Below are 72,089 nucleotides of genomic sequence, written 5' to 3' on the forward strand. Positions count from 1 at the left end.
TAGTCAAATAATAACCGTCTTCACCTGTCACAAACATTACAGGATACTGTAGTGGATCATAGGACCGATGTAGCTCAGAAACTCTTTTGAGCTGTCCGTCTCTACCGTGTAAGACTATATCCCTGGGACCTTCTTCTTCTTTTTGTCTTCATCGACCAAGAGAACGGCTACCTCGTTTACAGTAGGAGCATTGTATCTGCCTCTGTGTGCTGCCTGTGAATTGCGATCAGAATGAATAACTAGCTTTAAATTATGTGATGAGTTAAGTTCTAAGTTTTGTTTAAAACTTCGAATATATACGTTATGATTATTCAAAGTGGTCTGTAATTCGCGAATTAAATCCATTTTTAAGGTTGGTGCGATGCTTGATCGCAATGATAACTGGTCTGCATCCGAAATAAAATATATTTGCAGGAACTGTGGGTTTTGGCCTGATGATGGTAAAAGGCTACCAATGAGATGATACAGGTGTCCTTCAATTTTAAAAGTGGGCATAAAATTTTCTTCCCTGATTTCTTTTGCGCCTAACGAAGTCATTTGAAAAATACTATTGTATTTACGTATGTTTGTTAAAAAATGACCAGATAATGGATGGTTATTAGTTAAAAGATTTTTTATTGGTTGTGGCGGCTCCTGAAGGTTAGGAAGACAAACTTTACCTGAAGCACAACACATACCATTAGGTTCGTCCTTCCATTTCTTGGCAGAGCAGTTAGAGCAGATCTTATTCATGACTCCGATTTGGACGGACGCTTGTTGTGCATAATCAAGCTGCGGATCATATATGAAAGCCAGTCTGTTCCTGTTAGCTAAAATTCGATTGCGAACTCTATTTGTGGACAACTGCTGTCTCTCTGCTTGAGCTCTAAGTCGCTGCAAACGCTCGACACTCGACTCTCTTTCGCGCAACTGACAGGTCCTTATATTTTGTTCATGAAGACGTTGGGAACGCTCCAGCCTCGACTCTTGAGCGCGTAGCTCAGAGGTTCTCAAGCTTTGTTCGGCAAGACGTTGCGAACGCTCGACACTTGACTCTCGTTCGCGTAAGTCAGAGGTCCTTACATTTTGTTCATGAAGACGTTGGGAACGCTCCAGCCTCGACTCTTGAGCGCGTAGCTCAGAGGTTCTCAAGCTTTGCTCGGCAAGACGTTGGGAACGCTCCAGCCTCGACTCTCGTGCACGTAACTCAGAGGTTCTCTGATTTTGTTGCGCAAGTCGTTGCGAACGTTCGACACTCGACTCTCGTACGCGTACCTGAGAGTTTCTCTGATTTTGTTCAGCAAGGCGTTGTGAACGTTCAGGTGAAGATTCTCCTATACGACGTATTTTTGCTGCTCGTGCTTGAGAACTAAGTTTAGAAAGTTGAGGCCAAGCTCTCTTAGGCATTTTCAAATGTTTAAGAAAATGTTAATAGCGTGTAATGTTCTAGCTCTGAAAAGAACTGTTGTTTAGCCCTGAAAAGAACTGTTGGTTAGCCCTGAAAAGAACTGTTGTATAGCTCTGAGAAGGACTGTTGTTTAGCTCTGAGAAGAACTTTTGCGTAGGTGTAGTTTTAAGAACAAAATCTAAAAAAAATCTCATGAAAATTATTAGACTTCGCGCACGACCGCTGCGTAGGGAGCCGACCTCGCGTCTGAGCCGCGCGGGTACCTTACTCATAGATCTAAACACCCCTCTCCCGCACGCGCACCCCTGGCCTTGGTGACGCCCACTTCGCAACGGGCCGTGCAGCAGAAATCGTAATATTTTAATTTCACCACAACTTCAAAACCAAACGTCCAATTTTAATCATTCAAAGACCAAATATTATCAACATAAACTGTACTTATTGATGAAATAATTTATTTTGATAAATGTAGTTAAATATAGTCCAAAAAGAAAATTCAAGATTTTTAAATAAAAATGTGGTTGTTGTGCCTCACTCGACATAGATAGGTATAGTGTGTCGCGGACTTTTTTGTAGATATTTATAAGATGTACAATTAATTATAACATTTTATGGTTCTATCTTTTGTAGTTTAGGCAGCGTACGCAAAATAAGTAACTTCTTTGCTTGATTTTTTTCAGTTTGTGTCCGAAAAATCCAAATATCTTACGGAACCCTATTTTTTTCAAAATAAAATATAGTCTTTGTTACTCGTGGATAATGTAGCTTTCGAATGGTGAAAGAATTTTTAAAATCGGTCCAGTAGTTTTTGAGCCTATTCATTACAACCAAACAAACAAAGTTTTCCTCTTTATAATATTAGTGTAGATTAATAATTATAGTGATGATTAGATTAAACACATTTCTCGTCATCATGGACTCAGTTATCAGTGGTATTAAAATTTATTCGAAATTCGGTTTACTGCAATTAAAAACATAAACAACATTTTCTCACTCCTGTGGCTATTTCCTAAAATTGAAAAAGCAGAACTTCAGACAGCAGCTCTTAATTTTGCTAAAAAATACCCTTCTGATGTGTCGGAAGGAATCTCAATTGAGATGTGTCACTTGAAGAGTGTGTACAAGGCGAATTTTACTTGAAATTCGGAATGTTGTATGCCTCCGCTCGACTTGTTGAATGCCATCACCGCTAAAAACTTGGATACTCTGTTCCCGAACATCTGCATTGCTTTGCGAATATTCTGCACCCTGCCAGTATCGGTTGCCGGCGCCGAAAGATCGTTCAGCGCTTTATCAAGGATCAAGGACTACCATCGATCTTGTTCAACTCAGAGTCGAGTAACAGGATTGGCAACTTTGTATTTGGAATCTGAGTTAGCAAGGAAACTCGACTTCGATGATATTATAAGAGCTTTTGCCTCAGCTAAAGCAAGAAAAGCAAAATTCTAAGCATCGTGGCAGTCATTTTCAAATATTTGTAAGGCTAACAAAATGAATGAAAAATGTTAACTTTTTTCAGCTTCGGTTTTTATTTCAGATCTGCTGAAGAGTTTTCTAAAATTCATTTTAATCAATATTTCATAATTAATTCTATCAAAAATTTTATCAGTGAGTTTTTGAATGTTTAAATGTTATATCACTATAACATAATACGCACTTTGATAAATAAAAAAAATTTGAAGGGGCCCGCATCTCAAGTTTCCCCCGGGGCCCGAATACTCTCTCCACGGCCCTGACAGACATGATGAAAACTTTGTAGAGTATTAGTTTTGTTCGTTGAGAGAGGGCTTTGCTTCTCAATTGCCTACTTAGTCCAAAGAAGTAGTTGTTGGTAAGAGATATTCTACGTTGGATTTCAATGCTGACATTGTTATCGGTGTTAATGCTGGTTCCTAAATAAACGAAGTGTTTTACAACCTCGAAATCATAACTGTCAACAGTGACGAGGGCGCCGAAACGCGATGCGTGCTGTTTGCTTGCTCACAGGAGGTATTTTATTTATATTATATTATATTATTTATTGTCCTCGTTCACCACCAGACCCATTCGCTTTGCCTCTTTATCCAGTTTGGAGAAGGCAGAACTAACAGCGCGGTTGTTAAGGCCGATGATGTCGATATCATCAGCATATGCCAACAATTGTATGCTCTTATGAAAAATTGCGCGATTCAGTTCCGCGGCTCGTACGATCGTTTCCAACATCAGTTAAAAGAAGTCACACCACAGCGAGTCACCCTCTCTGAAACCTCGTTTGGTGTCAAACGGCTCGGAGAAGTTCTTCACAATTCTGACATTTCACTAAACATTACATGTGACAAGTGAAATCTTAACTAACTACATAACCAAAGTGCGAGAGCACTGATATTGACCACACTTCTAAAAATCTTTTCATTTTGAGAGATATCTGAAAAGGCAAACAAGAATGTAAGAAGAAGAAGAACTTACACAAACAACACACGAATAAATTGCACAAGTGCGGCATCACACTTACAGCGAGTTTATCAAATTCGCTTAGAGCATATTGTTACGAATTGCTTTATTGTTAGTGACTTCGATCACTAGAGTGTTAAATAAAAGTCAAAAATTAATGGCAACGCATTTTCTTACTTTATGCGAGCCTCAAACGGAAAACAAATCCAAACAATCGGTTGAAACTCATTTTGCCACACACGTGTGAATTTGTTTACAATTTTAGTTTTAAAATTGGTCCCTTTTGGGTGTTTGGCCGAGCTCCTCCTCCTATTTGTGACGTACGTCTTGATATTGCCCCACAGTTTCAAGCCGACTCCGAACGGCAGATAGTTTTATGAGGGGTTTTTTTTTCATGGCAGAAATACATTGCCATTCCCTGCCGAGGGCCGACCGCTATTGGAAAAAACTTTTTCTTCATTTTGGTGTTTCACCGAGATTCGACCCTACGTTCTCTCTGCCGCTCGGAGTCGGCTTGAAACTGTAGGTCCCTCCATTTGTGGAACAACATCAAGACGCACACCACAAATAAGAGGAGGAGCTCGGCCAAACACCCAAAAAGGGTGTACGCGCCAATTATATATATACACTACTGTGGGCAAAAAGCAAGGTGAATTTGGTTGAAAAATGAAAAATCTTTACTTATTGTTGTAAATCAATTTCATCCCCCCTTCAAAATAATCCCCTCTCGATGAAATACACTTAAGCCAACGATTTTTCCAATCTCCGAAACATGCCAAATAGTCCATTTCCGGTATAGCCATCGATTCAGCTTTTATGTCCTCAATCGACTCGAAACGCGTTCCCCGGTGGTTGCGGAACGATATGCGTGGAGTTTTTGGCGAAAGGGTCACGAAGAACGAGTGCAGTGTGAGACGGTGCATTATCGTGATGCAAAAACCAAGAGTTGTTGGCCCATAATTCTGGTCTTTTTAGACGAATTGCTTCACGTAAACGACGCATGACGCTCAAATAATATTCCTTATTAACAGTTTGGCCAGGTGGAAGGAATTCATAGTGCACCACACCACGAAAATCGAAAAAAACTGTCATCATGACCTTTATTTTTGAACGACTTTGACGTGCTCTTCTCGGTCTGGCCTCGCCTTTAGCACGATATTCGCTTGATTGGTCGGTTGTTTCAGGGTCGTAAGCATAAATCCAAGTCTCATCTCCCGTAATGATGCATTTGAGCTTGTCCTGATAGTCTGAAAGCATTGTTTCACACACATCAACGCGACGACTTTTTTCCAAGAAATTGAGAATTTTCGGTACCAAACGAGATTTGATTTTTCGTAGGCCCAAATGGTCTTTCAATCCTTCAGATCCTTCAGATCCTTCTGATATTCCGATCATATCAGTAAGGTCTTTAACAGACAACCGACGATTTTTGAGCACTAACTCCTTCGCTTTATTGACGTGTTGGTCATCTGTTGACGTCGATGGTCGTCCGGAGCGCTCCAAGTCATCAACACGAAGATTCAAATGAAATTATATAAAATTGAGACACAAACGTTTTGCACACGAAAAACATAATTAATAAGAAATATTGTAATTTTTAATATATCACAAATAGTGCGTAAAAAAACAAATTTGTAAAATATGTACATATATACAAAATGTATTCAGCAAAGTGTGTTTGAATTTCATAGTGCTCTCATAAGAAACATATTATAAGCATATACATGTGTATGTATGTGCACAAGATGAATTAAAAGTAGAAGCCGAAAAAAATAACAGGCTTTGTGAAAATTATAAACGGGAACTTAAAATAAAACTTTAATTTTAATTATTTCATTTCAATTGACTTTATTTTGGAACAAATCTATATATATAAAAATTAAGCCGAAATTATTTATAGTATTGTAATATATATACATATACATTCATTTTCTTAAGGATAATCTAAATATTAGTACGGTGAGCAAAATTTTTTCGTACCTTTTTTTAGCATGTATAGTCAGAGAAAAAAGTTGTGGAGACGGTTTGCACAATGTATTAAAATAGATACATAAGAGAATAGGTGCAGGTAAAATTAATCACACCATTTTACCTGTATTATAATATATCATGCTGTATTATGTATTATGTATCATGATATTATATATTTGTATCATAATACAAAAGTTTATGAAACAACTAGAAACTTATATATTGTGAAACAATCTCTATATAAAAATTAAGCCAAAAAAAAGTGTGCATTTGTCCGGGGTAACCTCAGCAACGCGTGTACGGAAAACAATGAAAGTTTCACACATTGTTGGTTTTGCTTTGGCAAACGTTTCCATGCAGTTTGATTGAAATCCGATAACGCGTGTGTGCGGTGCGTCGGTTAAGTGAGTGTGTTTTTGCTATTTGCCGCACGTATTTTTTGTACCGCACATAGCATTCATTAGAATTGAATACATTTTGGTCGTGTGTGTCTGGGCCGATTATTATGAAATGTGGTATATATATATATTTTTCCACGGCGAAGGTTAGTATAATATGCTTATTGATTCCACTCACCACCAGGTGGCGCTGCCGAAGGCCAAAACGAGGACCCGGGTAACCCTAGGATGTGTTTTTACATTGTGGGTATCAAATCAAAGCTACTGATGAGTGCTTTAATACAGAGTATTTTTTAGATCTGACCAAGATTGACCAAGATCTGACCAGATTTAGAGTGACCAAGGTCTCGAGATATAGCCGAAAAGGTGGACCAAGGTACCCTTGGATGTGTTTGTACAATATGGGTATCAGATGGAAGCTGTTGATGAAAGCTTTTAAGTGAAGTAATTTTTACTGCCCGTTTCCGGGATAAAGAGAGGAGATGGAGCTGGAGTTTTAAGAGGAAAAGGAATAGCTACAGGAAGAGGAAGAGGAAGAGGAATACCACTTATTATTAAAAAATAAAATTCTAAAAAAATTTTAAAATGTTTCATATACGCTTATTATATAAACGTTAATCTGAAGTCAGTTATAGTGAAAAATCCATTGTATCATTGCCGGCGTGATTGGTGATCGTTTCCTTAATAGATTTTTTGCAGAAAGGTTATGCTAATATGAGATATTACCTATATCATTCATATATTTACGTATTACCTGTGTACTCACAAATATACGGTTGAAGCAAATATATGTCAGTTTTTTTATTCCCCTGGAAAAGTTTATATAAATTTAAGAAGAGTAAATAGAACTTTTTTTATATCAGACTTCACGCAAACAAGTCATTTGCACCTGAACACATAGCTGAGTTAAAGCGCGGGGGGGAATAGAACAGTTCTCTTCTCCTTCTCCGCTTTTTCGCACACGTAATTGTATGGGATGAGTGCACGATGGCACATAAAAAGTCACTGGAAGCGCTTGATAGGGCATTACGAGATTTACGTAGTGAAAATGAAATGTTTGGTCGTGCCTTAGTGCTGCTGGCAGGTGATTTTAGCAGATGAATTGGCTGCATGTTTGAAATCATCATATTTGTGGAGACATTTTCAAACACTCAAATGTACGTGTTCTTATGCAAAATGATCCATCGGCTGCTGAATTTTCACAGCAATTATTGGATATTGGAAATGGCAAAGTTCCTGTCGATAATTTAACTGGCTTAATAGCTTTACAACCAAACTTTTGTCAAATAAGTCAAACGAAAGAACAGTTAATTCAAAGTATTTTCCCAAATTTGCCTCAAAATTACAAAAATCATGATTGGCTTAGTGAACGAGCCATCATGGCTGGCAAAAATAAAGATGTAAATGAAATGAATGCGGCTATTTTGGCTAACATACCAAGTCCAGAACAAACATATCGATCCGTTGACACTGTTACAAATCAAGATGATATTGTAAATTATCCCACTGAATTTTTGAATTCCCTTGATTTACTTGGATTACCGCCACACATGCTAAACTTGAAAATAAGAGCACCGATTATTATGTTGAGAAACATAAATCAACCACGACTATGTAATGGCACTCGATTAACAGTTAAGAGATTGATGAATAACGTCATTGAAGCAACAATTTTGAATGGAAAATACTCTGGTGAAGACGATTTAATACCGCGAATACCAATGATACCATCGGATATGCCGTTTGAATTCAAACGTCTTCAATTTCTGTTCGCCTTGCATTCGCGATTACTATTAATAAGTCACAAGGCCAAACTTTATCTATTTGTGGTATTGATTTAGAATACCCATGTTTTTCTCATGGCCAACTTATGTTTCATGCTCAAGAGTTAATAAGCCATCGGTATTGTTCATTTATTCAACAACGCATATAAAAACGAAGAATATTGCATACCAAAGAGGATTACAATAAAAAAAGTAATAAAGTAAATCACATCAAACGTTTTTTAATTGCTACTACTATTTAAAACTTCTTTCATTACTATTCATGCGCAAGAATTTTTATAAAAAACACACAGTATTTTTCGGCTTAATTTAATTAATTAAACTAGATTTTTTTAAAGACGACCAGCGGAACGGGCGGGTTTTCGCTAGTAATGATAATAATAATGAGCGGCTATCGTAGCCGAATGGCTTGGTGCGTGACTACCATTCGAAATTCAGAAGAAACGTAGGTTCATATATCGGCGAAAGACCAAAATGAAGAAAAAGTGCTTACTAATAGCGGTCACACCTCGGCAGGCAATGGCAAATGTCAGAGTGCATCTCTGCCATGAAAAAGCTCCTCATAAAAAATACCTGCCGTGCGGAGTTGGCTTGAAAATGTAGGTACTTCCAGTTGTGGAATAACATCAAGACGCACGCTACAAATAGGAGGAGGAGCTCGCCCAAACCCCGAAAAACAGTGTACGTGCCCGTTATGTATATATAATTATATTACAAATATATATTCATACATATATATATATACAAACCAAACACTCAAAAAGGGTATACGCGCCAATTATATATATATATATAATATTGTATATATAACTATTATATATATATATATAAGTGACATATAAACTTTATATATGTCGACTACATACATGACTCCACTCCCAAAAGTCTCTCACATTTCGTCTCTCATACTCAGAGATAGGAGCCCGAAGTGTGGGTGATGAAGTTAGGAAAATGGTATTAAGTCATTAGTATTGATTAAGCAGTAAAAGTGAAATAAAGTCAATATTTAAACCAAAACTTTTGTTTAAATCTTTCTGGCGCAGTCGGTAGGATCTGTGAAAAAGATCCTAATAAAAAACGAATCTACGTAAATACATACAAAAACAAAATAAAAATAAAAATAAAAATAAAAATAAGTTTTTTCAATAAAATGCTTAAGAATCAAAACAAAATATTGAATATTGAAAAGCTAAAAAGAAAAACGAACGAAAAAGGTACATGGTGCATACATATAATGTTTAAAAATTGAAATACCAAAACAAGCAAAAAAAAAAAAACAAGACTTAATTAGAAAAACTTACGATCGCTTCGGAATCGGCCTTCATTTAACCTTCAATGCACATTTGCTTTGGATAATAGGCTTTGGTGTGACTTTGAATTGACCTTTCGCGTATTTCTCCTCTTCAACAAATAGTGACGAGAAAAGTTCTGATTCTGAATGGATGCTTAGAAGAGCGACGTGTGTAAAAGTAAAAAGTGAGATTCAAGAGTAACTTCATCAATAAAAAATTAGCATTGAAATGAATTTCAATTGATCTTGGCCGCAGTTACTAAAAGAAACAATTTTGTACAACTAAGAGCGTAAGAAACGAAAATACGTGTTGTGCCGAATGCAATGCTTAGTAACAACAAAATCATTGTTTAGCTTTCACTCTCAGTAGATTTACATTTGCACTTTGGTGTTGTTAAATTTGATATAGTGAGAAAGTAAAAACTACAAACTGTTAACTACAAAAAAAAAAAAATATATAATATAAAAAAATAAAAAATATTTATATATACATATAAAATAAATAAATGGACTTAAATGAAGAGTTAGAAAACTTGAATGAGTATTTAAGAACATTAAATACTAGCGCTGAAACAAAAACAAACATGGCTGAGGAACAAAAACAAAGAGAACTAGTTATGCAAAATATTAAGTTAATTCAGCCTTTTGATGGTGATGCAAACTATTCAGCAGTATATATCGACAGCATTGATTCCATATTGCCTGAGGTTGTACCAACGCAACCAGCAGAGCGAGCTTTTTACTTCAATTGCATTTTATGTACTTTACGAGGGGCAGCGTTGGACGTCGTAAGAAGGGAGCAGCCGTCAAATTGGACAATCCTAAGAGAACTTTTGGTTGATGATGTAAGATGTAATGTTCGTATTCTATGTGAAGAAATAAATAATGAAATTTGTAGAATTAAAGATTGCATTAAATTAAAACCTGTAAGTAGCTCTACTAAAACATTTTTGATAAATGAATCAGAACAACTAAGTTTGAAAACCCTCAAAAGAGAATTGCCTAATCATTTAACAGCATTAATTAATGCTAATCTAGCAACTAGTGTAAAATCTGTAATTAAAATTTTAAAAGAGAGTGATGCTTTTGATTATGAATATAAACGGGATATAAGAAACAGTTCAAGGGCTCCCCATTACTCTAATAATAATAGATTTCAAAAAGGTGGATTTGTGAACTCTACTTTAACCGATAGAAATCATCACTATCAAACATTAAATAATAACAACTTTCATACAAGAGGAGTCCCATCAGATAATACTAATTTAAGCCATAATCAATCCAGGCAGATAAATGTAGGCCAATTTTGCGCACAAAAGCATTGCCCTCATTTATTTAATAGCCCTACTAGCGCAATTCCAAGCAATGTCTTGCAAACGAATTCATTGCAAGCCAGAAAGTTTAGCCCGGCTGACTCAAACCAGTACAGAATACGTATATACGGTCAACCTGAGCCAATGGATCTCGATGATTCGAATTTTCAATTAGAAGCCTCGGAGAACTACCCTCAATTAAATTGACACTCAACAACAAAAAGATAAAATTTTTAATAGATACGGGTCGTCTGTTAGTTTAATTAAACCGTGTATACTCAGCAATGAAGCCATTAAAGTAAAGCCAATAATTTTAAAAACCGCAACCGGAAAAGTCGTGCTAGACAAAGTGCAGGAAACAATTGCTTTTAATAAGCAAAATTTAAAATTCTATGTGTACAATTTTTCTAACAACTACGAAGGACTTTTAGGTTATGATATACTGAAAAAATTAAATTCGAAAATAAATCTTGAAAATATCACTCTTCATTTAAGTGGAATGCTTTATAAGTTTTCAGATAGCAAGAACTCCTTAGAGAATTTTGATAGTCTTCTAAATATAATATTATAAATGATGACGACGAAGAAACAAAATTCAGATTAAGTCATATAAATATCAAGGAATGTAAAAGCCTCAAAGGTTTATTAAACAAATTTAAACACATATTCTTTAAGGATGGAGATCACCTTACTTTTACCCACAAAATTAAACATAGAGTCAAAACAATTCATGAGGACCCTATATATGTGAAATCTTACCGATATCCAGAAGTGCACAAGGCGGAAGTGGATAAGCAAATAATGGAAATGCTGAAGCAAGAAATTATTTGCCATAGCGATTCTCCGTACTCTGCACTGCTATGGGTTGTGCCTAAAAAGCCAGATCACTCTGGGAAAGATAAATGGAGAATAGTTTTCGACTTTCGTAAGTTAAACACCATTACCGTAGACGATAGATACCCGATCCCTAACATAGATGAAATTTTAGATAAGTTGGGTAAATGTATGTACTTTTCTACCTTGGACTTGGCACAGGGCTTCCACCAAATAAATAGAAATGGACCCTGCCGACAGAAAGAAGACTGCTTTCTCTACACAAGGAGGTCACTACGAATTTATACGTATGCCATTTGGGCTGAAAAATGCCCCAGTCACATTCCAAAGGCTGATGAATACAGTATTGGAAGGGTTAATTGGTAAGAATTGTATGGTGTATTTAGATGATATTGTCATTTTTAGCACGTCCCTTCAGGAGCACATCGAATCGCTCGATAAAGTTTTCCAAAGATTATTCGATGCTAACCTTAAAGTAAAGCTTGCTAAGTGTGAGTTTCTGAAACACGAAACAGAGTTCTTGGGGCACATAGTAACCCCATAAGGTATAAAGCCAAACCCGAATAAAATTAAAGCGATATTAAATTATCCTGTACCTCAAACAGAAAAAGAGATTAAACAGTTTTTGGGTTTGGCTGGATTTTATCGCAAATTTATTGAAAACTTTGCCAAAATTACCAAACCGCTGACAAACTGTTTAAAAAGGGAAATAGGATAAATTCGCAGGATAAAGAATACCAAAACGCCATAGATACTATAAAAATATTGATTACAGAAGATCCTATATTAGTGTAACCAAATTATGAAAAACCATTTACGCTAACTACAGACGCTTCTAACGTCGCCTTAGGGGCAGTGTTAAGCCAACAAAGCCATCCTATTTGCTTCGCGAGCCGCACTCTGAATGAGCATGAACTTCACTACTCTACGACAGAAAAAGAGTTATTAGCAATGGTTTGGGCCACTAAATATTTTAGACCATATTTGTTTGGTAGGAAATTCACTATAAATAGCGATCATAGACCATTTCAATGGTTACATAATTTGAAAGAGCCAAATGCAAAGCTGCAAAGGTGGAAGATTCGCCTCAACGAGTATGACTTCGACGTAAAATACACCCCAGGAAAGGAAAGTCATGTTGCAGATGCACTTTCTCGCATTAAAGTTGAGGAATGTAATGTAGAAGAAGATGACATCGCTTCTAATTGTGCAACCATTCATTCCGCTGATGAGGACAGCGAAAGTTTTATTTACATAACTGAAAGACCCTTAAATGTATATAAAAATCAACTCAAAATAGTAAGAGGAAAACAAAATAGTAGCAACACAAAAAAAGCTTTCACGAATAATTTTACTTTGGATACGTATAAAGATCTAACCACAGATTATATTAAAGCAATAATTAAAACTCACCTTTTAAAGAACAAAACAGTTATATATATATATATGCCAATTGATAATGATTTCCTGCAGCTTCAAAATGTGTACAAATTTTTGATTAATACTAGTAGAAATAAAGTTTATAGGGCAACTAAGGAATTGGAAAATATTTTTGATTATTCCGATTTTAAAACTATAGTAACAGAAATGCATATAAGTGGACTTCACCAGGGAATAGAGAAAGTTGCAAAATGTTTTAAAGAAAAATATTACTATCCAAATTATCTGAAAGAAATTTCAAACATTATTAATAGTTGCGAGCTTTGTAATCACTGCAAAAGTGATCATATCTACACTAGTATTATAAAGAGGAAAACTTTGTTTGTTTGTTTGGTTGTAATGAATAGGCTCAAAAACTACTGGACCGATTTTAAAAAATCTTTTACCATTCGAAAGCTACATTATCCGCGAGTAACATAGACTTTATTTTATTTTGGAAAAAAGTAGGGTTCCGTAAGATATTTGGATTTTCGGACACAAACTGAAAAAAATCAAGCAAAGAAGTTACTTATTTTCGTACGCTGCCTAAACTACAAAAGATAGAACCATAAAATGTTATAATTAATTGTACATCTTATAAATATCTACAAAAAAGTCCGCGACACACTATACCTATCTATGTCGAGTGAGGCACAACAACTACATTTTTATTTAAAAATCTTGAATTTTTTTTTTTGGACTACATTTAAACGCGTTTATTTTACTCATGCTATTAATCCTTATCAAAATAAATTATTTCATCAATAAGTACAGTTTATGTTGATAATATTTGGTCTTTGAATGATTAAAATTGGACGTTTGGTTTTGAAGTTGTGGTGAAATTAAAATATTACGATTTCTGCTGCACGGCCCGTTGCGAAGTGGGCGTCACCAAGGGCAGGGGTGCGCGTGCGGGAAAGGGGTGTTTAGATTTATGAGTAAGGTACCCGCGCGGCTCAGACGCGAGGTCGGCTCCCTACGCAGCGGTCGTGCGCGAAGTCTAATAATTTTCATGAGATTTTTTTTAGATTTTGTTCTTAAAACTACACCTACGCAAAAGTTCTTCTCAGAGCTAAACAACAGTCCTTCTCAGAGCTATACAACAGTTCTTTTCAGGGCTAACCAACAGTTCCTTTCAGGGCTAAACAATAGTTCTTTTCAGAGCTACAATATTACACGCTATTAATATTTTCTTAAACATTTGAAAATGTCTAAGAGAGCCAGGTCTCAACTTTCTGAACATAGTTCTCAAGCACGAGCAGCAAAAATACGTCGTATAGGAGAATCTTCACCTGAACGTTAACAACGCCTTGCTGAACAAAATCAGAGAAACTCTCAGGTACGCGTACGAGAGTCGAGTGTCGAACGTTTGCAACGACTTGCGCAACAAAATCAGAGAATCTCTGAGTTACGTGCACGAGAGTCGAGGCTGGAGCATTCCCAACGTCTTGCCGAACAAAGCTTGAGAACCTCTGAGCTACGCGCTCAAGAGTCGAGGCTGGAGCGTTCCCAACGTCTTCATGAACAAAATATAAGGACCTGTCAGTTGCGCGAAAGAGAGTCGAGTGTCGAGCGTTTGCAGCGACTTAGAGCTCAAGCAGAGAGACAGCAGTTGTCCACAAATAGAGTGCGCAATCGAATTTTAGCTAACAGGAACAGACTGGCTTTCAGATATGATCCGCAGCTTGATTATGCACAACAAGCGTCCGTCCAAATCGGAGTCATGAATAAGATCTGCTCTAACTGCTCTGCCAAGAAATGGGAGGACGAACCTAATGGTATGTGTTGTGCTTCAGGTAAAGTGTGTCTTCCTAACCTTCAGGAGCCGCCACAACCAATAAAAAATCTTTTAGCTAATAACCATCCATTATCTGGTCATTTTTTAACAAACATACGTAAATACAATAGTATTTTTCAAATGACTTCGTTTGGCGCAAAAGAAATCAGGGAAGGAAATTTTATGCCCACTTTTAAAATTGAAGGGCAGGTGTATCATCTCATTGGTAGCCTTTTACCATCATCAGGCCAAAACCCACAGTTCCTGCAAATATATTTTATTTCGGATGCAGACCAGCTATCATTGCGATCAAGCATCGCACCAACCTTAAAAATGGATTTAATTCGCGAATTACAGACCACTTTGAATAATCATAACGTGTATATACAAAGTTTTAAACAAAACTTAGAACTTAACTCATCACATAATTTAAAGTTAATTATTCATTCTGATCGCACTCCACAGACAGCACACAGAGGCAGATACAATGCTCCTACTGTAAACGAGGTAGCCGTTCTCTTGGTCGATGAAGACAAAAAGAAGAAGAAGGTCCCAGGGATATAGTCTTACACGGTAGAGACGGACAGCTCAAAAGAGTTTCTGAGCTACATCGGTCCTATGATCCACTACAGTATCCTGTAATGTTTGTGACATGTGAAGACGGTTATTATTTGACTATTCCTCAGCAGGGTTCTGCGCGTAATAAAACTGTTTCGTGTATGCAATTTTATGCATTTAGATTAATGTTTAGAACTAACTCTTTTAATCCGTTACATTATTACAGGGACTTATTTAGTCAATATTGTGTTGACATGATGGCGAAAATGATATCGGAAAGATTAAATTATATTTCGCGGAATCAACAAAGACTGAGGGCTGATGACTACATCCATCTCAGAGATGCCTTAAATCATGACGCAAATGTTGACCCATCAAATATCGGTCAACATGTCAAATTGCCATCATCATTTACGGGTTCTCCGCGTTTCATGCACGAGAAAACGCAGGACGCGATGACGTACGTCCGAAATTATGGTAGACCTGACCTTTTAGCCTTAGAAACCCACACGATGAGGTCGAAAACTATTTAAATGGAAGGTACATAAGCACATCTGAAGCTGTCTGGCGCTTATTTGAATTTCCTATTCACGAGCGGCATCCTACTGTAGTGCATTTGGCCGTTCATCTAGAGAACAGCTCATCAAATTGTCCAAAACCCACGCAATACCACATTACTGGCATTTTTTTCTCACTGTAATGAAGATGAATTTGCGAAAACTCTTCTGTATCACTAGAAAGAGGCGTGGTGAAGATGTAGTTGGACATCCGGGGATAAAAAAAGATGCCGCTTTAGGTAGAGTCTACGGGATACATCCATCCCAATCAGAGTGTTTTTATCTTAGGATTCTACTGCACCACGTACGCGGTCCGACCTCAGTTGCATACCTTAAAACTGTAAACGGTATTGTCAAAGAGACGTATCAAGCAGCATGCCGTGACCGAGGTTTACATGAAAACGATGACCATTGGGGAAACACTTTAAGCGAAGCTTCGTTGTCACAGTGTCCAAAAAAACTAAGGGAGTTGTTTGTAGTCATACTTTTATTTTGTCAACCATCGGAACCATTGAAGTTATGGGATACTTTCAAAGATCAGTTCTGTGAAGATATTAGACATCGGATCAGACAACAGAATCAGGATAACACTTTACCCTTCACTGAAGTCATTTATAATGAAGGATTAATTGAAATTGAATTGAATTGATTAATTGAAATTAAACGACAAAAATTTAAGTGATTTTGGATTACCTTCTCCCGTTCGTACCCAGAATAATACTATTGACACAGTGGTACAACAGTATAACAGAAATCATCTAACAGCGTTTGTTAATGACAATGTGCCCAAATTAGTACCGGATCAAAGACATGCTTATGAGACTATTGTGGACAGCGTGAACAATAACATGGGGAGACTATTTTTTTTGGACGCACCAGGAGGCACTGGAAAGTTTTCTCGCAAATTTGATACTTGCTAAGATACGGCAATCAGGGAAGATAGCGATTGCAGTTGCTTCTTGAACGAAGGACAAACTGCTCACTCTACGTTTAAACTCCCGCTATCCGTATCTTTAGATCAACGGTCTACATGCTCTATTCGGAAAAATGGGCCTCTTGGTAAGTTGCTGCAAGACGCGTCGTTGGTAATATGGGATGAATGCACCATGAGTCATAGAGCTCATGTGGAGGCCGTGGACCGTACTTTAAGAAACCTCCGAAGCTCTGCTGATGTCATGGGTGGTATCACTTTTGTATTTGCTGGAGATTTCCGACAAACGCTTCCAGTTGTCAACAGAGGTACGCGAGCAGATATTATGAAGGCATGTTTAAAATCATCTCACCTTTGGACACCTGTACACCATTTGAATTTGCGTACCAATATGAGAGCTCATCTACATGGAAATATGCATAGCAACTTTCCACAACAGCTGCTGAAACTTGGAGAAGGAATTTTTCCATCTTTAAATTTGGGCACCGATTATGCGGTTACTTTGGATGAGTCTCTAGGCCAAATAGTCCATAATTTAGATAGTCTGATAGATGCTATACATCCTGACATCGAAAACTTAGATCAAAATGATTTTCGTTGGCTGTGTGGTAGAGCAATAGTTTCTCCCATGAATGAAACAGTCAACGAAATAAACAGTTTAATTATGCAGAAAGTACCGGGTGAAGTTATGTGCTATAAATCCATAGACACCGTCACTAACATCGAGGACGCAGTGCACTACCCCCAGAAATTTTTAAATTCCCTGAACCCCGCTGGGCTACCACCTCATGAACTATCGTTAAAAGTTGGCACGCCGATAATGCTTCTCAGAAATTTGAGCCCCCCCAACATGTGCAATGGTACGAGACTTCTTATCAAGGAGCTAAAGATAATTTAATAGTAGCGAAGATTATCACCGGCCCTGCAGCTGGTGAATTAGCTCATATACCAAGAATACCCATGATCCCTACTGATTTGCCAATACCTTTCAAAAGGCTCCAATTTCCAGTAAAAATTTCTTTCGCACTAACGATAAACAAATCACAAGGCCAAACATTCAAATTAGTAGGAGTTGATTTACGAAAAGAATGTTTTACGCATAGGCAACTTTACGTTGCCCTACGACGGGTCGGGGCTCCCGACCATCAGTATATATTGTTAGCTGAAAATAATTTAACGTCAAATGTTGTTTATAGAGAAGCTCTACAATAATTTAGTTATGTATCCTAAAACAACAGGTTGCACTGCGGGACTGCAGGCAGAAGTGAACACTTTTGCCGGGAGCAAGACTTAGTTAGCGCTTTGCGGGCGGTCCTTTAGTTAGTTCTAATAGAGATATATTTAGTATCGGCTGTGCACCCGTGCGAAGCCGGGGCGGGTCGCTAGTTACATATAGGCTTCCATTCAAAGTTACCCCTCCGGCATACGAAATCAGAGAAAAATTTGTTTTAGACTTTTGGAAATGGGATAACGAATATTATTTGACGTGTATCGATTTATTTTCTAAACTCGCTATGGTAGAGAAGGTGAAGGCACTAAACTGGCTTGAGTCGAAAAGAACTTGACTAAAAATATTTAATACTATGGGACCCCCCAAAGTTATGAAATTTGACCAAGATCAGGGCCTAAATAACACAAACATCAAACAGTGGTGTGATCAGATGAACATAAAAATTGAAGTAACAACAGGAAAAACAGGTATCGGCGATATTGAGCGACTTCACAAAACACTCAATGAAAAGTTAAGAATAATACATACATCAGAAGACAAAGAATTAAAATACTTAGAAATAGAGCAAGCAATTTATACCTATAATCATATAATTATTCACTCGACTACAGGGGAAATTCCATACAATATATTTTTAAATAAACAACCACCAAAAAATTATCCCCAAATAATCAAAGAAAAAAGAATTGAAAATATTAATAAACACAGACAAGAAAATGAAATCGATACTAATTTTGTAAATGCGGAAAATGCAAGAAAACGATTAGATAAAATATGTAATCCGTATAGGCAAGTAAGATTGTTAAAAACAGAAGAAGATGGGGAGCACCATATTATAAAATTTAAAAATCAGAAAGTCAGAAAATATAAAAACCAGTTTAAAAGGAAAAAGAAAATATATTGAGTAAATGAAAGTTCTTATTTAATTGGAATTTTATTTTTATTTATGTAAATAATAATTATTGAAAGCTATGTTAACGAATCATTTAAATCTAGCAACTTCAAAAAAAAAGAAAACAAAAAAATATAAATAATAAAAATAATTTTATAGAATATAGAACTAAAGAATTAATCGGAAAAACTTATATATAAAATGCATATGTATAGTTACGTTATATATATGTACAATGATTATTTTACAAATATATATACATACATATATATATACAAACCAAGCACTCAAAAAGGGTATACGCGCCAATTATATATATATATATATATATACATAACTATTATAAATATATATATATAAGTGACTTATATACTTTATATATGTCGACTACATACATGACTCCACTCCCAAAAGTCTCTCACATTTCGTCTCTCATACTCAGAGATAGGAGCCCGAAGTGTGGGTGATGAAGTTAGGAAAATAGTATTAAGTCATTAGTATTGATTAAGCAGTAAAAGTGAAATTAAGTCAATATTTAAACCAAAACTTTTGTTTAAATCTTTCTGGCGTAGTCGGTAGGATCTGTGAAAAAAATCCTAATAAAAAACTAATCTACGTAAATACATATTCCTTGCGAAGAAGTGTTAATTATTATTTTTATTTTTAAATATCGGTTCTGAAGAAAATTGAAAGCAAACGCGCTAATAAACTGGCAACAAAACAAAAAAAATAAAAATAAAATGCTTAAGAATCAAAACAAAATATTGAATATTGAAAAGCTAAAAAGAAAAACGAACGAAAAAGGTACATGGTGCATACATATAATGTTTAAAAATTGAAATACCAAAACAAGCCAAAAAAAAAAAACAAGACTTAATTAGAAAAACTTACGATCGCTTCGGAATCGGCCTTCATTTAACCTTCAATGCACATTTGCTTTGGATAATAGGCTTTGGTGTGACTTTGAATTGACCTTTCGCGCATTTCTCCTCTTCAACAAATAGTGACGAGAAAAGTTCTGATTCTGAATGGATGCTTAGAAGAGCGACGTGTGTAAAAGTAAAAAGTGAGATTCAAGAGTAACTTCATCAATAAAAAATAAGCAATTAGTTAGAAAGAGCAGTAAGTAGTGATACATTGATAACAAAAGTGACAAAAAACAAAAAAAAAAAAAAAACAATAACATATGTTACTTGAGTTTACGTTTGGTTGGTTTAAATTCCGTTGACTTCGGGTGAATTTCAATTGATCTTGGCCGCAGTTACTGAAAGAAACAATTTTGTACAACTAAGAGCGTAAGAAACGAAAATACGTGTTGTGCCGAATGCAATGCTTAGTAACAACAAAATCATTGTTTAGCTTTCACTCTCAGTAGATTTACATTTGCACTTTGGTGTTGTTAAATTTGATATAGTGAGAAAAATAAAAAAATAAAAAATATATATACATATAAAATAAATAAATGGACTTAAATGAAGAGTTAGAAAACTTGAATGAGTATTTAAGAACATTAAATATTAGCGCTGAAACAAAAACAAACATGGCTGAGGAACAAAAACAAAGAGAACTAGTTATGCAAAATATTAAGTTAATTCAGCCTTTTGATGGTGATGCAAACTATTTAGCACTATATATCGACAGCATTGATTCCATATTGCCTGAGGTTGTACCAACGCAACCAGCAGAGCGAGCTTTTTACTTCAATTGCATTTTATGTACTTTACGAGGGGCAGCGTTGGACGTCGTAAGAAGGGAGCAGCCGTCAAATTGGACAATCCTAAGAGAACTTTTGGTTGATGAGTTCGGGGAACATACACCAATTCCGACTCTTATATTGCAAGTTAGTAATATAAAATTAAGATGTAATGTTCGTATTCTATGTGAAGAAATAAATAATGAAATTTGTAGAATTAAAGATTGCATTAAATTAAAACCTGTAAGTAGCTCTACTAAAACATTTTTGATAAATGAATCAGAACAACTAAGTTTGAAAACCCTCAAAAGAGAATTGCCTAATCATTTAACAGCATTAATTAATGCTAATCTAGCAACTAGTGTAAAATCTGTAATTAAAATTTTAAAAGAGAGTGATGCTTTTGATTATGAATATAAACGGGATATAAGAAACAGTTCAAGGGCTCCCCATTACTCTAATAATAATAGATTTCAAAAAGGTGGATTTGTGAACTCTACTTTAACCGATAGAAATCATCACTATCAAACATTAAATAATAACAACTTTCATACAAGAGGAGTCCCATCAGATAATACTAATTTAAGCCATAATCAATCCAGGCAGATAAATGTAGGCCAATTTTGCGCACAAAAGCATTGCCCTCATTTATTTAATAGCCCTACTAGCGCAATTCCAAGCAATGTCTTGCAAACGAATTCATTGCAAGCCAGAAAGTTTAGCCCGGCTGACTCAAACCAGTACAGAATACGTATATACGGTCAACCTGAACCAATGGATCTCGATGATTCGAATTTTCAATTAGAAGCCTCGGAGAACTACCCTCAATTAAATTGACACTCAACAACAAAAAGATAAAATTTTTAATAGATACGGGTCGTCTGTTAGTTTAATTAAACCGTGTATACTCAGCAATGAAGCCATTAAAGTAAAGCCAATAATTTTAAAAACCGCAACCGGAAAAGTCGTGCTAGACAAAGTGCAGGAAACAATTGCTTTTAATAAGCAAAATTTAAAATTCTATGTGTACAATTTTTCTAACAACTACGAAGGACTTTTAGGTTATGATATACTGAAAAAATTAAATTCGAAAATAAATCTTGAAAATATCACTCTTCATTTAAGTGGAATGCTTTATAAGTTTTCAGATAGCAAGAACTCCTTAGAGAATTTTGATAGTCTTCTAAATATAATATTATAAATGATGACGACGAAGAAACAAAATTCAGATTAAGTCATATAAATATCAAGGAATGTAAAAGCCTCAAAGGTTTATTAAACAAATTTAAACACATATTCTTTAAGGATGGAGATCACCTTACTTTTACCCACAAAATTAAACATAGAGTCAAAACAATTCATGAGGACCCTATATATGTGAAATCTTACCGATATCCAGAAGTGCACAAGGCGGAAGTGGATAAGCAAATAATGGAAATGCTGAAGCAAGAAATTATTTGCCATAGCGATTCTCCGTACTCTGCACTGCTATGGGTTGTGCCTAAAAAGCCAGATCACTCTGGGAAAGATAAATGGAGAATAGTTTTCGACTTTCGTAAGTTAAACACCATTACCGTAGACGATAGATACCCGATCCCTAACATAGATGAAATTTTAGATAAGTTGGGTAAATGTATGTACTTTTCTACCTTGGACTTGGCACAGGGCTTCCACCAAATAAATAGAAATGGACCCTGCCGACAGAAAGAAGACTGCTTTCTCTACACAAGGAGGTCACTACGAATTTATACGTATGCCATTTGGGCTGAAAAATGCCCCAGTCACATTCCAAAGGCTGATGAATACAGTATTGGAAGGGTTAATTGGTAAGAATTGTATGGTGTATTTAGATGATATTGTCATTTTTAGCACGTCCCTTCAGGAGCACATCGAATCGCTCGATAAAGTTTTCCAAAGATTATTCGATGCTAACCTTAAAGTAAAGCTTGCTAAGTGTGAGTTTCTGAAACACGAAACAGAGTTCTTGGGGCACATAGTAACCCCATAAGGTATAAAGCCAAACCCGAATAAAATTAAAGCGATATTAAATTATCCTGTACCTCAAACAGAAAAAGAGATTAAACAGTTTTTGGGTTTGGCTGGATTTTATCGCAAATTTATTGAAAACTTTGCCAAAATTACCAAACCGCTGACAAACTGTTTAAAAAGGGAAATAGGATAAATTCGCAGGATAAAGAATACCAAAACGCCATAGATACTATAAAAATATTGATTACAGAAGATCCTATATTAGTGTAACCAAATTATGAAAAACCATTTACGCTAACTACAGACGCTTCTAACGTCGCCTTAGGGGCAGTGTTAAGCCAACAAAGCCATCCTATTTGCTTCGCGAGCCGCACTCTGAATGAGCATGAACTTCACTACTCTACGACAGAAAAAGAGTTATTAGCAATGGTTTGGGCCACTAAATATTTTAGACCATATTTGTTTGGTAGGAAATTCACTATAAATAGCGATCATAGACCATTTCAATGGTTACATAATTTGAAAGAGCCAAATGCAAAGCTGCAAAGGTGGAAGATTCGCCTCAACGAGTATGACTTCGACGTAAAATACACCCCAGGAAAGGAAAGTCATGTTGCAGATGCACTTTCTCGCATTAAAGTTGAGGAATGTAATGTAGAAGAAGATGACATCGCTTCTAATTGTGCAACCATTCATTCCGCTGATGAGGACAGCGAAAGTTTTATTTACATAACTGAAAGACCCTTAAATGTATATAAAAATCAACTCAAAATAGTAAGAGGAAAACAAAATAGTAGCAACACAAAAAAAGCTTTCACGAATAATTTTACTTTGGATACGTATAAAGATCTAACCACAGATTATATTAAAGCAATAATTAAAACTCACCTTTTAAAGAACAAAACAGTTATATATATATATATGCCAATTGATAATGATTTCCTGCAGCTTCAAAATGTGTACAAATTTTTGATTAATACTAGTAGAAATAAAGTTTATAGGGCAACTAAGGAATTGGAAAATATTTTTGATTATTCCGATTTTAAAACTATAGTAACAGAAATGCATATAAGTGGACTTCACCAGGGAATAGAGAAAGTTGCAAAATGTTTTAAAGAAAAATATTACTATCCAAATTATCTGAAAGAAATTTCAAACATTATTAATAGTTGCGAGCTTTGTAATCACTGCAAAAGTGATCATATCTACACTAGTATTATAAAGAGGAAAACTTTGTTTGTTTGTTTGGTTGTAATGAATAGGCTCAAAAACTACTGGACCGATTTTAAAAAATCTTTTACCATTCGAAAGCTACATTATCCACGAGTAACATAGACTTTATTTTATTTTGGAAAAAAGTAGGGTTCCGTAAGATATTTGGATTTTCGGACACAAACTGAAAAAAATCAAGCAAAGAAGTTACTTATTTTCGTACGCTGCCTAAACTACAAAAGATAGAACCATAAAATGTTATAATTAATTGTACATCTTATAAATATCTACAAAAAAGTCCGCGACACACTATACCTATCTATGTCGAGTGAGGCACAACAACTACATTTTTATTTAAAAATCTTGAATTTTTTTTTTTGGACTACATTTAAACGCGTTTATTTTACTCATGCTATTAATCCTTATCAAAATAAATTATTTCATCAATAAGTACAGTTTATGTTGATAATATTTGGTCTTTGAATGATTAAAATTGGACGTTTGGTTTTGAAGTTGTGGTGAAATTAAAATATTACGATTTCTGCTGCACGGCCCGTTGCGAAGTGGGCGTCACCAAGGGCAGGGGTGCGCGTGCGGGAAAGGGGTGTTTAGATTTATGAGTAAGGTACCCGCGCGGCTCAGACGCGAGGTCGGCTCCCTACGCAGCGGTCGTGCGCGAAGTCTAATAATTTTCATGAGATTTTTTTTAGATTTTGTTCTTAAAACTACACCTACGCAAAAGTTCTTCTCAGAGCTAAACAACAGTCCTTCTCAGAGCTATACAACAGTTCTTTTCAGGGCTAACCAACAGTTCCTTTCAGGGCTAAACAATAGTTCTTTTCAGAGCTACAATATTACACGCTATTAATATTTTCTTAAACATTTGAAAATGTCTAAGAGAGCCAGGTCTCAACTTTCTGAACATAGTTCTCAAGCACGAGCAGCAAAAATACGTCGTATAGGAGAATCTTCATCTGAACGTTAACAACGCCTTGCTGAACAAAATCAGAGAAACTCTCAGGTACGCGTACGAGAGTCGAGTGTCGAACGTTTGCAACGACTTGCGCAACAAAATCAGAGAATCTCTGAGTTACGTGCACGAGAGTCGAGGCTGGAGCATTCCCAACGTCTTGCCGAACAAAGCTTGAGAACCTCTGAGCTACGCGCTCAAGAGTCGAGGCTGGAGCGTTCCCAACGTCTTCATGAACAAAATATAAGGACCTGTCAGTTGCGCGAAAGAGAGTCGAGTGTCGAGCGTTTGCAGCGACTTAGAGCTCAAGCAGAGAGACAGCAGTTGTCCACAAATAGAGTGCGCAATCGAATTTTAGCTAACAGGAACAGACTGGCTTTCAGATATGATCCGCAGCTTGATTATGCACAACAAGCGTCCGTCCAAATCGGAGTCATGAATAAGATCTGCTCTAACTGCTCTGCCAAGAAATGGGAGGACGAACCTAATGGTATGTGTTGTGCTTCAGGTAAAGTGTGTCTTCCTAACCTTCAGGAGCCGCCACAACCAATAAAAAATCTTTTAGCTAATAACCATCCATTATCTGGTCATTTTTTAACAAACATACGTAAATACAATAGTATTTTTCAAATGACTTCGTTTGGCGCAAAAGAAATCAGGGAAGGAAATTTTATGCCCACTTTTAAAATTGAAGGGCAGGTGTATCATCTCATTGGTAGCCTTTTACCATCATCAGGCCAAAACCCACAGTTCCTGCAAATATATTTTATTTCGGATGCAGACCAGCTATCATTGCGATCAAGCATCGCACCAACCTTAAAAATGGATTTAATTCGCGAATTACAGACCACTTTGAATAATCATAACGTGTATATACAAAGTTTTAAACAAAACTTAGAACTTAACTCATCACATAATTTAAAGTTAATTATTCATTCTGATCGCACTCCACAGACAGCACACAGAGGCAGATACAATGCTCCTACTGTAAACGAGGTAGCCGTTCTCTTGGTCGATGAAGACAAAAAGAAGAAGAAGGTCCCAGGGATATAGTCTTACACGGTAGAGACGGACAGCTCAAAAGAGTTTCTGAGCTACATCGGTCCTATGATCCACTACAGTATCCTGTAATGTTTGTGACATGTGAAGACGGTTATTATTTGACTATTCCTCAGCAGGGTTCTGCGCGTAATAAAACTGTTTCGTGTATGCAATTTTATGCATTTAGATTAATGTTTAGAACTAACTCTTTTAATCCGTTACATTATTACAGGGACTTATTTAGTCAATATTGTGTTGACATGATGGCGAAAATGATATCGGAAAGATTAAATTATATTTCGCGGAATCAACAAAGACTGAGGGCTGATGACTACATCCATCTCAGAGATGCCTTAAATCATGACGCAAATGTTGACCCATCAAATATCGGTCAACATGTCAAATTGCCATCATCATTTACGGGTTCTCCGCGTTTCATGCACGAGAAAACGCAGGACGCGATGACGTACGTCCGAAATTATGGTAGACCTGACCTTTTAGCCTTAGAAACCCACACGATGAGGTCGAAACCTATTTAAATGGAAGGTACATAAGCACATCTGAAGCTGTCTGGCGCTTATTTGAATTTCCTATTCACGAGCGGCATCCTACTGTAGTGCATTTGGCCGTTCATCTAGAGAACAGCTCATCAAATTGTCCAAAACCCACGCAATACCACATTACTGGCATTTTTTTCTCACTGTAATGAAGATGAATTTGCGAAAACTCTTCTGTATCACTAGAAAGAGGCGTGGTGAAGATGTAGTTGGACATCCGGGGATAAAAAAAGATGCCGCTTTAGGTAGAGTCTACGGGATACATCCATCCCAATCAGAGTGTTTTTATCTTAGGATTCTACTGCACCACGTACGCGGTCCGACCTCAGTTGCATACCTTAAAACTGTAAACGGTATTGTCAAAGAGACGTATCAAGCAGCATGCCGTGACCGAGGTTTACATGAAAACGATGACCATTGGGGAAACACTTTAAGCGAAGCTTCGTTGTCACAGTGTCCAAAAAAACTAAGGGAGTTGTTTGTAGTCATACTTTTATTTTGTCAACCATCGGAACCATTGAAGTTATGGGATACTTTCAAAGATCAGTTCTGTGAAGATATTAGACATCGGATCAGACAACAGAATCAGGATAACACTTTACCCTTCACTGAAGTCATTTATAATGAAGGATTAATTGAAATTGAATTGAATTGATTAATTGAAATTAAACGACAAAAATTTAAGTGATTTTGGATTACCTTCTCCCGTTCGTACCCAGAATAATACTATTGACACAGTGGTACAACAGTATAACAGAAATCATTTAACAGCGTTTGTTAATGACAATGTGCCCAAATTAGTACCGGATCAAAGACATGCTTATGAGACTATTGTGGACAGCGTGAACAATAACATGGGGAGACTATTTTTTTTGGACGCACCAGGAGGCACTGGAAAGTTTTCTCGCAAATTTGATACTTGCTAAGATACGGCAATCAGGGAAGATAGCGATTGCAGTTGCTTCTTGAACGAAGGACAAACTGCTCACTCTACGTTTAAACTCCCGCTATCCGTATCTTTAGATCAACGGTCTACATGCTCTATTCGGAAAAATGGGCCTCTTGGTAAGTTGCTGCAAGACGCGTCGTTGGTAATATGGGATGAATGCACCATGAGTCATAGAGCTCATGTGGAGGCCGTGGACCGTACTTTAAGAAACCTCCGAAGCTCTGCTGATGTCATGGGTGGTATCACTTTTGTATTTGCTGGAGATTTCCGACAAACGCTTCCAGTTGTCAACAGAGGTACGCGAGCAGATATTATGAAGGCATGTTTAAAATCATCTCACCTTTGGACACCTGTACACCATTTGAATTTGCGTACCAATATGAGAGCTCATCTACATGGAAATATGCATAGCAACTTTCCACAACAGCTGCTGAAACTTGGAGAAGGAATTTTTCCATCTTTAAATTTGGGCACCGATTATGCGGTTACTTTGGATGAGTCTCTAGGCCAAATAGTCCATAATTTAGATAGTCTGATAGATGCTATACATCCTGACATCGAAAACTTAGATCAAAATGATTTTCGTTGGCTGTGTGGTAGAGCAATAGTTTCTCCCATGAATGAAACAGTCAACGAAATAAACAGTTTAATTATGCAGAAAGTACCGGGTGAAGTTATGTGCTATAAATCCATAGACACCGTCACTAACATCGAGGACGCAGTGCACTACCCCCAGAAATTTTTAAATTCCCTGAACCCCGCTGGGCTACCACCTCATGAACTATCGTTAAAAGTTGGCACGCCGATAATGCTTCTCAGAAATTTGAGCCCCCCCAACATGTGCAATGGTACGAGACTTCTTATCAAGGAGCTAAAGATAATTTAATAGTAGCGAAGATTATCACCGGCCCTGCAGCTGGTGAATTAGCTCATATACCAAGAATACCCATGATCCCTACTGATTTGCCAATACCTTTCAAAAGGCTCCAATTTCCAGTAAAAATTTCTTTCGCACTAACGATAAACAAATCACAAGGCCAAACATTCAAATTAGTAGGAGTTGATTTACGAAAAGAATGTTTTACGCATAGGCAACTTTACGTTGCCCTACGACGGGTCGGGGCTCCCGACCATCAGTATATATTGTTAGCTGAAAATAATTTAACGTCAAATGTTGTTTATAGAGAAGCTCTACAATAATTTAGTTATGTATCCTAAAACAACAGGTTGCACTGCGGGACTGCAGGCAGAAGTGAACACTTTTGCCGGGAGCAAGACTTAGTTAGCGCTTTGCGGGCGGTCCTTTAGTTAGTTCTAATAGAGATATATTTAGTATCGGCTGTGCACCCGTGCGAAGCCGGGGCGGGTCGCTAGTTACATATAGGCTTCCATTCAAAGTTACCCCTCCGGCATACGAAATCAGAGAAAAATTTGTTTTAGACTTTTGGAAATGGGATAACGAATATTATTTGACGTGTATCGATTTATTTTCTAAACTCGCTATGGTAGAGAAGGTGAAGGCACTAAACTGGCTTGAGTCGAAAAGAACTTGACTAAAAATATTTAATACTATGGGACCCCCCAAAGTTATGAAATTTGACCAAGATCAGGGCCTAAATAACACAAACATCAAACAGTGGTGTGATCAGATGAACATAAAAATTGAAGTAACAACAGGAAAAACAGGTATCGGCGATATTGAGCGACTTCACAAAACACTCAATGAAAAGTTAAGAATAATACATACATCAGAAGACAAAGAATTAAAATACTTAGAAATAGAGCAAGCAATTTATACCTATAATCATATAATTATTCACTCGACTACAGGGGAAATTCCATACAATATATTTTTAAATAAACAACCACCAAAAAATTATCCCCAAATAATCAAAGAAAAAAGAATTGAAAATATTAATAAACACAGACAAGAAAATGAAATCGATACTAATTTTGTAAATGCGGAAAATGCAAGAAAACGATTAGATAAAATATGTAATCCGTATAGGCAAGTAAGATTGTTAAAAACAGAAGAAGATGGGGAGCACCATATTATAAAATTTAAAAATCAGAAAGTCAGAAAATATAAAAACCAGTTTAAAAGGAAAAAGAAAATATATTGAGTAAATGAAAGTTCTTATTTAATTGGAATTTTATTTTTATTTATGTAAATAATAATTATTGAAAGCTATGTTAACGAATCATTTAAATCTAGCAACTTCAAAAAAAAAGAAAACAAAAAAATATAAATAATAAAAATAATTTTATAGAATATAGAAATAAAGAATTAATCGGAAAAACTTATATATAAAATGCATATGTATAGTTACGTTATATATATGTACAATGATTATTTTACAAATATATATACATACATATATATATACAAACCAAGCACTCAAAAAGGGTATACGCGCCAATTATATATATATATATATATATACATAACTATTATAAATATATATATATAAGTGACTTATATACTTTATATATGTCGACTACATACATGACTCCACTCCCAAAAGTCTCTCACATTTCGTCTCTCATACTCAGAGATAGGAGCCCGAAGTGTGGGTGATGAAGTTAGGAAAATAGTATTAAGTCATTAGTATTGATTAAGCAGTAAAAGTGAAATTAAGTCAATATTTAAACCAAAACTTTTGTTTAAATCTTTCTGGCGTAGTCGGTAGGATCTGTGAAAAAAATCCTAATAAAAAACTAATCTACGTAAATACATATTCCTTGCGAAGAAGTGTTAATTATTATTTTTATTTTTAAATATCGGTTCTGAAGAAAATTGAAAGCAAACGCGCTAATAAACTGGCAACAAAACAAAAAAAATAAAAATAAAATGCTTAAGAATCAAAACAAAATATTGAATATTGAAAAGCTAAAAAGAAAAACGAACGAAAAAGGTACATGGTGCATACATATAATGTTTAAAAATTGAAATACCAAAACAAGCCAAAAAAAAAAAACAAGACTTAATTAGAAAAACTTACGATCGCTTCGGAATCGGCCTTCATTTAACCTTCAATGCACATTTGCTTTGGATAATAGGCTTTGGTGTGACTTTGAATTGACCTTTCGCGCATTTCTCCTCTTCAACAAATAGTGACGAGAAAAGTTCTGATTCTGAATGGATGCTTAGAAGAGCGACGTGTGTAAAAGTAAAAAGTGAGATTCAAGAGTAACTTCATCAATAAAAAATAAGCAATTAGTTAGAAAGAGCAGTAAGTAGTGATACATTGATAACAAAAGTGACAAAAAACAAAAAAAAAAAAAAAAACAATAACATAATAGGACTATGAATAAGTTCGTGCGGTTTTTTTCGAAATTTCAAACTTTATTGACGTAAAATGGTTACAAATTTAATATTCAAAATATTGTCCATCGCTTACTACTACTTTTTCCCATCTTTCTGGCAATTCACGGATTCCCTTTGTGAAAAATTCGGTCGGTTTTGCCGCAATCCACGAATCGATCCATTTTTTGACTTCATCGTAATTACGGAAGTGCTGGTCAGCCAGGCCATGTTGCATCGATCGGAAGAGATAGTAATCGGATGGCGCAAGGTCTGGACTATACAGCGGGTGGGGTAGGACATCCCATTTGAGCGTTTCTAAGTATGTTTTGACCACTTGTGCAACATGTGGCCGAGCATTGTCATGTTGCAAAATAACTTTGTCGTGTCTATCGGCGTATTGCGGCCGTTTTTCTCGCAGTGCTCGGCTCAAACGCATCAATTGTCGTCGGTAGACATCCCTCGTAATCGTTTCATTCGGTTTCAGTAGCTCATAATACACAACACCCAGCTGGTCCCACCAGATACACAGCATAACCTTCAGGCCATGAATATTCTGCGCCGACGTCGATGTTGAAGCATGGCCAGGGTATCCATACGTTGCCCGACGTTTTGGATTGTCGTAATGGACCCACTTTTCATCGCCAGTCACAATTCGATGCAAAAAACCCTTTCTTTTGTGCCGTTGAAGCAGTTGTTCGCATGCCATAAAACGGCGTTCAACGTCTCTTGGCTTCAATTCATACGGCACCCAATGGCCTACCTTTCGGATCATTCCCATGGCTTTTAAACGTTTGGAAATGGTTGATTGATCAACTCCCAAAGTTTTTGCAACCTCTTCTTGCGTTTGAGCCGGATCTTGATCGAGCAATTCCTCCAATTCGGTATCCATGAACTTTGGCGGCGCACCCTCGCGTTCTTCGTCTTCCAAGCCAAAATCACCACTTTTAAAGCGTGCAAACCACTTCTGGCACGTTCGCTCAGATAGAGCATGCTCACCATAAACTTCCACCAAGATACGATGACTTTCGGCTGCTTTTTTCTTCATATTAAAATAATGAAGAAGAATTCCCCGCAAAAACACATTATTTGGCACGAAATTCGACATTTTCAAGTGTGGTAAAAATATTGTTGTTTACGCTTCAAATAAAAAACGTATACTGACGTTTGTGCCTTACGACAGTAGCTCTCCAATGAATGTTTGGAAATGTGGATCGATGGAATAATAATCAAGTTACGCCATCTGTTGTAAAACCGCACGAACTTATAAATAGACCTATTATGTTACTTGAGTTTACGTTTGGTTGGTTTAAATTCCGTTGACTTCGGGTGAATTTCAATTGATCTTGGCCGCAGTTACTGAAAGAAACAATTTTGTACAACTAAGAGCGTAAGAAACGAAAATACGTGTTGTGCCGAATGCAATGCTTAGTAACAACAAAATCATTGTTTAGCTTTCACTCTCAGTAGATTTACATTTGCACTTTGGTGTTGTTAAATTTGATATAGTGAGAAAAATAAAAAAATAAAAAATATATATACATATAAAATAAATAAATGGACTTAAATGAAGAGTTAGAAAACTTGAATGAGTATTTAAGAACATTAAATATTAGCGCTGAAACAAAAACAAACATGGCTGAGGAACAAAAACAAAGAGAACTAGTTATGCAAAATATTAAGTTAATTCAGCCTTTTGATGGTGATGCAAACTATTTAGCACTATATATCGACAGCATTGATTCCATATTGCCTGAGGTTGTACCAACGCAACCAGCAGAGCGAGCTTTTTACTTCAATTGCATTTTATGTACTTTACGAGGGGCAGCGTTGGACGTCGTAAGAAGGGAGCAGCCGTCAAATTGGACAATCCTAAGAGAACTTTTGGTTGATGAGTTCGGGGAACATACACCAATTCCGACTCTTATATTGCAAGTTAGTAATATAAAATTAAGATGTAATGTTCGTATTCTATGTGAAGAAATAAATAATGAAATTTGTAGAATTAAAGATTGCATTAAATTAAAACCTGTAAGTAGCTCTACTAAAACATTTTTGATAAATGAATCAGAACAACTAAGTTTGAAAACCCTCAAAAGAGAATTGCCTAATCATTTAACAGCATTAATTAATGCTAATCTAGCAACTAGTGTAAAATCTGTAATTAAAATTTTAAAAGAGAGTGATGCTTTTGATTATGAATATAAACGGGATATAAGAAACAGTTCAAGGGCTCCCCATTACTCTAATAATAATAGATTTCAAAAAGGTGGATTTGTGAACTCTACTTTAACCGATAGAAATCATCACTATCAAACATTAAATAATAACAACTTTCATACAAGAGGAGTCCCATCAGATAATACTAATTTAAGCCATAATCAATCCAGGCAGATAAATGTAGGCCAATTTTGCGCACAAAAGCATTGCCCTCATTTATTTAATAGCCCTACTAGCGCAATTCCAAGCAATGTCTTGCAAACGAATTCATTGCAAGCCAGAAAGTTTAGCCCGGCTGACTCAAACCAGTACAGAATACGTATATACGGTCAACCTGAACCAATGGATCTCGATGATTCGAATTTTCAATTAGAAGCCTCGGAGAACTACCCTCAATTAAATTGACACTCAACAACAAAAAGATAAAATTTTTAATAGATACGGGTCGTCTGTTAGTTTAATTAAACCGTGTATACTCAGCAATGAAGCCATTAAAGTAAAGCCAATAATTTTAAAAACCGCAACCGGAAAAGTCGTGCTAGACAAAGTGCAGGAAACAATTGCTTTTAATAAGCAAAATTTAAAATTCTATGTGTACAATTTTTCTAACAACTACGAAGGACTTTTAGGTTATGATATACTGAAAAAATTAAATTCGAAAATAAATCTTGAAAATATCACTCTTCATTTAAGTGGAATGCTTTATAAGTTTTCAGATAGCAAGAACTCCTTAGAGAATTTTGATAGTCTTCTAAATATAATATTATAAATGATGACGACGAAGAAACAAAATTCAGATTAAGTCATATAAATATCAAGGAATGTAAAAGCCTCAAAGGTTTATTAAACAAATTTAAACACATATTCTTTAAGGATGGAGATCACCTTACTTTTACCCACAAAATTAAACATAGAGTCAAAACAATTCATGAGGACCCTATATATGTGAAATCTTACCGATATCCAGAAGTGCACAAAGCGGAAGTGGATAAGCAAATAATGGAAATGCTGAAGCAAGAAATTATTTGCCATAGCGATTCTCCGTACTCTGCACTGCTATGGGTTGTGCCTAAAAAGCCAGATCACTCTGGGAAAGATAAATGGAGAATAGTTTTCGACTTTCGTAAGTTAAACACCATTACCGTAGACGATAGATACCCGATCCCTAACATAGATGAAATTTTAGATAAGTTGGGTAAATGTATGTACTTTTCTACCTTGGACTTGGCACAGGGCTTCCACCAAATAAATAGAAATGGACCCTGCCGACAGAAAGAAGACTGCTTTCTCTACACAAGGAGGTCACTACGAATTTATACGTATGCCATTTGGGCTGAAAAATGCCCCAGTCACATTCCAAAGGCTGATGAATACAGTATTGGAAGGGTTAATTGGTAAGAATTGTATGGTGTATTTAGATGATATTGTCATTTTTAGCACGTCCCTTCAGGAGCACATCGAATCGCTCGATAAAGTTTTCCAAAGATTATTCGATGCTAACCTTAAAGTAAAGCTTGCTAAGTGTGAGTTTCTGAAACACGAAACAGAGTTCTTGGGGCACATAGTAACCCCATAAGGTATAAAGCCAAACCCGAATAAAATTAAAGCGATATTAAATTATCCTGTACCTCAAACAGAAAAAGAGATTAAACAGTTTTTGGGTTTGGCTGGATTTTATCGCAAATTTATTGAAAACTTTGCCAAAATTACCAAACCGCTGACAAACTGTTTAAAAAGGGAAATAGGATAAATTCGCAGGATAAAGAATACCAAAACGCCATAGATACTATAAAAATATTGATTACAGAAGATCCTATATTAGTGTAACCAAATTATGAAAAACCATTTACGCTAACTACAGACGCTTCTAACGTCGCCTTAGGGGCAGTGTTAAGCCAACAAAGCCATCCTATTTGCTTCGCGAGCCGCACTCTGAATGAGCATGAACTTCACTACTCTACGACAGAAAAAGAGTTATTAGCAATGGTTTGGGCCACTAAATATTTTAGACCATATTTGTTTGGTAGGAAATTCACTATAAATAGCGATCATAGACCATTTCAATGGTTACATAATTTGAAAGAGCCAAATGCAAAGCTGCAAAGGTGGAAGATTCGCCTCAACGAGTATGACTTCGACGTAAAATACACCCCAGGAAAGGAAAGTCATGTTGCAGATGCACTTTCTCGCATTAAAGTTGAGGAATGTAATGTAGAAGAAGATGACATCGCTTCTAATTGTGCAACCATTCATTCCGCTGATGAGGACAGCGAAAGTTTTATTTACATAACTGAAAGACCCTTAAATGTATATAAAAATCAACTCAAAATAGTAAGAGGAAAACAAAATAGTAGCAACACAAAAAAAGCTTTCACGAATAATTTTACTTTGGATACGTATAAAGATCTAACCACAGATTATATTAAAGCAATAATTAAAACTCACCTTTTAAAGAACAAAACAGTTATATATATATATATGCCAATTGATAATGATTTCCTGCAGCTTCAAAATGTGTACAAATTTTTGATTAATACTAGTAGAAATAAAGTTTATAGGACAACTAAGGAATTGGAAAATATTTTTGATTATTCCGATTTTAAAACTATAGTAACAGAAATGCATATAAGTGGACTTCACCAGGGAATAGAGAAAGTTGCAAAATGTTTTAAAGAAAAATATTACTATCCAAATTATCTGAAAGAAATTTCAAACATTATTAATAGTTGCGAGCTTTGTAATCACTGCAAAAGTGATCATATCTACACTAGTATTATAAAGAGGAAAACTTTGTTTGTTTGTTTGGTTGTAATGAATAGGCTCAAAAACTACTGGACCGATTTTAAAAAATCTTTTACCATTCGAAAGCTACATTATCCACGAGTAACATAGACTTTATTTTATTTTGGAAAAAAGTAGGGTTCCGTAAGATATTTGGATTTTCGGACACAAACTGAAAAAAATCAAGCAAAGAAGTTACTTATTTTCGTACGCTGCCTAAACTACAAAAGATAGAACCATAAAATGTTATAATTAATTGTACATCTTATAAATATCTACAAAAAAGTCCGCGACACACTATACCTATCTATGTCGAGTGAGGCACAACAACTACATTTTTATTTAAAAATCTTGAATTTTTTTTTTTGGACTACATTTAAACGCGTTTATTTTACTCATGCTATTAATCCTTATCAAAATAAATTATTTCATCAATAAGTACAGTTTATGTTGATAATATTTGGTCTTTGAATGATTAAAATTGGACGTTTGGTTTTGAAGTTGTGGTGAAATTAAAATATTACGATTTCTGCTGCACGGCCCGTTGCGAAGTGGGCGTCACCAAGGGCAGGGGTGCGCGTGCGGGAAAGGGGTGTTTAGATTTATGAGTAAGGTACCCGCGCGGCTCAGACGCGAGGTCGGCTCCCTACGCAGCGGTCGTGCGCGAAGTCTAATAATTTTCATGAGATTTTTTTTAGATTTTGTTCTTAAAACTACACCTACGCAAAAGTTCTTCTCAGAGCTAAACAACAGTCCTTCTCAGAGCTATACAACAGTTCTTTTCAGGGCTAACCAACAGTTCCTTTCAGGGCTAAACAATAGTTCTTTTCAGAGCTACAATATTACACGCTATTAATATTTTCTTAAACATTTGAAAATGTCTAAGAGAGCCAGGTCTCAACTTTCTGAACATAGTTCTCAAGCACGAGCAGCAAAAATACGTCGTATAGGAGAATCTTCACCTGAACGTTAACAACGCCTTGCTGAACAAAATCAGAGAAACTCTCAGGTACGCGTACGAGAGTCGAGTGTCGAACGTTTGCAACGACTTGCGCAACAAAATCAGAGAATCTCTGAGTTACGTGCACGAGAGTCGAGGCTGGAGCATTCCCAACGTCTTGCCGAACAAAGCTTGAGAACCTCTGAGCTACGCGCTCAAGAGTCGAGGCTGGAGCGTTCCCAACGTCTTCATGAACAAAATATAAGGACCTGTCAGTTGCGCGAAAGAGAGTCGAGTGTCGAGCGTTTGCAGCGACTTAGAGCTCAAGCAGAGAGACAGCAGTTGTCCACAAATAGAGTGCGCAATCGAATTTTAGCTAACAGGAACAGACTGGCTTTCAGATATGATCCGCAGCTTGATTATGCACAACAAGCGTCCGTCCAAATCGGAGTCATGAATAAGATCTGCTCTAACTGCTCTGCCAAGAAATGGGAGGACGAACCTAATGGTATGTGTTGTGCTTCAGGTAAAGTGTGTCTTCCTAACCTTCAGGAGCCGCCACAACCAATAAAAAATCTTTTAGCTAATAACCATCCATTATCTGGTCATTTTTTAACAAACATACGTAAATACAATAGTATTTTTCAAATGACTTCGTTTGGCGCAAAAGAAATCAGGGAAGGAAATTTTATGCCCACTTTTAAAATTGAAGGGCAGGTGTATCATCTCATTGGTAGCCTTTTACCATCATCAGGCCAAAACCCACAGTTCCTGCAAATATATTTTATTTCGGATGCAGACCAGCTATCATTGCGATCAAGCATCGCACCAACCTTAAAAATGGATTTAATTCGCGAATTACAGACCACTTTGAATAATCATAACGTGTATATACAAAGTTTTAAACAAAACTTAGAACTTAACTCATCACATAATTTAAAGTTAATTATTCATTCTGATCGCACTCCACAGACAGCACACAGAGGCAGATACAATGCTCCTACTGTAAACGAGGTAGCCGTTCTCTTGGTCGATGAAGACAAAAAGAAGAAGAAGGTCCCAGGGATATAGTCTTACACGGTAGAGACGGACAGCTCAAAAGAGTTTCTGAGCTACATCGGTCCTATGATCCACTACAGTATCCTGTAATGTTTGTGACATGTGAAGACGGTTATTATTTGACTATTCCTCAGCAGGGTTCTGCGCGTAATAAAACTGTTTCGTGTATGCAATTTTATGCATTTAGATTAATGTTTAGAACTAACTCTTTTAATCCGTTACATTATTACAGGGACTTATTTAGTCAATATTGTGTTGACATGATGGCGAAAATGATATCGGAAAGATTAAATTATATTTCGCGGAATCAACAAAGACTGAGGGCTGATGACTACATCCATCTCAGAGATGCCTTAAATCATGACGCAAATGTTGACCCATCAAATATCGGTCAACATGTCAAATTGCCATCATCATTTACGGGTTCTCCGCGTTTCATGCACGAGAAAACGCAGGACGCGATGACGTACGTCCGAAATTATGGTAGACCTGACCTTTTAGCCTTAGAAACCCACACGATGAGGTCGAAACCTATTTAAATGGAAGGTACATAAGCACATCTGAAGCTGTCTGGCGCTTATTTGAATTTCCTATTCACGAGCGGCATCCTACTGTAGTGCATTTGGCCGTTCATCTAGAGAACAGCTCATCAAATTGTCCAAAACCCACGCAATACCACATTACTGGCATTTTTTTCTCACTGTAATGAAGATGAATTTGCGAAAACTCTTCTGTATCACTAGAAAGAGGCGTGGTGAAGATGTAGTTGGACATCCGGGGATAAAAAAAGATGCCGCTTTAGGTAGAGTCTACGGGATACATCCATCCCAATCAGAGTGTTTTTATCTTAGGATTCTACTGCACCACGTACGCGGTCCGACCTCAGTTGCATACCTTAAAACTGTAAACGGTATTGTCAAAGAGACGTATCAAGCAGCATGCCGTGACCGAGGTTTACATGAAAACGATGACCATTGGGGAAACACTTTAAGCGAAGCTTCGTTGTCACAGTGCCCAAAAAAACTAAGGGAGTTGTTTGTAGTCATACTTTTATTTTGTCAACCATCGGAACCATTGAAGTTATGGGATACTTTCAAAGATCAGTTCTGTGAAGATATTAGACATCGGATCAGACAACAGAATCAGGATAACACTTTACCCTTCACTGAAGTCATTTATAATGAAGGATTAATTGAAATTGAATTGAATTGATTAATTGAAATTAAACGACAAAAATTTAAGTGATTTTGGATTACCTTCTCCCGTTCGTACCCAGAATAATACTATTGACACAGTGGTACAACAGTATAACAGAAATCATCTAACAGCGTTTGTTAATGACAATGTGCCCAAATTAGTACCGGATCAAAGACATGCTTATGAGACTATTGTGGACAGCGTGAACAATAACATGGGGAGACTATTTTTTTTGGACGCACCAGGAGGCACTGGAAAGTTTTCTCGCAAATTTGATACTTGCTAAGATACGGCAATCAGGGAAGATAGCGATTGCAGTTGCTTCTTGAACGAAGGACAAACTGCTCACTCTACGTTTAAACTCCCGCTATCCGTATCTTTAGATCAACGGTCTACATGCTCTATTCGGAAAAATGGGCCTCTTGGTAAGTTGCTGCAAGACGCGTCGTTGGTAATATGGGATGAATGCACCATGAGTCATAGAGCTCATGTGGAGGCCGTGGACCGTACTTTAAGAAACCTCCGAAGCTCTGCTGATGTCATGGGTGGTATCACTTTTGTATTTGCTGGAGATTTCCGACAAACGCTTCCAGTTGTCAACAGAGGTACGCGAGCAGATATTATGAAGGCATGTTTAAAATCATCTCACCTTTGGACACCTGTACACCATTTGAATTTGCGTACCAATATGAGAGCTCATCTACATGGAAATATGCATAGCAACTTTCCACAACAGCTGCTGAAACTTGGAGAAGGAATTTTTCCATCTTTAAATTTGGGCACCGATTATGCGGTTACTTTGGATGAGTCTCTAGGCCAAATAGTCCATAATTTAGATAGTCTGATAGATGCTATACATCCTGACATCGAAAACTTAGATCAAAATGATTTTCGTTGGCTGTGTGGTAGAGCAATAGTTTCTCCCATGAATGAAACAGTCAACGAAATAAACAGTTTAATTATGCAGAAAGTACCGGGTGAAGTTATGTGCTATAAATCCATAGACACCGTCACTAACATCGAGGACGCAGTGCACTACCCCCAGGAATTTTTAAATTCCCTGAACCCCGCTGGGCTACCACCTCATGAACTATCGTTAAAAGTTGGCACGCCGATAATGCTTCTCAGAAATTTGAGCCCCCCCAACATGTGCAATGGTACGAGACTTCTTATCAAGGAGCTAAAGATAATTTAATAGTAGCGAAGATTATCACCGGCCCTGCAGCTGGTGAATTAGCTCATATACCAAGAATACCCATGATCCCTACTGATTTGCCAATACCTTTCAAAAGGCTCCAATTTCCAGTAAAAATTTCTTTCGCACTAACGATAAACAAATCACAAGGCCAAACATTCAAATTAGTAGGAGTTGATTTACGAAAAGAATGTTTTACGCATAGGCAACTTTACGTTGCCCTACGACGGGTCGGGGCTCCCGACCATCAGTATATATTGTTAGCTGAAAATAATTTAACGTCAAATGTTGTTTATAGAGAAGCTCTACAATAATTTAGTTATGTATCCTAAAACAACAGGTTGCACTGCGGGACTGCAGGCAGAAGTGAACACTTTTGCCGGGAGCAAGACTTAGTTAGCGCTTTGCGGGCGGTCCTTTAGTTAGTTCTAATAGAGATATATTTAGTATCGGCTGTGCACCCGTGCGAAGCCGGGGCGGGTCGCTAGTTACATATAGGCTTCCATTCAAAGTTACCCCTCCGGCATACGAAATCAGAGAAAAATTTGTTTTAGACTTTTGGAAATGGGATAACGAATATTATTTGACGTGTATCGATTTATTTTCTAAACTCGCTATGGTAGAGAAGGTGAAGGCACTAAACTGGCTTGAGTCGAAAAGAACTTGACTAAAAATATTTAATACTATGGGACCCCCCAAAGTTATGAAATTTGACCAAGATCAGGGCCTAAATAACACAAACATCAAACAGTGGTGTGATCAGATGAACATAAAAATTGAAGTAACAACAGGAAAAACAGGTATCGGCGATATTGAGCGACTTCACAAAACACTCAATGAAAAGTTAAGAATAATACATACATCAGAAGACAAAGAATTAAAATACTTAGAAATAGAGCAAGCAATTTATACCTATAATCATATAATTATTCACTCGACTACAGGGGAAATTCCATACAATATATTTTTAAATAAACAACCACCAAAAAATTATCCCCAAATAATCAAAGAAAAAAGAATTGAAAATATTAATAAACACAGACAAGAAAATGAAATCGATACTAATTTTGTAAATGCGGAAAATGCAAGAAAACGATTAGATAAAATATGTAATCCGTATAGGCAAGTAAGATTGTTAAAAACAGAAGAAGATGGGGAGCACCATATTATAAAATTTAAAAATCAGAAAGTCAGAAAATATAAAAACCAGTTTAAAAGGAAAAAGAAAATATATTGAGTAAATGAAAGTTCTTATTTAATTGGAATTTTATTTTTATTTATGTAAATAATAATTATTGAAAGCTATGTTAACGAATCATTTAAATCTAGCAACTTCAAAAAAAAAGAAAACAAAAAAATATAAATAATAAAAATAATTTTATAGAATATAGAAATAAAGAATTAATCGGAAAAACTTATATATAAAATGCATATGTATAGTTACGTTATATATATGTACAATGATTATTTTACAAATATATATACATACATATATATATACAAACCAAGCACTCAAAAAGGGTATACGCGCCAATTATATATATATATATATATATACATAACTATTATAAATATATATATATAAGTGACTTATATACTTTATATATGTCGACTACATACATGACTCCACTCCCAAAAGTCTCTCACATTTCGTCTCTCATACTCAGAGATAGGAGCCCGAAGTGTGGGTGATGAAGTTAGGAAAATAGTATTAAGTCATTAGTATTGATTAAGCAGTAAAAGTGAAATTAAGTCAATATTTAAACCAAAACTTTTGTTTAAATCTTTCTGGCGTAGTCGGTAGGATCTGTGAAAAAAATCCTAATAAAAAACTAATCTACGTAAATACATATTCCTTGCGAAGAAGTGTTAATTATTATTTTTATTTTTAAATATCGGTTCTGAAGAAAATTGAAAGCAAACGCGCTAATAAACTGGCAACAAAACAAAAAAAATAAAAATAAAATGCTTAAGAATCAAAACAAAATATTGAATATTGAAAAGCTAAAAAGAAAAACGAACGAAAAAGGTACATGGTGCATACATATAATGTTTAAAAATTGAAATACCAAAACAAGCCAAAAAAAAAAAACAAGACTTAATTAGAAAAACTTACGATCGCTTCGGAATCGGCCTTCATTTAACCTTCAATGCACATTTGCTTTGGATAATAGGCTTTGGTGTGACTTTGAATTGACCTTTCGCGCATTTCTCCTCTTCAACAAATAGTGACGAGAAAAGTTCTGATTCTGAATGGATGCTTAGAAGAGCGACGTGTGTAAAAGTAAAAAGTGAGATTCAAGAGTAACTTCATCAATAAAAAATAAGCAATTAGTTAGAAAGAGCAGTAAGTAGTGATACATTGATAACAAAAGTGACAAAAAACAAAAAAAAAAAAAAACAATAACATATGTTACTTGAGTTTACGTTTGGTTGGTTTAAATTCCGTTGACTTCGGGTGAATTTCAATTGATCTTGGCCGCAGTTACTGAAAGAAACAATTTTGTACAACTAAGAGCGTAAGAAACGAAAATACGTGTTGTGCCGAATGCAATGCTTAGTAACAACAAAATCATTGTTTAGCTTTCACTCTCAGTAGATTTACATTTGCACTTTGGTGTTGTTAAATTTGATATAGTGAGAAAAATAAAAAAATAAAAAATATATATACATATAAAATAAATAAATGGACTTAAATGAAGAGTTAGAAAACTTGAATGAGTATTTAAGAACATTAAATATTAGCGCTGAAACAAAAACAAACATGGCTGAGGAACAAAAACAAAGAGAACTAGTTATGCAAAATATTAAGTTAATTCAGCCTTTTGATGGTGATGCAAACTATTTAGCACTATATATCGACAGCATTGATTCCATATTGCCTGAGGTTGTACCAACGCAACCAGCAGAGCGAGCTTTTTACTTCAATTGCATTTTATGTACTTTACGAGGGGCAGCGTTGGACGTCGTAAGAAGGGAGCAGCCGTCAAATTGGACAATCCTAAGAGAACTTTTGGTTGATGAGTTCGGGGAACATACACCAATTCCGACTCTTATATTGCAAGTTAGTAATATAAAATTAAGATGTAATGTTCGTATTCTATGTGAAGAAATAAATAATGAAATTTGTAGAATTAAAGATTGCATTAAATTAAAACCTGTAAGTAGCTCTACTAAAACATTTTTGATAAATGAATCAGAACAACTAAGTTTGAAAACCCTCAAAAGAGAATTGCCTAATCATTTAACAGCATTAATTAATGCTAATCTAGCAACTAGTGTAAAATCTGTAATTAAAATTTTAAAAGAGAGTGATGCTTTTGATTATGAATATAAACGGGATATAAGAAACAGTTCAAGGGCTCCCCATTACTCTAATAATAATAGATTTCAAAAAGGTGGATTTGTGAACTCTACTTTAACCGATAGAAATCATCACTATCAAACATTAAATAATAACAACTTTCATACAAGAGGAGTCCCATCAGATAATACTAATTTAAGCCATAATCAATCCAGGCAGATAAATGTAGGCCAATTTTGCGCACAAAAGCATTGCCCTCATTTATTTAATAGCCCTACTAGCGCAATTCCAAGCAATGTCTTGCAAACGAATTCATTGCAAGCCAGAAAGTTTAGCCCGGCTGACTCAAACCAGTACAGAATACGTATATACGGTCAACCTGAACCAATGGATCTCGATGATTCGAATTTTCAATTAGAAGCCTCGGAGAACTACCCTCAATTAAATTGACACTCAACAACAAAAAGATAAAATTTTTAATAGATACGGGTCGTCTGTTAGTTTAATTAAACCGTGTATACTCAGCAATGAAGCCATTAAAGTAAAGCCAATAATTTTAAAAACCGCAACCGGAAAAGTCGTGCTAGACAAAGTGCAGGAAACAATTGCTTTTAATAAGCAAAATTTAAAATTCTATGTGTACAATTTTTCTAACAACTACGAAGGACTTTTAGGTTATGATATACTGAAAAAATTAAATTCGAAAATAAATCTTGAAAATATCACTCTTCATTTAAGTGGAATGCTTTATAAGTTTTCAGATAGCAAGAACTCCTTAGAGAATTTTGATAGTCTTCTAAATATAATATTATAAATGATGACGACGAAGAAACAAAATTCAGATTAAGTCATATAAATATCAAGGAATGTAAAAGCCTCAAAGGTTTATTAAACAAATTTAAACACATATTCTTTAAGGATGGAGATCACCTTACTTTTACCCACAAAATTAAACATAGAGTCAAAACAATTCATGAGGACCCTATATATGTGAAATCTTACCGATATCCAGAAGTGCACAAAGCGGAAGTGGATAAGCAAATAATGGAAATGCTGAAGCAAGAAATTATTTGCCATAGCGATTCTCCGTACTCTGCACTGCTATGGGTTGTGCCTAAAAAGCCAGATCACTCTGGGAAAGATAAATGGAGAATAGTTTTCGACTTTCGTAAGTTAAACACCATTACCGTAGACGATAGATACCCGATCCCTAACATAGATGAAATTTTAGATAAGTTGGGTAAATGTATGTACTTTTCTACCTTGGACTTGGCACAGGGCTTCCACCAAATAAATAGAAATGGACCCTGCCGACAGAAAGAAGACTGCTTTCTCTACACAAGGAGGTCACTACGAATTTATACGTATGCCATTTGGGCTGAAAAATGCCCCAGTCACATTCCAAAGGCTGATGAATACAGTATTGGAAGGGTTAATTGGTAAGAATTGTATGGTGTATTTAGATGATATTGTCATTTTTAGCACGTCCCTTCAGGAGCACATCGAATCGCTCGATAAAGTTTTCCAAAGATTATTCGATGCTAACCTTAAAGTAAAGCTTGCTAAGTGTGAGTTTCTGAAACACGAAACAGAGTTCTTGGGGCACATAGTAACCCCATAAGGTATAAAGCCAAACCCGAATAAAATTAAAGCGATATTAAATTATCCTGTACCTCAAACAGAAAAAGAGATTAAACAGTTTTTGGGTTTGGCTGGATTTTATCGCAAATTTATTGAAAACTTTGCCAAAATTACCAAACCGCTGACAAACTGTTTAAAAAGGGAAATAGGATAAATTCGCAGGATAAAGAATACCAAAACGCCATAGATACTATAAAAATATTGATTACAGAAGATCCTATATTAGTGTAACCAAATTATGAAAAACCATTTACGCTAACTACAGACGCTTCTAACGTCGCCTTAGGGGCAGTGTTAAGCCAACAAAGCCATCCTATTTGCTTCGCGAGCCGCACTCTGAATGAGCATGAACTTCATACTCTACGACAGAAAAAGAGTTATTAGCAATGGTTTGGGCCACTAAATATTTTAGACCATATTTGTTTGGTAGGAAATTCACTATAAATAGCGATCATAGACCATTTCAATGGTTACATAATTTGAAAGAGCCAAATGCAAAGCTGCAAAGGTGGAAGATTCGCCTCAACGAGTATGACTTCGACGTAAAATACACCCCAGGAAAGGAAAGTCATGTTGCAGATGCACTTTCTCGCATTAAAGTTGAGGAATGTAATGTAGAAGAAGATGACATCGCTTCTAATTGTGCAACCATTCATTCCGCTGATGAGGACAGCGAAAGTTTTATTCACATAACTGAAAGACCCTTAAATGTATATAAAAATCAACTCAAAATAGTAAGAGGAAAACAAAATAGTAGCAACACAAAAAAAGCTTTCACGAATAATTTTACTTTGGATACGTATAAAGATCTAACCACAGATTATATTAAAGCAATAATTAAAACTCACCTTTTAAAGAACAAAACAGTTATATATATATATATGCCAATTGATAATGATTTCCTGCAGCTTCAAAATGTGTACAAATTTTTGATTAATACTAGTAGAAATAAAGTTTATAGGACAACTAAGGAATTGGAAAATATTTTTGATTATTCCGATTTTAAAACTATAGTAACAGAAATGCATATAAGTGGACTTCACCAGGGAATAGAGAAAGTTGCAAAATGTTTTAAAGAAAAATATTACTATCCAAATTATCTGAAAGAAATTTCAAACATTATTAATAGTTGCGAGCTTTGTAATCACTGCAAAAGTGATCATATCTACACTAGTATTATAAAGAGGAAAACTTTGTTTGTTTGTTTGGTTGTAATGAATAGGCTCAAAAACTACTGGACCGATTTTAAAAAATCTTTTACCATTCGAAAGCTACATTATCCACGAGTAACATAGACTTTATTTTATTTTGGAAAAAAGTAGGGTTCCGTAAGATATTTGGATTTTCGGACACAAACTGAAAAAAATCAAGCAAAGAAGTTACTTATTTTCGTACGCTGCCTAAACTACAAAAGATAGAACCATAAAATGTTATAATTAATTGTAGATCTTATAAATATCTACAAAAAAGTCCGCGACACACTACACCTATCTATGTCGAGTGAGGCACAACAACTACATTTTTATTTAAAAATCTTGAATTTTTTTGTTTGGACTACATTTAAACGCGTTTATTTTACTCATGCTATTAATCCTTATCAAAATAAATTATTTCATCAATAAGTACAGTTTATGTTGATAATATTTGGTCTTTGAATGATTAAAATTGGACGTTTGGTTTTGAAGTTGTGGTGAAATTAAAATATTACGATTTCTGCTGCACGGCCCGTTGCGAAGTGGGCGTCACCAAGGGCAGGGGTGCGCGTGCGGGAAAGGGGTGTTTAGATTTATGAGTAAGGTACCCGCGCGGCTCAGACGCGAGGTCGGCTCCCTACGCAGCGGTCGTGCGCGAAGTCTAATAATTTTCATGAGATTTTTTTTTAGATTTTGTTCTTAAAACTACACCTACGCAAAAGTTCTTCTCAGAGCTAAACAACAGTCCTTCTCAGAGCTATACAACAGTTCTTTTCAGGGCTAACCAACAGTTCCTTTCAGGGCTAAACAATAGTTCTTTTCAGAGCTACAATATTACACGCTATTAATATTTTCTTAAACATTTGAAAATGTCTAAGAGAGCCAGGTCTCAACTTTCTGAACATAGTTCTCAAGCACGAGCAGCAAAAATACGTCGTATAGGAGAATCTTCACCTGAACGTTAACAACGCCTTGCTGAACAAAATCAGAGAAACTCTCAGGTACGCGTACGAGAGTCGAGTGTCGAACGTTTGCAACGACTTGCGCAACAAAATCAGAGAATCTCTGAGTTACGTGCACGAGAGTCGAGGCTGGAGCATTCCCAACGTCTTGCCGAACAAAGCTTGAGAACCTCTGAGCTACGCGCTCAAGAGTCGAGGCTGGAGCGTTCCCAACGTCTTCATGAACAAAATATAAGGACCTGTCAGTTGCGCGAAAGAGAGTCGAGTGTCGAGCGTTTGCAGCGACTTAGAGCTCAAGCAGAGAGACAGCAGTTGTCCACAAATAGAGTGCGCAATCGAATTTTAGCTAACAGGAACAGACTGGTATTCAGATATGATCCGCAGCTTGATTATGCACAACAAGCGTCCGTCCAAATCGGAGTCATGAATAAGATCTGCTCTAACTGCTCTGCCAAGAAATGGGAGGACGAACCTAATGGTATGTGTTGTGCTTCAGGTAAAGTGTGTCTTCCTAACCTTCAGGAGCCGCCACAACCAATAAAAAATCTTTTAGCTAATAACCATCCATTATCTGGTCATTTTTTAACAAACATACGTAAATACAATAGTATTTTTCAAATGACTTCGTTTGGCGCAAAAGAAATCAGGGAAGGAAATTTTATGCCCACTTTTAAAATTGAAGGGCAGGTGTATCATCTCATTGGTAGCCTTTTACCATCATCAGGCCAAAACCCACAGTTCCTGCAAATATATTTTATTTCGGATGCAGACCAGCTATCATTGCGATCAAGCATCGCACCAACCTTAAAAATGGATTTAATTCGCGAATTACAGACCACTTTGAATAATCATAACGTGTATATACAAAGTTTTAAACAAAACTTAGAACTTAACTCATCACATAATTTAAAGTTAATTATTCATTCTGATCGCACTCCACAGACAGCACACAGAGGCAGATACAATGCTCCTACTGTAAACGAGGTAGCCGTTCTCTTGGTCGATGAAGACAAAAAGAAGAAGAAGGTCCCAGGGATATAGTCTTACACGGTAGAGACGGACAGCTCAAAAGAGTTTCTGAGCTACATCGGTCCTATGATCCACTACAGTATCCTGTAATGTTTGTGACATGTGAAGACGGTTATTATTTGACTATTCCTCAGCAGGGTTCTGCGCGTAATAAAACTGTTTCGTGTATGCAATTTTATGCATTTAGATTAATGTTTAGAACTAACTCTTTTAATCCGTTACATTATTACAGGGACTTATTTAGTCAATATTGTGTTGACATGATGGCGAAAATGATATCGGAAAGATTAAATTATATTTCGCGGAATCAACAAAGACTGAGGGCTGATGACTACATCCATCTCAGAGATGCCTTAAATCATGACGCAAATGTTGACCCATCAAATATCGGTCAACATGTCAAATTGCCATCATCATTTACGGGTTCTCCGCGTTTCATGCACGAGAAAACGCAGGACGCGATGACGTACGTCCGAAATTATGGTAGACCTGACCTTTTAGCCTTAGAAACCCACACGATGAGGTCGAAAACTATTTAAATGGAAGGTACATAAGCACATCTGAAGCTGTCTGGCGCTTATTTGAATTTCCTATTCACGAGCGGCATCCTACTGTAGTGCATTTGGCCGTTCATCTAGAGAACAGCTCATCAAATTGTCCAAAACCCACGCAATACCACATTACTGGCATTTTTTTCTCACTGTAATGAAGATGAATTTGCGAAAACTCTTCTGTATCACTAGAAAGAGGCGTGGTGAAGATGTAGTTGGACATCCGGGGATAAAAAAAGATGCCGCTTTAGGTAGAGTCTACGGGATACATCCATCCCAATCAGAGTGTTTTTATCTTAGGATTCTACTGCACCACGTACGCGGTCCGACCTCAGTTGCATACCTTAAAACTGTAAACGGTATTGTCAAAGAGACGTATCAAGCAGCATGCCGTGACCGAGGTTTACATGAAAACGATGACCATTGGGGAAACACTTTAAGCGAAGCTTCGTTGTCACAGTGTCCAAAAAAACTAAGGGAGTTGTTTGTAGTCATACTTTTATTTTGTCAACCATCGGAACCATTAAAGTTATGGGATACTTTCAAAGATCAGTTCTGTGAAGATATTAGACATCGGATCAGACAACAGAATCAGGATAACACTTTACCCTTCACTGAAGTCATTTATAATGAAGGATTAATTGAAATTGAATTGAATTGATTAATTGAAATTAAACGACAAAAATTTAAGTGATTTTGGATTACCTTCTCCCGTTCGTACCCAGAATAATACTATTGACACAGTGGTACAACAGTATAACAGAAATCATCTAACAGCGTTTGTTAATGACAATGTGCCCTAATTAGTACCGGATCAAGGACATGCTTATGAGACTATTGTGGACAGCGTGAACAATAACATGGGGAGACTATTTTTTTTGGACGCACCAGGAGGCACTGGAAAGTTTTCTCGCAAATTTGATACTTGCTAAGATACGGCAATCAGGGAAGATAGCGATTGCAGTTGCTTCTTGAACGAAGGAAAAACTGCTCACTCTACGTTTAAACTCCCACTATCCGTATCTTTAGATCAACGGTCTACATGCTCTATTCGGAAAAATGGGCCTCTTGGTAAGTTGCTGCAAGACGCGTCGTTGGTAATATGGGATGAATGCACCATGAGTCATAGAGCTCATGTGGAGGCCGTGGACCGTACTTTAAGAAACCTCCGAAGCTCTGCTGATGTCATGGGTGGTATCACTTTTGTATTTGCTGGAGATTTCCGACAAACGCTTCCAGTCGTCAACAGAGGTACGCGAGCAGATATTATGAAGGCATGTTTAAAATCATCTCACCTTTGGACACCTGTACACCATTTGAATTTGCGTACCAATATGAGAGCTCATCTACATGGAAATATGCATAGCAACTTTCCACAACAGCTGCTGAAACTTGGAGAAGGAATTTTTCCATCTTTAAATTTGGGCACCGATTATGCGGTTACTTTGGATGAGTCTCTAGGCCAAATAGTCCATAATTTAGATAGTCTGATAGATGCTATACATCCTGACATCGAAAACTTAGATCAAAATGATTTTCGTTGGCTGTGTGGTAGAGCAATAGTTTCTCCCATGAATGAAACAGTCAACGAAATAAACAATTTAATTATGCAGAAAGTACCGGGTGAAGTTATGTGCTATAAATCCATAGACACCGTCACTAACATCGAGGACGCAGTGCACTACCCCCAGGAATTTTTAAATTCCCTGAACCCCGCTGGGCTACCACCTCATGAACTATCGTTAAAAGTTGGCACGCCGATAATGCTTCTCAGAAATTTGAGCCCCCCCAACATGTGCAATGGTACGAGACTTCTTATCAAGGAGCTAAAGATAATTTAATAGTAGCGAAGATTATCACCGGCCCTGCAGCTGGTGAATTAGCTCATATACCAAGAATACCCATGATCCCTACTGATTTGCCAATACCTTTCAAAAGGCTCCAATTTCCAGTAAAAATTTCTTTCGCACTAACGATAAACAAATCACAAGGCCAAACATTCAAATTAGTAGGAGTTGATTTACGAAAAGAATGTTTTACGCATAGGCAACTTTACGTTGCCCTACCACGGTTCGGGGCTCCCGATCATCAGTATATATTGTTAGCTGAAAATAATTTAACGTCAAATGTTGTTTATAGAGAAGCTCTACAATAATTTAGTTATGTATCCTAAAACAACAGGTTGCACTGCGGGACTGCAGGCAGAAGTGAACACTTTTGCCGGGAGCAAGACTTAGTTAGCGCTTTTCGGGCGGTCCTTTAGTTAGTTCTAATAGAGATATATTTAGTATCGGCTGTGCACCCGTGAGTTATGTGGAATGGCCCCGCTCCCACACATAAAATTATCAAAAAGAAAAGAACCATATTTTAATTGTAAAATGAGTATTAGTGAAAAAGAAAACAATCATATTCCAATAAAATTTATGATTGTAAAATGAACCTTAGGAATGCCACTCAGCACTTTAGAGTTAGAAATATAAATATACATAAATAACAAACATACTGGTGTCAACACTCAAGTATGCAAAACATACTTGAGTGAAATAAGAGGACACAGTAAAACAATTGCTGCAAGTCTAAACAAAAAGTAGACTATTTGGATGGTGCTGAGTAACATCACAAACACACATATTTACAATCTAAATATGTATATACTAAGGCTATATTTAAGACCTAAAGATCTAAGAAAAGCCAGTTGTGGCTGAACCGCGAAGGGCGACTGGCAAAAGTCGCAGAAACTCCGTAATCTAAATTTGCAATAAAAGTTTCCATAAACTTAATAAAAAGTATTTATTATTTAGAGGAAGGATATTAAAAGGGGTTATGGCCGCAACTCGAGGTTTCAAAAAATAGACGGAAACCATAACTGGGGAGTCTATAGAAACCATAACTGGCGCAGTCGCGATACGGATGGCACCACCCCATTCGGCTACGGTGGTTGCTTATTAAGGGATCTTTAAAGAAGGAAAGCATTTACACATAAAAATTTAAAAACTGCACTATAAAATAGCAGTGAAAGAAGCAGCAGCAACAGATATCTCTGTCATCAAAGAGGTCGCTTGTTTCCTTGATCGCTATCAAACGCAAAAGCAACATCAGCAGCAAAACAACAGCAGCAACATCAGCAGCAAAACAACAGCAGCAACATCAGCAGCAAAACAACAGCAGTAACATCAGCAGCAAAACAACAGCAGCAAAATAACAGCAGCAGAATAACAATTTCAACAAGTACCAGTGAGCACTCCGGAAACATCAACCAAACCACAGCAAATAAGTAAAGACCAAGCAGAGCAGAGATCCTGAAAATTTTGATCCATCCATTGACGAAAGGAGTCTATGTAAGTAGCTAGTGATACATATATTTTTTAACATTTTGCGAAAAGTTATGATACTTGAAAACGACAGTGAAAAAAAAAATATTTTTTTTTGTGAAAAATTGTTAATGTAAAGAGAAAATATGAAACATAGAAGAAATACGAAGTAAAAGGAAAAGAAACAAAAAAAAAAAAATATAGAAAATGTGTCAAATTTAAAGAGGTTTATAATTAGTTAAAAAAAAAAAAAAAAAAAAAAAAAAAAAAAAAAAAAAAATGACGTACAGTAATTTACGCCAGGATAAGAATATGATTGAATGGCCAACCCTCACGGAGGTAGATCCTAGTGCCACAAGATTCAGGAGGATGGTTAATCGATTTGCGGGCAATAATCTTCGCACTAATAGAAACAGGTTTAATATGTTTAATATTGTGGAAAGAGCCCCAGTGCAGGAAAAAAATAGAGCAAGCGTACTTAATGCTTGGGCACGTTAAATCAATTCAGAAATTTTCTCGAAGCAAGTAAGCAAAAACTAATAATCAGGCATGTGACGTATGCCAGTTCGGTAAAAGCAAATCAATAATAATAAAAAAAATTGAATTATAAAATATATATTTTTTCTACTCCTTTGTTGATTCGAAAAGTAAATGGCCCAAAATATGGAGGCTTGTTTAGTAGCGATAACGCAACTATTGCAGCAAAATGCTATATATCAAAGAACCACCTTAAGACAAAAGGTGGAGAAAGACTTAAAATATCTACATCCTTTTGAAGGCAACACAAAGAAGTTGCCCTATTTTATTCAAACAATTGATAGGATTTTGGGGGACTACCCAGAGCAACAGGACCTAGTGTATAGAATAGTTTTCGATCTTAAGATATCAGGATCAGCAAAAAATTTTCTTTCTCTGACCCCACCAGAAAATTGGGAGGAGTGTAAAACAAAGTTAAAGCAACATTTTCGGTCAACTAAAGACCAAATGTCGATAACGAACGACATTACACATTTAAAAATAGGGAGTATAAGTGAACTTAATAAAAAAGCTAGGGATTTAATTGATAATATCACCGAATTTAGTGTTTTAAGTGAAAATGGTGATGCGATGAAGGAGATATTCACGGGAATGCTCATTCAAAGAATAAAACAATTGGCGGCAGGTACGTTTGCTTGCACCATAAGAAACATAGTGTCATGGCCGCAGATGTCGGCTTGTATATACAATTTTATTGGCTTGGATGCTGGAAACCTGAATCCAATGCTCATATCCAAAAATATAAACAGACAGTCTGGAAATTTTAATCCTCGCCCTGTTTATAATAATAATAATATTAGACAGAATGCCAATTTTAGGCATAATAACGGCAACAATTCGCAAGCCAATAATTCAGGCAGGTATAGCAGCCGTTCGCAAAATAGCACTGCTCAAAACAATTACCGTGCACCCAATTTTTCACGACAAAATAATAGACAAAGTATTTCGCAACAGGTAAATGGCCGTCCTGTATATGAACAAGGCCAATATTATAGGCAAGGTAGCCAACAATTAAACAATCGACCACAAAACACTCCAAATAGACTTAATACATCTCAGCAAACAAGGCGTTCAAATGGGCCTCAACCCATGGACGTCGATGCTGCGAGTCAAGGGGAGGCTGTAAACATAAACGAAGAGTTTTTTACAAACTAGCCTCGGGTGGTCAGAATAAAATTCTAATAACATTGACGTTATTCAATAAAAATTTTTTAACTTTGCTGGATCCAGGATCTACAATTAGTATTATGAAGAAGAAAACCTTCGATGAATATAATCTACCGGTTATTAAAGGAAATAACATAATAGTGAGTACCTTAAATGGTAATATTAAGGGCACAAATGAAAGAGTTAGTTCTCCGTGCCCATCAGAGTTTCAATATGTTGCCAAGGCTAGAATAAAGTGGGTGAAGATGGATTTTGATAAACCATACGATTTGTTGTTGGGAAATGACTTTATATTTAAAAATGTCAAGGTAATTGATATAGAAAAGGAGGAAATTGAACTCCTTAATGGTGTAAAAATACCATTCCTCTCAAAGACGGTCCAAGAGCAGGTTTATGCATTGGAGTCTGGGAAATTGCAAAATATTCAACTTGATCATCTAAAATCAGATGAACGTAAAGGAGTTGAAAAATTGCTAAAAAAATATAAAAAATTAATTTTTAAAGATGGGGACACACTGACTAATACAAAATCAGTGGTCCATGAAGTAAAGACGGTCACAAACCAACAAATAAATTCAAAAATTTATAGGTTACCTCCGAAACATGAAGAGGAGGCGGTCAGGCAAATTAAAGAATTGGAAAAGCAGGGTATAATTCAAAAAAGCAGGAGTAGGTATAGCTCTCCTATTATAATAGTTCCGAAAAAAGAAGATAAGTCCGGAAATAAAAAGTTTCGTTTAGTGGTTGATTATCGTAGGCTTAATCAAATAACCATTGACGATAAATATCCCTTGCCAAATATTCATGGAATCTTAGACAAGTTGGGCAAAGCACAGTACTTTAGCACTATAGATCTTGCAAAAGGTTACCATCAAATTTTAATGGCATCTAAGGATATTGAAAAAACAGCTTTTGTTTCCCCACTAGGTTTGTATGAATATGTCAGAATGCCATTTGGGTTGAAAAACGCCCCGGCTACCTTTCAAAGGCTAATGAATGACATATTGAGAGACTACATAAATAAAATTTGTGTTGTTTATTTAGACGACATTTTAATATTTTCCACTTCATTGGAAGAGCATTTGATTTCTTTAGAAAAAATTTTTTCAAAACTACCAGAACACAATTTAAAAATTCAAGCGGATAAGTGCAGTTTCTTAAAGAAAGAAACACAATTCTTAGGTCATACGCTGACCAAAGAAGGAATAAAACCTAACAAAGGGAAAATTGCAGTAATTTTGAATTTAAAGGTACCAAGGGCCGAAAGGCAATTAAAAAGCTTTTTAGGAGCCACAGGGTATTACAGAAAATTCATAAAAGATTACTCAAAAATAGCGTACCCAATGATTAAATATTTAAAGAAAGGGGGTAAAATAAACCCCAATGACCCGCAATATATTTCGAGTTTTGAAAATCTCAAAGCTCTCATTTCTTCCCATCCGATTCTTAAGTATCCAGAGTATGATAAAGAATTTTCAATTACAACGGATGCAAGTGACTATGCTATTGGCGCAGTGCTGTCACAGCAAGGACAGCCGGTATGCTATATTTCTAGAACTCTTAACAAGCATGAGCAAAATTATGCTACCATCGATAAAGAGTTTCTAGCTATTATTTATGCAATCACATACTTCAGACCATACATATATGGAAATAAATTTAAAATAGTCACTGACCACTGCCCAATTGTGTATTTAAATAATAAATACAAGGGTAAAGAATTTTCACAACGTCACCAGAGGTGGCTGTTAAAATTACAAGAATATAATTATGAAATAGAATATGTGAAAGGAAAAAATAATGTGGTCGCAGATTTTTTGAGTAGAATCGAGAATGCTCCGAAAATAAACGAAAATAATGATAAAGAATCGAATTTTGAAATGTCCGATACGATACATTCCGCAGAGGAAGAGTTATTGGAGCACTTTGCTATAAAAGAGGAGATTGTTAATAAATATAAGACGCAAATTATAATAACATATAGCCCTGAAGCTGAAATTAAGATATCACATGGTAGGAAAATAATCGAGGTTGACCCACTGAATAGTGAAAACATATTAAGAACTATATTTGAAAGGCACATTAGGAAAGGTAAGGTAGGAATATTTTCTGAAGTTGAAGAGCAAGATTATCATAAAATTCAACTGTTGTTGATGTCCATGTTCTCCTGTAATAGCAAACTGGAATTCATAAAATGTACAAAAAGAGCAACAGAGATATCGCAGGAAGAAGAACTGCATAGACAAATCTCTTTGTATCACAGTAAGGAGTCGATGCACAGTGGCATTGCAGAAACAATTAATACATTGAAAGACAAAATATTTTATCCGAAACTCAGGGAGCATATTCAGTTAATAATAAATAACTGTGAAAAATGCCAACAAATAAAATATGATAGAAAACCTATAAAACCTAAGTTCAATTTGACAGAAACCCCTACGGATAAAAACGAAGTTATCCATATTGATATATTTCATTTCAACAAACATTCGTTTGTTACGACAATAGATAAATTGACCAAATTTGCAGCAGCATATATAATAACTGATAGGAATTGGAGGTCAAAGAAAACTATATTGCTAGAACAGTTCGCAAAATTCGGAAAACCGAAGAAAGTAATAATGGATAATGAGTTTAGAGCAGAACAATTGATACAATATTTAAATACTGAAAATATTGAGGTCCATTTAACAAAACCCAATAATCACACTGGTAACGCAGACATTGAGAGACTTCACTCAACCCTGTTGGAGAAATTAACAGGAATTGATGATACAAGTCTTTCAACGGAAATGAGGATGCAGATCGTTATAGCGAACTATAATGATCGATATCACTCAACCATCAAATGTTCTCCAAGGTTCGCCAAAGATAGCATTGGCCCATCCATATTACAAGATAGAATTAATTTGACAAAAAGAAAAATAATAGCAAAACATAATAGCAATAGAGAAGAGTATACAGAATACAGAGAATCAGGACCCATAAAAAATTACAAAAGAGTAAGACATAAGGACCAACCATATTTCCGAATTAATCCATTGCAAAACGTCCATCCATCTAATATAAAAAGACCACAAAAATTTGCGAACATACCTAATTTGGACACAGAAAATAATTACGATGATGATAGGTTTAGTATCATAGTCCATAATGGAGATACTGGTTAATTTTTTTTTATTGCCGTTTCCACTTGTAAGTTTTTTTATTATTTTGCTTTCAGACTATGTGGCGTATAATATTTTATATCATGCTAGTGAGCATGGCATCAGCGAGGGGATTTTTGCAGGTGACCCCGATACTGGACGAGGCAGGGTACACCATTGTACGAATAGGACAGGTGGAAGTAGTTAACGAGACCACAACCATATTGCATATTATCCAGCCACAAAAAATTTTAGAAGTTGTGGAGGAATTAGGAAAGGAAGTCAGAAACATTAATATGACAGAAAAGAAGTTTTTGCTAAATGAAATTGAGGCATTGAAGGCAAAGATAAGAACAATTCGACCCCAAAAGAACGGTAGATACAGGAGGGGATTATTGAACGCAGCAGGAAGAACATATAATTGGTTGTTCGGGTTAATGGATGATGAAGATAGACAAGAGATTTTAGGATATTTAGAAGTACAGAAAGAAAATGACCATAATATTATTGAAACAGTTAATAAGCAAATAGCAATAAATAATCATTTTAATGATAGTATAGATTTGATTAGAAAAACAATAAATGAAGATAGGGAGGAAATAAAGGAATTTGTAAAAAGTATGAATGAACAGAACAAAAATTTTTACGAGCACATCCTATTCAATAATTTGATAAATAAATTGAGATATTTGGAAAGTAGGGTCAATGATATACAGCACAATATTGCTGCGGCTAAATACAATATGGTCCATCCAGGAATTCTAACTAAGGAAGAAATTGATCACTTCCAAATAGATTTTTACAAATTGAAAATGGCAAAAATGGGAGTATTAGCATATAAAAATCAATCACTTGTAATAGCAATAAAGATACCAAGAAGTTATGTTATAACTGATCTAAAGATGATCACTCCATTACCGAACAGAAATAAATTACAAATAAAAACAGAAAATGAGTATTTAATTACAATTAATGAAATAAATCTAAGTTATAAGAAAGACATTGCCTTGAAAGATCTAAAACGAAGTAGAAATTGTATATTTGAAAATGATTGTTCTTTTGAAATAAATAATAAAACTAAAATATTAAACATTGATGACGATACGATATTGATCGTCAATGCATACGAAACAATCTTAAAACAAAATTGTGACAATAGAAATATCGTATTAAAAAATAATTTCCTGATTACGTTTACAAATTGTAAAATCGAATTAAATAATGAAATGTTTGAAAATAATAAAGTGGAATTTGCAGAAAAATTCCACTACCCAGTAAAAATGTTAAACCAAAGTTACGAACAGGAATTAAAGTTTAAAATGATTGAAGAAAAAAATATGGAAAACATTAAAGAAATTAAAGAATTAAAATACCATAAAAATGTTTCATATGGTATGAATGTAACAGTAGCAATATGTTTATTGCTCTTATTGATTATAATAATTGTATATTGGAAAAGGAAGAATATAAAAGTAAAAGTTGTTAATAAAAAGAATTATAATGAAGGGGGAATTATGTTAATGGAAACCAACCCCAAACAAAATGTACTTATTAATGAAAGAACTCAGGAGAGTTCTAACTCTAACGGTGGGGGAGTTATGTGGAATGGCCCCGCTCCCACACATAAAATTATCAAAAAGAAAAGAACCATATTTTAATTGTAAAATGAGTATTAGTGAAAAAGAAAACAATCATATTCCAATAAAATTTATGATTGTAAAATGAACCTTAGGAATGCCACTCAGCACTTTAGAGTTAGAAATATAAATATACATAAATATGTATATGCTTAAGTATAATCCGCTCATTGCATATACGAATGACGTGAAGTCATACGTATATGCAGATAACAAACATACTGGTGTCAACACTCAAGTATGCAAAACATACTTGAGTGAAATAAGAGGACACAGTAAAACAATTGCTGCAAGTCTAAACAAAAAGTAGACTATTTGGATGGTGCTGAGTAACATCACAAACACACATATTTACAATCTAAATATGTATATACTAAGGCTATATTTAAGACCTAAAGATCTAAGAAAAGCCAGTTGTGGCTGAACCGCGAAGGGCGACTGGCAAAAGTCGCAGAAACTCCGTAATCTAAATTTGCAATAAAAGTTTCCATAAACTTAATAAAAAGTATTTATTATTTAGAGGAAGGATATTAAAAGGGGTTATGGCCGCAACTCGAGGTTTCAAAAAATAGACGGAAACCATAACTGGGGAGTCTATAGAAACCATAACTCGTGCGAAGCCGGGGCGGGTCGCTAGTTACATATAGGCTTCCATTCAAAGTTACCCCTCCGGCATACGAAATCAGAGAAAAATTTGTTTTAGACTTTTGGAAATGGGACAACGAATATTATTTGACGTGTATCGATTTATTTTCTAAACTCGCTATGGTAGAGAAGGTGAAGGCACTAAACTGGCTTGAGTCGAAAAGAACTTGACTAAAAATATTTAATACTATGGGACCCCCAAAAGTTATGAAATTTGACCAAGATCAGGGCCTAAATAACACAAACATCAAACAGTGGTGTGATGAGATGAACATAAAAATTGAAGTAACAACAGGAAAAACAGGTATCGGCGATATTGAGCGACTTCACAAAACACTCAATGAAAAGTTAAGAATAATAATATACATACATCAGAAGACAAAGAATTAAAATACTTAGAAATAGAGCAAGCAATTTATACCTATAATCATATAATTATTCACTCAACTACAGGGGAAATTCCATACAATATATTTTTAAATAAACAACCACCAAAAAATTATCCCCAAATAATCAAAGAAAAAAGAATTGAAAATATTAATAAACACAGACAAGAAAATGAAATCGATACTAATTTTGTAAATGCGGAAAATGCAAGAAAACGATTAGATAAAATATGTAATCCGTATAGGCAAGTAAGATTGTTAAAAACAGAAGAAGATGGGGAGCACCATATTATAAAATTTAAAAATCAGAAAGTCAGAAAATATAAAAACCAGTTTAAAAGGAAAAAGAAAATATATTGAGTAAATGAAAGTTCTTATTTAATTGGAATTTTATTTTTATTTATGTAAATAATAATTATTGAAAGCTATGTTAACGAATCATTTAAATCTAGCAACTTCAAAAAAAAAGAAAACAAAAAAATATAAATAATAAAAATAATTTTATAGAATATAGAACTAAAGAATTAATCGGAAAAACTTATATATAAAATGCATATGTATAGTTACGTTATATATATGTACAATGATTATTTTACAAATATATATACATACATATATATATACAAACCAAGCACTCAAAAAGGGTATACGCGCCAATTATATATATATATATATATATACATAACTATTATAAATATATATATATAAGTGACTTATATACTTTATATATGTCGACTACATACATGACTCCACTCCCAAAAGTCTCTCACATTTCGTCTCTCATACTCAGAGATAGGAGCCCGAAGTGTGGGTGATGAAGTTAGGAAAATAGTATTAAGTCATTAGTATTGATTAAGCAGTAAAAGTGAAATTAAGTCAATATTTAAACCAAAACTTTTGTTTAAATCTTTCTGGCGTAGTCGGTAGGATCTGTGAAAAAAATCCTAATAAAAAACGAATCTACGTAAATACATATTCCTTGCGAAGAAGTGTTAATTATTATTTTTATTTTTAAATATCGGTTCTGAAGAAAATTGAAAGCAAACGCGCTAATAAACTGGCAACAAAACAAAAAAAATAAAAATAAAATGCTTAAGAATCAAAACAAAATATTGAATATTGAAAAGCTAAAAAGAAAAACGAACGAAAAAGGTACATGGTGCATACATATAATGTTTAAAAATTGAAATACCAAAACAAGCCAAAAAAAAAAAACAAGACTTAATTAGAAAAACTTACGATCGCTTCGGAATCGGCCTTCATTTAACCTTCAATGCACATTTGCTTTGGATAATAGGCTTTGGTGTGACTTTGAATTGACCTTTCGCGCATTTCTCCTCTTCAACAAATAGTGACGAGAAAAGTTCTGATTCTGAATGGATGCTTAGAAGAGCGACGTGTGTAAAAGTAAAAAGTGAGATTCAAGAGTAACTTCATCAATAAAAAATAAGCAATTAGTTAGAAAGAGCAGTAAGTAGTGATACATTGATAACAAAAGTGACAAAAAACAAAAAAAAAAAAAAACAATAACATATGTTACTTGAGTTTACGTTTGGTTGGTTTAAATTCCGTTGACTTCGGGTGAATTTCAATTGATCTTGGCCGCAGTTACTGAAAGAAACAATTTTGTACAACTAAGAGCGTAAGAAACGAAAATACGTGTTGTGCCGAATGCAATGCTTAGTAACAACAAAATCATTGTTTAGCTTTCACTCTCAGTAGATTTACATTTGCACTTTGGTGTTGTTAAATTTGATATAGTGAGAAAAATAAAAAAATAAAAAATATATATACATATAAAATAAATAAATGGACTTAAATGAAGAGTTAGAAAACTTGAATGAGTATTTAAGAACATTAAATATTAGCGCTGAAACAAAAACAAACATGGCTGAGGAACAAAAACAAAGAGAACTAGTTATGCAAAATATTAAGTTAATTCAGCCTTTTGATGGTGATGCAAACTATTTAGCATGTATTTAGATGTAATGTTCGTATTCTATGTGAAGAAATAAATAATGAAATTTGTAGAATTAAAGATTGCATTAAATTAAAACCTGTAAGTAGCTCTACTAAAACATTTTTGATAAATGAATTAGAACAACTAAGTTTGAAAACCCTCAAAAGAGAATTGCCTAATCATTTAACAGCATTAATTAATGCTAATCTAGCAACTAGTGTAAAATCTGTAATTAAAATTTTAAAAGAGAGTGATGCTTTTGATTATGAATATAAACGGGATATAAGAAACAGTTCAAGGGCTCCCCATTACTCTAATAATAATAGATTTCAAAAAGGTGGATTTGTGAACTCTACTTTAACCGATAGAAATCATCACTATCAAACATTAAATAATAACAACTTTCATACAAGAGGAGTCCCATCAGATAATACTAATTTAAGCCATAATCAATCCAGGCAGATAAATGTAGGCCAATTTTGCGCACAAAAGCATTGCCCTCATTTATTTAATAGCCCTACTAGCACAATTCCAAGCAATGTCTTGCAAACGAATTCATTGCAAGCCAGAAAGTTTAGCCCGGCTGACTCAAACCAGTACAGAATACGTATATACGGTCAACCTGAACCAATGGATCTCGATGATTCGAATTTTCAATTAGAAGCCTCGGAGAACTACCCTCAATTAAATTGACACTCAACAACAAAAAGATAAAATTTTTAATAGATACGGGTCGTCTGTTAGTTTAATTAAACCGTGTATACTCAGCAATGAAGCCATTAAAGTAAAGCCAATAATTTTAAAAACCGCAACCGGAAAAGTCGTGCTAGACAAAGTGCAGGAAACAATTGCTTTTAATAAGCAAAATTTAAAATTCTATGTGTACAATTTTTCTAACAACTACGAAGGACTTTTAGGTTATGATATACTGAAAAAATTAAATTCGAAAATAAATCTTGAAAATATCACTCTTCATTTAAGTGGAATGCTTTATAAGTTTTCAGATAGCAAGAACTCCTTAGAGAATTTTGATAGTCTTCTAAATATAATATTATAAATGATGACGACGAAGAAACAAAATTCAGATTAAGTCATATAAATATCAAGGAATGTAAAAGCCTCAAAGGTTTATTAAACAAATTTAAACACATATTCTTTAAGGATGGAGATCACCTTACTTTTACCCACAAAATTAAACATAGAGTCAAAACAATTCATGAGGACCCTATATATGTGAAATCTTACCGATATCCAGAAGTGCACAAAGCGGAAGTGGATAAGCAAATAATGGAAATGCTGAAGCAAGAAATTATTTGCCATAGCGATTCTCCGTACTCTGCAGTGCTATGGGTTGTGCCTAAAAAGCCAGATCACTCTGGGAAAGATAAATGGAGAATAGTTTTCGACTTTCGTAAGTTAAACACCATTACCGTAGACGATAGATACCCGATCCCTAACATAGATGAAATTTTAGATAAGTTGGGTAAATGTATGTACTTTTCTACCTTGGACTTGGCACAGGGCTTCCACCAAATAAATAGAAATGGACCCTGCCGACAGAAAGAAGACTGCTTTCTCTACACAAGGAGGTCACTACGAATTTATACGTATGCCATTTGGGCTGAAAAATGCCCCAGCCACATTCCAAAGGCTGATGAATACAGTATTGGAAGGGTTAATTGGTAAGAATTGTATGGTGTATTTAGATGATATTGTCATTTTTAGCACGTCCCTTCAGGAGCACATCGAATCGCTCGATAAAGTTTTCCAAAGATTATTCGATGCTAACCTTAAAGTAAAGCTTGCTAAGTGTGAGTTTCTGAAACACGAAACAGAGTTCTTGGGGCACATAGTAACCCCATAAGGTATAAAGCCAAACCCGAATAAAATTAAAGCGATATTAAATTATCCTGTACCTCAAACAGAAAAAGAGATTAAACAGTTTTTGGGTTTGGCTGGATTTTATCGCAAATTTATTGAAAACTTTGCCAAAATTACCAAACCGCTGACAAACTGTTTAAAAAGGGAAATAGGATAAATTCGCAGGATAAAGAATACCAAAACGCCATAGATACTATAAAAATATTGATTACAGAAGATCCTATATTAGTGTAACCAAATTATGAAAAACCATTTACGCTAACTACAGACGCTTCTAACGTCGCCTTAGGGGCAGTGTTAAGCCAACAAAGCCATCCTATTTGCTTCGCGAGCCGCACTCTGAATGAGCATGAACTTCACTACTCTACGACAGAAAAAGAGTTATTAGCAATGGTTTGGGCCACTAAATATTTTAGACCATATTTGTTTGGTAGGAAATTCACTATAAATAGCGATCATAGACCATTTCAATGGTTACATAATTTGAAAGAGCCAAATGCAAAGCTGCAAAGGTGGAAGATTCGCCTCAACGAGTATGACTTCGACGTAAAATACACCCCAGGAAAGGAAAGTCATGTTGCAGATGCACTTTCTCGCATTAAAGTTGAGGAATGTAATGTAGAAGAAGATGACATCGCTTCTAATTGTGCAACCATTCATTCCGCTGATGAGGACAGCGAAAGTTTTATTCACATAACTGAAAGACCCTTAAATGTATATAAAAATCAACTCAAAATAGTAAGAGGAAAACAAAATAGTAGCAACACAAAAAAAGCTTTCACGAATAATTTTACTTTGGATACGTATAAAGATCTAACCACAGATTATATTAAAGCAATAATTAAAACTCACCTTTTAAAGAACAAAACAGTTATATATATATATATGCCAATTGATAATGATTTCCTGCAGCTTCAAAATGTGTACAAATTTTTGATTAATACTAGTAGAAATAAAGTTTATAGGACAACTAAGGAATTGGAAAATATTTTTGATTATTCCGATTTTAAAACTATAGTAACAGAAATGCATATAAGTGGACTTCACCAGGGAATAGAGAAAGTTGCAAAATGTTTTAAAGAAAAATATTACTATCCAAATTATCTGAAAGAAATTTCAAACATTATTAATAGTTGCGAGCTTTGTAATCACTGCAAAAGTGATCATATCTACACTAGTATTATAAAGAGGAAAACTTTGTTTGTTTGTTTGGTTGTAATGAATAGGCTCAAAAACTACTGGACCGATTTTAAAAAATCTTTTACCATTCGAAAGCTACATTATCCACGAGTAACATAGACTTTATTTTATTTTGGAAAAAAGTAGGGTTCCGTAAGATATTTGGATTTTCGGACACAAACTGAAAAAAATCAAGCAAAGAAGTTACTTATTTTCGTACGCTGCCTAAACTACAAAAGATAGAACCATAAAATGTTATAATTAATTGTACATCTTATAAATATCTACAAAAAAGTCCGCGACACACTATACCTATCTATGTCGAGTGAGGCACAACAACTACATTTTTATTTAAAAATCTTGAATTTTTTTTTTTGGACTACATTTAAACGCGTTTATTTTACTCATGCTATTAATCCTTATCAAAATAAATTATTTCATCAATAAGTACAGTTTATGTTGATAATATTTGGTCTTTGAATGATTAAAATTGGACGTTTGGTTTTGAAGTTGTGGTGAAATTAAAATATTACGATTTCTGCTGCACGGCCCGTTGCGAAGTGGGCGTCACCAAGGGCAGGGGTGCGCGTGCGGGAAAGGGGTGTTTAGATTTATGAGTAAGGTACCCGCGCGGCTCAGACGCGAGGTCGGCTCCCTACGCAGCGGTCGTGCGCGAAGTCTAATAATTTTCATGAGATTTTTTTTAGATTTTGTTCTTAAAACTACACCTACGCAAAAGTTCTTCTCAGAGCTAAACAACAGTCCTTCTCAGAGCTATACAACAGTTCTTTTCAGGGCTAACCAACAGTTCCTTTCAGGGCTAAACAATAGTTCTTTTCAGAGCTACAATATTACACGCTATTAATATTTTCTTAAACATTTGAAAATGTCTAAGAGAGCCAGGTCTCAACTTTCTGAACATAGTTCTCAAGCACGAGCAGCAAAAATACGTCGTATAGGAGAATCTTCACCTGAACGTTAACAACGCCTTGCTGAACAAAATCAGAGAAACTCTCAGGTACGCGTACGAGAGTCGAGTGTCGAACGTTTGCAACGACTTGCGCAACAAAATCAGAGAATCTCTGAGTTACGTGCACGAGAGTCGAGGCTGGAGCATTCCCAACGTCTTGCCGAACAAAGCTTGAGAACCTCTGAGCTACGCGCTCAAGAGTCGAGGCTGGAGCGTTCCCAACGTCTTCATGAACAAAATATAAGGACCTGTCAGTTGCGCGAAAGAGAGTCGAGTGTCGAGCGTTTGCAGCGACTTAGAGCTCAAGCAGAGAGACAGCAGTTGTCCACAAATGGAGTGCGCAATCGAATTTTAGCTAACAGGAACAGACTGGCTTTCAGATATGATCCGCAGCTTGATTATGCACAACAAGCGTCCGTCCAAATCGGAGTCATGAATAAGATCTGCTCTAACTGCTCTGCCAAGAAATGGGAGGACGAACCTAATGGTATGTGTTGTGCTTCAGGTAAAGTGTGTCTTCCTAACCTTCAGGAGCCGCCACAACCAATAAAAAATCTTTTAGCTAATAACCATCCATTATCTGGTCATTTTTTAACAAACATACGTAAATACAATAGTATTTTTCAAATGACTTCGTTTGGCGCAAAAGAAATCAGGGAAGGAAATTTTATGCCCACTTTTAAAATTGAAGGGCAGGTGTATCATCTCATTGGTAGCCTTTTACCATCATCAGGCCAAAACCCACAGTTCCTGCAAATATATTTTATTTCGGATGCAGACCAGCTATCATTGCGATCAAGCATCGCACCAACCTTAAAAATGGATTTAATTCGCGAATTACAGACCACTTTGAATAATCATAACGTGTATATACAAAGTTTTAAACAAAACTTAGAACTTAACTCATCACATAATTTAAAGTTAATTATTCATTCTGATCGCACTCCACAGACAGCACACAGAGGCAGATACAATGCTCCTACTGTAAACGAGGTAGCCGTTCTCTTGGTCGATGAAGACAAAAAGAAGAAGAAGGTCCCAGGGATATAGTCTTACACGGTAGAGACGGACAGCTCAAAAGAGTTTCTGAGCTACATCGGTCCTATGATCCACTACAGTATCCTGTAATGTTTGTGACATGTGAAGACGGTTATTATTTGACTATTCCTCAGCAGGGTTCTGCGCGTAATAAAACTGTTTCGTGTATGCAATTTTATGCATTTAGATTAATGTTTAGAACTAACTCTTTTAACCCGTTACATTATTACAGGGACTTATTTAGTCAATATTGTGTTGACATGATGGCGAAAATGATATCGGAAAGATTAAATTATATTTCGCGGAATCAACAAAGACTGAGGGCTGATGACTACATCCATCTCAGAGATGCCTTAAATCATGACGCAAATGTTGACCCATCAAATATCGGTCAACATGTCAAATTGCCATCATCATTTACGGGTTCTCCGCGTTTCATGCACGAGAAAACGCAGGACGCGATGACGTACGTCCGAAATTATGGTAGACCTGACCTTTTAGCCTTAGAAACCCACACGATGAGGTCGAAAACTATTTAAATGGAAGGTACATAAGCACATCTGAAGCTGTCTGGCGCTTATTTGAATTTCCTATTCACGAGCGGCATCCTACTGTAGTGCATTTGGCCGTTCATCTAGAGAACAGCTCATCAAATTGTCCAAAACCCACGCAATACCACATTACTGGCATTTTTTTCTCACTGTAATGAAGATGAATTTGCGAAAACTCTTCTGTATCACTAGAAAGAGGCGTGGTGAAGATGTAGTTGGACATCCGGGGATAAAAAAAGATGCCGCTTTAGGTAGAGTCTACGGGATACATCCATCCCAATCAGAGTGTTTTTATCTTAGGATTCTACTGCACCACGTACGCGGTCCGACCTCAGTTGCATACCTTAAAACTGTAAACGGTATTGTCAAAGAGACGTATCAAGCAGCATGCCGTGACCGAGGTTTACATGAAAACGATGACCATTGGGGAAACACTTTAAGCGAAGCTTCGTTGTCACAGTGTCCAAAAAAACTAAGGGAGTTGTTTGTAGTCATACTTTTATTTTGTCAACCATCGGAACCATTGAAGTTATGGGATACTTTCAAAGATCAGTTCTGTGAAGATATTAGACATCGGATCAGACAACAGAATCAGGATAACACTTTACCCTTCACTGAAGTCATTTATAATGAAGGATTAATTGAAATTGAATTGAATTGATTAATTGAAATTAAACGACAAAAATTTAAGTGATTTTGGATTACCTTCTCCCGTTCGTACCCAGAATAATACTATTGACACAGTGGTACAACAGTATAACAGAAATCATCTAACAGCGTTTGTTAATGACAATGTGCCCTAATTAGTACCGGATCAAAGACATGCTTATGAGACTATTGTGGACAGCGTGAACAATAACATGGGGAGACTATTTTTTTTGGACGCACCAGGAGGCACTGGAAAGTTTTCTCGCAAATTTGATACTTGCTAAGATACGGCAATCAGGGAAGATAGCGATTGCAGTTGCTTCTTGAACGAAGGAAAAACTGCTCACTCTACGTTTAAACTCCCGCTATCCGTATCTTTAGATCAACGGTCTACATGCTCTATTCGGAAAAATGGGCCTCTTGGTAAGTTGCTGCAAGACGCGTCGTTGGTAATATGGGATGAATGCACCATGAGTCATAGAGCTCATGTGGAGGCCGTGGACCGTACTTTAAGAAACCTCCGAAGCTCTGCTGATGTCATGGGTGGTATCACTTTTGTATTTGCTGGAGATTTCCGACAAACGCTTCCAGTCGTCAACAGAGGTACGCGAGCAGATATTATGAAGGCATGTTTAAAATCATCTCACCTTTGGACACCTGTACACCATTTGAATTTGCGTACCAATATGAGAGCTCATCTACATGGAAATATGCATAGCAACTTTCCACAACAGCTGCTGAAACTTGGAGAAGGAATTTTTCCATCTTTATATTTGGGCACCGATTATGCGGTTACTTTGGATGAGTCTCTAGGCCAAATAGTCCATAATTTAGATAGTCTGATAGATGCTATACATCCTGACATCGAAAACTTAGATCAAAATGATTTTCGTTGGCTGTGTGGTAGAGCAATAGTTTCTCCCATGAATGAAACAGTCAACGAAATAAACAATTTAATTATGCAGAAAGTACCGGGTGAAGTTATGTGCTATAAATCCATAGACACCGTCACTAACATCGAGGACGCAGTGCACTACCCCCAGGAATTTTTAAATTCCCTGAACCCCGCTGGGCTACCACCTCATGAACTATCGTTAAAAGTTGGCACGCCGATAATGCTTCTCAGAAATTTGAGCCCCCCCAACATGTGCAATGGTACGAGACTTCTTATCAAGGAGCTAAAGATAATTTAATAGTAGCGAAGATTATCACCGGCCCTGCAGCTGGTGAATTAGCTCATATACCAAGAATACCCATGATCCCTACTGATTTGCCAATACCTTTCAAAAGGCTCCAATTTCCAGTAAAAATTTCTTTCGCACTAACGATAAACAAATCACAAGGCCAAACATTCAAATTAGTAGGAGTTGATTTACGAAAAGAATGTTTTACGCATAGGCAACTTTACGTTGCCCTACCACGGGTCGGGGCTCCCGACCATCAGTATATATTGTTAGCTGAAAATAATTTAACGTCAAATGTTGTTTATAGAGAAGCTCTACAATAATTTAGTTATGTATCCTAAAACAACAGGTTGCACTGCGGGACTGCAGGCAGAAGTGAACACTTTTGCCGGGAGCAAGACTTAGTTAGCGCTTTGCGGGCGGTCCTTTAGTTAGTTCTAATAGAGATATATTTAGTATCGGCTGTGCACCCGTGCGAAGCCGGGGCGGGTCGCTAGTTACATATAGGCTTCTATTCAAAGTTACCCAGAGAACGTTAAATATAGAGAATTCTCACGAGCTACGAATAGTGTGAATTGTCAAAAATGAAGTGAAACCGCGAACACTATTTCACCTCGCTCAACTCGAAGGCGGGGAAGTTCTTAACAGACCTGATTACAGTGAATTATGTACAAGTACATTGGCTCTGCTCAGTTTTTGGTTTCTGTATGAAATCAAATTGACAAATGCCGACGGCATTTTGCAAGGCATTTGCTTGTGTATTTTTATGTTCTCTTGATAAGCGAAAATTTATTCAATTTATATTTTCAAACAAATACAACCAAATAAAAAAGATTTAAAATCCAAGATTTAAAATCAAAGTAACTTTAATGCACACATTTTGTTGTGTGCGTTTTAGTAAATTTGATGAAAATTTTTACTAATTTTTCGAGTCGAAATTAATTTTAGACAAAAATTCAAAGAGCATTGAATATATGTATGTATATCAATATATGTATATATACATATATTTTGTTAGTTATATTTGTGCAAAAGTTCAATTGCATCTTCAATTCTTATAGTGTTAGAAATGTATGTATGTGCACATGCACTGCAGCAACAATGACCTACCTCACGACGCATTGCCTTATCATATTTATGCGCATTTGAATATGCATTTTTTGGTCCTGTGCCAAACGAAAATTTTTTAAATTTACCTATGTATATTACAGGGAATAATTCATATATGTATGCATTTTATAGATAGTACAAAACTTCAAAATTTAAAATAAATAAAAGAAAACTTCAAAGAAACGTATTTGCATACATATATGGGACAACTAAGTTCTATTGCATCTTTAATATAGTGTTGCACGCATATGTATGCACTGAAGCAACATGACCTACCTCACGAGCATCGCCTTATCATATTTCATGCAATAATTAGGATGTAAATATTCGAATTATCGAATTCCTGCAAATGCTAAAACAACTTCTTCTGCATATGCATCGACGCATGTGCATGTGCGTATGTATATGCACACCTGATCCCTAACTATATCTATATATCTATCAATCGATCAAATCAAAAAATTCTGTATACAAAACGCTTCATTACATTTTCATTACCAGGCACACAGGAAGATGGCATATGCAAATATAAATATTGAATTCAAGCAAAACAATGCTTATTAATATACACATATGCATGTACATACAACCGCACACACAGGGCATTCGCTTTATTCCTCAAAATGCGTATGTCGTTCAAAGCTAAAATTCTATGCCTAGCGACTACAAGAACAAAATGCAGTCATAGACACAGGCGTAGCGGCCATCATTCTAGTTGCCATAGCGCTGAACAGTCGCGGCGGCGCCGAACAGTTTCAACTATTGTACTGTGCAACAAAAACTCATCTTCAAAAAATTCATTGATAAATTCGAGCTCATAGTTCTAAGAGCAAGAACTTTCATTCATAAAACGAGCCGCCCATATGCCAATTTTCTCGACAATTCGAAAATAGTCAATATTTGAATATTTCGCGTAGAATTATTTGCCAATATTTGATAAATCTTCAATTTTTGTCAAGTCGAGTGCCCGCGGCATCGTACATATGTATGCAAAAATATATGTATGTAAACATGTCTTTCTAAATGCTCGACAGCCGCAGCTGCTGTGCGTCAAGTGCGCGCATGAGCATACAGTAAGTTGCAGAAGAAAACAAGTAGCTTAAAAAAAAGGTCTGATTCGGACATTTTAATACTAAGATAAAATTTGGAAACAATTATTTTATGTTAACTGATAGTAGGCAAATAGTTAATTAGTAGATTACTTTACGTATGTAGTTTTTCAATTGATAAAAAGTGCACAAAACATATGCATATATCTGCAGTTAGAAACTTACTCTGAAATCAGAGCATTTGTAGGTGCCTGTAAACATGTCAAGGTTACTGTACATACAATGCTGTGCCTATGAATGTGCGCTGCGCCTTTGAATGCGCGCTGGATTTCTTGCGAAGTTTTACCGTTTTATCTTGAGCTGTGGCTGGTGAGCACACATACACACAGCATATACATATGCGCAAATGTATATAAATTCACAAATTTACATTTGCATATGCCATCTTCCTGTGCGCCTGGTAATGAAGCGTTTGCTATAGAGGATTTTGATTCAGTTGAAGGGAATTCAACAAAGTTTTACAGACACCAGACAGACAGACATAACATATGTACATAATTTGGATGATTTGGAGAAATTCAAATATATAGGTCATATTAAAAAGCTACCTAGCATTCTTTGCTTTTAATCACCAACAAATTCTTATCGACTGCTGCTAAATTTACATAATTCAGCCCCTTACTGTTAATTTTTGTTGAAAAATGTGTCTGTGGTGAAATTGTCTTCGCGAGACGAGTACCCCTCGAAAATGAACACTTTCCAGTCATTAAGACTTCTCTATTCATTAACGTTCTCTGAGTTACCCCTCTGGCATACGAAATCAGAGAAAAATTTGTTTTAGACTTTTGGAAATGGGACAACGAATATTATTTGACGTGTATCGATTTATTTTCTAAACTCGCTATGGTAGAGAAGGTGAAGGCACTAAACTGGCTTGAGTCGAAAAGAACTTGACTAAAAATATTTAATACTATGGGACCCCCCAAAGTTATGAAATTTGACCAAGATCAGGGCCTAAATAACACAAACATCAAACAGTGGTGTGATCAGATGAACATAAAAATTGAAGTAACAACAGGAAAAACAGGTATCGGCGATATTGAGCGACTTCACAAAACACTCAATGAAAA

This window comes from Anastrepha ludens, chromosome X (assembly GCF_028408465.1).
Source record: "Anastrepha ludens isolate Willacy chromosome X, idAnaLude1.1, whole genome shotgun sequence".
Taxonomy (NCBI): Eukaryota; Metazoa; Arthropoda; class Insecta; order Diptera; family Tephritidae; genus Anastrepha; species Anastrepha ludens.